At 36.9% G+C, this 72,089-nt stretch overlaps 1 protein-coding gene and 2 non-coding genes across 3 annotated transcripts; all 3 read left to right on the forward strand.

The window, feature by feature from the left end:
- Positions 1 to 16,486: 16,486 nt before the first annotated feature.
- On the forward strand, positions 16,487 to 17,635 carry LOC127107098 ((+)-neomenthol dehydrogenase). The gene is made up of 4 exons (XM_051044374.1): positions 16,487 to 16,533; positions 16,613 to 16,871; positions 16,946 to 17,131; positions 17,231 to 17,635. Exons 1-4 carry the CDS (start codon positions 16,487 to 16,489, stop codon positions 17,633 to 17,635), a joined length of 897 nt encoding a protein of 298 aa, XP_050900331.1.
- A 20,822-nt stretch (positions 17,636 to 38,457) lies between these two features.
- On the forward strand, positions 38,458 to 38,582 carry LOC127109554 (small nucleolar RNA snoR86). The gene has a single exon (XR_007796829.1). It is a non-coding gene; the product is annotated as a small nucleolar RNA snoR86 (small nucleolar RNA).
- A 98-nt stretch (positions 38,583 to 38,680) lies between these two features.
- On the forward strand, positions 38,681 to 38,806 carry LOC127109557 (small nucleolar RNA snoR86). Its single transcript, XR_007796831.1, has one exon. It is a non-coding gene; the product is annotated as a small nucleolar RNA snoR86 (small nucleolar RNA).
- Positions 38,807 to 72,089: the final 33,283 nt, after the last annotated feature.

Raw genomic sequence — 72,089 nt, forward strand, 5'->3', positions numbered from 1 at the left:
TGTCAAAAATACATACATGTCAAACAACCCTAAGTCAAACCTAATTTCCACCAAGCACAACTTCCAACAATAGGTCAACAAAATTCTACAGGGAATTAGGAAGTCAACAAAAAAATCCACACATTTTTCTGACTATTAAAACATTTTTTATGAATTTTTTAAGGTTTAAAATGATTTTTAGAATAATTATTTAGAATTAAATCAATTAAATGAATTTCATTAATGGCATAGTTGTAATTGTTGGAACAGTACCGCGGCAAACTTCCAATTCAAATTTCCAAACAGAAATTCAGATCAAACAGCTTTTATTTTCCAGATTATCATCGTCTTCAACCCAGGCAAGCAAGAACACATGAACATGGAATCATCACCAAAATGCACAATCGAACATCCGTTGGAAAGGTCTTCTAACATAGAATACGAATATCATCCTGATTTCACCTAAATGTTCCTAAATCTCACGGATCGATCGACTTAGGGTTTGGATTCGAAACTTAAATTCCAGATTACTTCCTCTACAGTTCACCATTTCCTAAACTAATCACATCACTATGATCTATGTTCCTTACTCTATAAAACACACATAAACATTAAGGCAATGGCAAGATTCGATTCCTGACCTTGATTTGGAAACAGTGAAGATTCGAAGGTCCTTTGCTCTTAATTTCTTGAAACAGATGGAGCTGGATGATGGTGAAGGTGAGTGAAGTGCTCGAATTCGATTGATTTTGCTCCTAGTGCTTGAATGCTCCAAATGCCATGAATGATGCAAACTTGAACAGTCACGATCTATAGCTCCTTTCCATCCAATTTCCAAAAACAGTTGAAGATGATGATGAGAGGAAGTGGCAGCAAGAAGAACTTCGAAAATTGAGCAAGAATTGAGGAAGTTTCAAGAGATTGAAGTTCTATGTGTTCTTGAGAGAATGTGATGAATCTTGAGAGTTTTGATCTGATTTTGGGAATGGTGAATTTCTGTTATGATTTAGAGATGATTAAGAATATATACTCAAGCTTAATCCATGTTTAACCACACTAATTAATCAATTGGAATGTGTTTAGTGAAATGTGTTAATTTCAAGTTAGGGGCAAAATGGTCATTTCATGTGCCAGCTCATGACAGCTCAATGCCACCTCACACACCTTCTAAACACCTGTCATGAGCTATTGCCCCTTGTTGCATGCTCATTGGACATGTATTTTAGAATTTCCACATGTGATGGCTATGTCATATATTTTCAAGTTCATTTTAAAAGCCAATTTCCAAACCATGAAGCCTTGGCATGTTATGAATATTCCAACAAGTTTCAAATGCCATTTGTGAAGTGTTGCAAAAATCCCCATCCAAAAATTCCCATTATTTCTCAAGTTGGACAATTTTGCCCCTGGTTCATTTAACTGTACAGTTGAAATTTGACTTTTTGCATTGACCATTTTTGAGAAAATCCAATTATGCACCATGAAAGTACATGTCAAATGGAGTTTGTGCATATAAAGAACTTCCACTTCGGACACTCCATGTGGAAGTTATGGCCTCTTGATTATGGGTCATTTTTGAAATTCACTGAGCCATAATTTTCCAACCATACATGGGATTTTCAAGTTCTTGGACTTTTTGGAAAGGTGAGAACAAGATCTACAACTTTCATGTTGAACAAATTTTCATTTGAAGCTTCCTTGGACATTTTATTTGAGGTCAAAAACTTTCCATTTTTGGAAACTTCAATTACAAGTCACTTTCTATTTTTGGCAGTTTTTGTTCTGACTTGATTTTCTTCATTCTTAAGCTTTGAGATGTCATATAACACTTGTTTCAACATGAATGAAGTGTATCCAACTCATTTCCACCTCCAAATCCATCAAATCATGTACAGTTAACCACAGTTGACTTTTTCAACTGATAGATGAATCTGGCAATGCATAGATCAAATTGAGCTCCAATCCTCTGATGAAGTGGCTCAAGGGTGAAACCCTAGCCTCAATTAGCTCAATACAATCATATAATGATCCCCATACACATCATAGACCCCTTCTCCTGATTATGCCCTGATTGGCCCAATGCAACTGATTAGGGTTGACCCGTGGTCAAAACCCTAATCTCAAGGAATGTGCTTCAATCACTTGATTCTTCTGATGATAACAAGACATGATGATGATGATGTATCATTGTAATCAAGATAAAGACCAATATCCTTTGAGAATCTCAAAACCCTAATTCACAACCCAATCCTCAGATGGCCATTGATCAGTCAATAAAACCCTAGGCTTGCACTTTGACTTTCTCATCTTCTGACAAAGACTTGGGAGGATGACTTGCACAATGTAACCACATGATATGCAATATGCAATGCCTAATGACCTAAAAATGATATGCAATATGTTATGCTAGTCTCAAGAGAGGAGGGCAAATTTTGAGGTGTTACAAGGTGCACTAGAAAGTATTAAAGTGGATTCTAAGGTACATAAATGAGTCTCTGAACATAGTACTTATTTATGGTGGAGCCTTTGATGATGATAACAAAGTCGAAATCAAATGATTTGTCGACTCTGATTATGCAGGATGTATGAATTCCAAAAAATTTATTTTTGGATATGTGTTCACTATGTTTAGCACAACAATCAGTTGGAAAATGACACTTCATAAGGTTGTTTCTCTATCAACCACTGAAGCAGAGCATATTGCCCTCACTGAAACTGTGAAAGAAGCATTGTGACATGAAGATTTTACTAAGGAGCTGAAACTTCAAGGTTGAGTTATTACTGTTAAATGTGATAATCAAAGTGCAATACACACGTCAAAGAATTTATCCTCTCATGAGAGAACCAAGCACATCGATGTGAGACTACATTTTGTTAAAGAGATAATCGAGCGTAGAGAAGTCCAAGTGCTGAAGATTTCAACTGAAGATAATGTTGTTGATATGATCACCAAGACAATGCTAAACTATAAGTTTTTCCATTGTACGTAGTTGATAAAGCTGCATGAAGAAAACTAGTTTGTTCCCTTGATGTTTGTAGAGTTGGTTTCAAGGTGGATATTTGTGAGAATTTGGATCGAACTCTAATCTCAATATGGATAGTTTGATATTTTGACATGAGTTATGCATGTTGTAGTTGAAGTCTGATCAAAATGGTGTCAAAATATGTTAACTTATATTCTAAGTTAGTAGGTCAAATTGGACCTTGTGTTAAGCCAAATTGTTTAAGTTTGCTTGTTGCTCAAGTTAGCTTATTAGTCTATAAATATGTTTGTTCTCTCAGGATGTTGAGAGAGGTTAGTTATTTGTATTTACTTGTAATTTTTAACTCATATTGAGAAAGTGAATAGTAAAACAGTTTTAACCAATTCTTCTTCTTCCTTCTTCTCTTTTATAAAACCTAATAAAATTTCTTGTGTTTGTTCAAAAAATCCAATCTTAATCTCATATTTTAATTTATTCTTGACGAAATCAATTCACAACACTAACCATGATCAACTCTTTACTAATACAATATTATTTTATCATTAAAAAATAAATAATAAAGCACGTAAACGGATTCATACTATGATAGCACTTGTTGCACTTTAAAGTTAAAATGACCATTGTTTCTTACTTTGAGCGACTTTTCCTTTGTAATGTGGTCCTCATATTCCTTCATATAGCCGCTTAAACGGTTATATTATATGACTTGTATGAATATCCCTTTATTTGTATTGTTACACTTAGAATAATTCACCTTAGCTTTTGAACTTTGAGCATGTTACTTATTAATACTAAATATAAATAATGTAAATGCACTTTGTTTCCACGTTCATGGACATTCCATTTCTATATTAGTATTGATACTGAAAACGTGGGTGAAAAACATATGTACAAATATTCAATCTCATTTACCATACAAACAACACTATGATTAAATATAAGAAATTAGTTGTGACCTATGTGCTTTACTGTGTTGTGGGTTCCAAACCAAAGGCTTTTAAATAGGAACACTGTCCTATGTCCGGTGGATTCCAACCATGCAACGCATAAAATGAAAGCTCGGTTTGAGGGGACCATCGACCAAGATTTTCTTCCGTAAACTATTTATAAACCAGCCGGCACTTTAAATTTGATATTCTTGTTAGCTGAGATGCCGTAGATTGAACCCGCACCTCTATACCTGATGTCTCAATACAACTTTCGACTGAACTATTCTAATGGACTATTATGTTATTTCATTTTAAGAAATGAAAAAGAACCAATAATATATATATATATATATATATATATATATATATATATATATATATATATATATATATATATATATATATATATATATATATATATATATATATATATATATATATATATTTGTGGAGGAGAAAGTCTCTCTAACCTTTTTATAGTTAGGTGTTGGTTTCAACCCTCAAAATTAGTTTTCTAACCCAAATCTTTTTGTTTCTTTTCTGTTCATCCATCATCAATTTGTGATAGCTTTTCTACTCTTCTTCAATGGAATGACAAAAAGTGGGTAGGAGAGGTTTTCGAAGTAAATGTCGTTCAAATGAGATTGTCATCCGGAGGGTCGAAGGAACGAAGATGTTAAGGAGGAAGATATTTCGACGATTTATTTCTCTGAGTTTCTAGAGAGGATGAAGGCGGCTCAGATCTTCGATCTTTTTGTTGTGCATGGAACGCTGAAGGAAGTTGTTATACCACCGAAGAGGAATAAGTTTGGCAAAAGGTTCGATTTTGCAAGGTTTAGTGGTGTCGAAGATTGTACGTTGTTGGTCGTTAAATTGGATAACTTTTTTATCGATAGCAATAAGATTTATGCTAATGTGCCTAAGTTCAAGAGGAATGAGGGAGAAGCTTTGAAATGTGGCTTTCATTTTAAAGGTAGGATCTTGAAACCGAGTCTCAAGGAGGAAGAAGCAAGAAAGGCTTATCCTTCTTTGGCTAAAGTTGACGTCAAATCCTTCGCTGAGGTGGTGAACAAGGGTAAGAGTTTTAATGTTCTAGCCTTGGAGACACCTCATGTTCATTTGAAGTTTTAGACTGAAGAGGAAGAACTGATCAAACTTAGAAAAGCTTATGTGGGAGTTGTGCTCAATCTAAGAATGACCTACAACATTCAAACGAGTTTTGAGATTGAAGGGTATTTTTCTATCAAGGTAACACCTTTGGGTGCTAATCTCGGTTTGTTAGAGGAAAATGAAGCATGCAAGATTAGAGACCTCATTAGAGAAGCTAAATCTGGATGGAGTCATTGGTTTTCAGAAATCAGAGAATGGAGGGAAGGAGACGTAGATAATGAAAGAGTGACTTGGTTGAGGTGTTTCGTTATTCCATGTCAGGCGTGGAACTATCCTTTCTTTGAAATGCTAGCAAACACGATTGAGAAATACGTTTGTGTTGATGATAATACTTCCAAGAGGGATTGCATGGATTTCATGAGATTCATTGTTAGGACCAAATGTGTGGTGGTTTTGAATGAAACTTTGAATATTCCGATAAATGGTGTGACCTTTAGGCCCAAGATGACGGAAGATACTCATGGTCCTCTTTGTATCATGGCGAATAATCTAGTTCAGAAGAAGGATCTTCAGAATCAGAGTCTGATGAGTCTTGGAACAAGCTTAACAATGATGGCAAAATGGATCGGTTTTTAGAGTGTACCTTGAAATCTATTGATAGAGGTACTCAGTTGTTCTCTGCTCTCAATGTTGTGGATTGCCACAAGAAGATTATGGAGGAAAATATGGATTTCGAAAATGGTTCGTTGTCATCTAAAAAGGAGGATAAGTCTTGTAAGGTGTTAGAACTTGACGCAACTATTACTGCTGCTAAGGTAGCATCAAAGGAAAGGTTGGCTCTTGGTGGGGTCCTTGTGGAGAAGCAGGTTTATTCACCAGGCATCGAGAACACTTATTCATTGGATTCTTTATTTAGAGAGGAGAATTTAAAGAATAAGGAAAGTGGTCAGAAATATTACAAAAATAGGATCAAAACAAAAAGCGCGAAAGAAGTTTGTGGTCCTTCAAGTAAGAAGTCTAAAAGGCCCAATAAGAGAGAATTAGGCTTCCATGTTTCAAAGGGGGTGGGGGACATCAGTTGAAGATCTGATTGAATCCTTTTCTCAACCCTCTTTTTTCAACCCTCCTTGTAAATTGAATCCAGGATGTCGTTCTTCTTCTTCTATGAAGTTATCTAAAGAGCGTGAAGGTTTGGAAGGAGTGGATAACTACTCAGCAGGGGCTATATTATGTTATGATCCAACTTCGAATTATGCTGTAAGGAAATGCAACTTTAGATTTTAGGATAAATTGTAGTCGAATGTAGGAGAGATAAGATATGGAAGGCGATTTCAAAATTAGGAGTGGTTACGGTGGACAAGAATAAGGATTATTCAATTTTTTTCTCCAGAAATGGAGGCAAAAGATAAGGTTAAAAATAAAAAAAAGAAGACGCTTTCAAACTTAGATCCATGATTATAGGATCGTTGAACATAAGAGGAGGGGGGAATTTATCCAAGAGGAAGAGGATAAGCCATATTATTTCTTTAGGTAAAGTTGAGATGTTTTTTATCCAGGAATCTAAATTTAAAATCGTGGATTAGGTAGCAGTAGGCAGCTTGTGGAGGAATCAGGATGTTGGGTGGTCTAGTAGTAATGTAATTGGTATGCCATGAGGGATTATCACCATGTGGAACTTGAATACAATAGAGGATATTTTTACTTTCAAAAGGGAGGGATTTTTGGGAGTGAAGGTTAGGTATAAAAAGAACTTGTATTATATTGTCAATGTGAACTCAACTTGTAACTTGTCCCTGAAAAAGATAACGCGGGGAGAGATTTTGGAGTTAAGGAAGAAGTTGGTTGATGGTATTTGGGTGATTGGGGGAGAATTCAATTCTATTAATAAGTCTTGTGAAAGAAAGGGTAGTTTGTTGGTAAACAGAAGAGCCGAACAAAGGGATTTTAAGGAGTTCATTGAAGAAGCTAATATGGTAGATGTTCCTTGAATTGGAAATTAGTTTACTTGGTATAATGGAGATGGGAAATCAATGAGTAGGATTGATAAGTTTATAATTTATGATTATCTCACGGATAGGTGGGACGTGGTGGGTCAAGTTGTTGGGAGAAAGGATATTTCTATTCATTGTCCGATTTAGTTGAAGATTAACAAGGAAGATTAGGGTGCAAAGCCTTTAAAAACTAACAACTCTTGGTTCGATAATAAGGACTTTTTGAATTTTACGGATATAGAGTGGAAGAATATCACATTCGGAGGAAGGATTGACTTCACAATCAAAGAAAAGTTTAAGTAGATGAAAGCAAGTCTTAAAAGATGGAACAAAAAGGTGTTTGGCTGGAACGATTTGAAAGTCGGAGAAGGAGTGGAAGAAATTAATGTTGTGTAAAAATTATTGCCGAGGTATGTAATTGTGGAAATGAAGGAGTTTGTGTCTAGAAGGAACAAGGCCATTAGTTCAGTGTGGATGCATTTATCTATAATGGACAATATGTTGATTCAAAAATCTAGGGTGAATTGGACTCGAGAAGGGGACTTTAACTCTTAGTTTTTTCACGGTGTGATCAAGGGTATGGAGAGGAGGAGATTTATAGGGGAGGTTAATTAGAAGAGTGGGATGGTTGATTCTATAGAAGATGTTAAGGAAGTTGTTTGAAAGTTTCACCAGAAGTATAGAGAACCTGATGCGATCAGACCTGTGTTGGAGGGCATCTCGACTAAAACTCTTAGTCATTATGATGTATGCTATTTGGAAGCTCTATTTTCAAATGAGTAGATCAATGCAACTATTTGGGGTTGTGATGGTGCTAAGAGTCCAAAGCCGGATGGTTATAGCTTTGTTTTCATAAAAAATTATTGGGAGATTTTGAAGGATGATATTTATTCTTTTGTCAAGGGGTTTCACAGAAAGGCAATCCTATTAAAGGCCATTACCTCCTCTTTTATCACTTTGACCCCTAATGTCTCTCATCCCATTAATCTTGAAGACTTTAGGACGATAGACTTAGTTGGTAGTTTATACAAAATTGTGGCTAAGTTATTGGGTGTCGAGGTTGAAGAACGTTCTTAGTGGTTTTATCTCGCGTTGTCAATCAACGTTAGTGAACATTTCATGTTTGCCGCTTCAAATCCTTGACATTAAGGTGGAAGATCATGCATTTTATTTCCTGGTTTACCTATTGGATCTAATCCGAGGAGGTTAAAAATGTGCACAACCGTCGTTGAGAAGTTTAAAGCTAAGTTAGATTTGTGGAGAGAGAGAGAGATTCCTCTCTTTTGGAGGGAGGATTACTCTTATTAATTATGTCCTTAGTAGTCTCCATATCTTCATATTTTTGTTCTATAAAGTTCCGGTGCAAGTTAGGAAAGAAATTTATAAGATTTGTCAGAGGTTTCTTTGAGGAGGTTCAGAGGAGAAATCAAAGATTCATTAGGTTAAATGGGAGATTGTTTGCAAACCTAAAGAGCATGGTGGTCTTGGTATTAAAAGCTTAGAGGAGTTTAACTTGGCTCTATTATTAAAATGGAAGTGAAGGATACTAGTTCAAAAGGAGGTGCTATGAAATAAAATCATTGAGGCGATATATGTTGATTGCGAGGAGCTTATGCTTTTGAATAACAATTGCAAAACTATAGTTCTTTCTTCAACATGGTGGAAGGATTTGATAAAGATAGAAGTTGTTTCTACTAACCCGGGTTTTAATTTTGTAGGTAATGTGCATTTTAAAATAGGAGACAATAACCAAATCCGATTCTAGACAAACAAGTGGCGCAGAGACAAAACTTTGGCGGGCTTATTCTCAAAGTTGTATTCGATCAGTATAGTGAAAGGAGCCACTGTTAAGAACATGTGAAGCTGGTCAGATATAGGATGTAAATGGGGTGGCGGTGTGATACAGGGCTTGTTGAGGAATCAATCAGAAGAAGCCTGAGTGAGTTAGTGGCTTTGATTGCCTCGTTCGTTCTTGCTGTAGATGTTGTGGATTTGGTGTTTTAGAAAAAGCGAGCTTCCTTTTCTTCTGATGCAGTAGCAAAGGCTGTTATAGGAATGGGAAAGTCGGACTCCAACATTTGCTCAGCAAGTGTCGGGCACAAAAGTTTCATGGAGGCAAAGGAAACTGTTACGATGGAGGATAACAAGAGTAAAGCTTTTCAAACTCTTTGGAAAATGACTGTTCCGGCTAACATTAGAGCTTTTTGGTGAAGGCTTTTCTTGTATCGTGTGACCACAAAAGACCAGTTGATCAAGTGTGGTCTTTGTTTATTGCCTAATGAAGAGATTTGTGCGTCGTGTCTTAGTGTAGAGGTGTTTATCGCCTAATGAAGAGATTGTGCGTCGTGTCTTAGTGTAGAGGAGGACATTAACCATTTGTTCTTCGACTGCCCGATGTCGAAAATAGTTTGGAGTCAAATTGATTCTTGGATTGGTTTCAAGCTTAGTGGTTTGGTCCCTCATAAAAGTTTTTTATAGGTTGGAGCTCTTGTTTTAAAAGTTTTTCTAATAAGGGGTCTCATTGATATTATTTGGTTGCACTACGCCAAAAACTGGAATAGACAGCGCACCTTAGAGGGCGCTTTATTACAAAAGCGCTCTCTAAAGTGAAGCGAAAAAATAAGAAGCAATAGACAGCGCACTTTAGAGGGCGCTTTTGTAATAAAGCGCCCTCTAAGGTGAAGCGAAAAAATAAGAAGGAGATAGAGGGACAACAATACATGGCGCTTTTTAGAAAGCGCCATCTAAGGTTACCCTTAGAGGGCGCTTTTAATAAAGCGCTGTTATAAGTCCATGTGCATTTCCAGTTTATAAAGCGCTTCTGGAAAGCCTTAGAGAGCGCTTCCATAAGCGCCCTCTTAGGCCCCCTTTAGAGGGCGCTTTTTTTCCACAAGCGCCCTCTAAGGTCCCCTTTAGTAAACATTAAAATTATAACATACTGCGCGTTTTGTTATTTCACTCTCTGTTATTTTCGTTCTTTTTCACGTTAGGGTTCTCACTGCTACGATTTTCTCTACTTCTAAGGCGTTCTCCTTCCACCTCTGTTAGATCTACGACGTTTCCTCCTTCTACCAATCAAAGGTACACGATGCAGCTTATGAGTGTATTTATTCTAGCATACATTATTACTTGCATTATTGCTTTGTTTTAGCTTTGCCCCATTTCAGTTTTATGTTATTGTTGTCTATGCTACGTTTGTTTTGACCTGTAAAGTTTCAATATTCATAGTCATTTAAATAGTTTGGGTTTATTAGGCAATTGACGGTTGGTTTTTAAATTGTTGAATTTGATATCGCTATGAATCACATTCAAAGACTGTTGTTAGGGTTCGGTTATGGTTGCATTATAGAGACATTAGAAACCTTTGATTCTAGTAACTTAGCGTACATAGCGTAGCTAGTAACTTAAGAAGTTTAGGTATTTGATAGAGTAAATGGAGACATGAATGCCCTGCACAGAGACTAACTCAATAAAGCGAAATTGTTTTGTCTCATCCCATTTTTGGTTTCTCTTCTGAAATTGTTTTTTGTTTATTCTAATTAGTAATGGATAATACATGGATGTCTTCCAATCGATTGTCGAGAGAGTACGAGAATGGGGTATCAGAATTCGTTAAGTTTGCCGTTGCGCACGCCGAAGACCCCAGTAGAATGATATGTCCTTGCTTGGGTTGTTGTTATGGGAAACGGGTTGACGCAGTTCAGTTGACATCGCATCTAATGAGGCATGGAATTGATCGAAGTTATACATGTTGGAATTTGCATGGTGAGAAAAGTAACGAGAATGTTGAACCGGGGGATAGTACGACCTATGCCTCAAACTATAGTGGCGCAGATACATACGATTGTGATCGAGTTGAAGAGATTGCAGAAGCACTTGAAGGAGATCTTAAGGATTGTCCTGAAATGTTTGAGAAGTTGGTAAGTGATGCAGAGAAACCTTTGTATGATGGTTGCACTAAATTCACAAGATTGTCTGCGGTATTAAAGTTGTACAACTTAAAGGCGGGCAATGGATGGTCGGATAAAAGTTTCACAGAGTTATTAGCCCTTTTGAAAGATATGCTTCCTGAGGATAATGTTCTTCCCAATCGAACATATGAGACCAAAAAGATGTTGTGCTCTATTGGCATGAGCTATGATAAGATACATGCATGTCCAAACGATTGCGTTTTGTTTCGAAATGAGTATGCATCGTTAAATGAGTGTCCTAAATGCGGTGTCTCGCGATATAAGAACAAGTTGTCTCCAGCAAAAGTCTTGTGGTATTTTCCTGTTATTCCGAGATTTAGACGCATGTTTCGTAGTGAAACCGATTCAAGACACTTGACCTGGCATGCAGATGAAAGAATTATAGATGGAAAGTATCGACATCCGGCAGATTCACCACAGTGGTTGAAAATTGATAATGATTATCCTGAATTTGGAGAAGAATCAAGAAACCTTCGCTTGGCATTATCTACTGATGGAATGAACCCACACGGTATCCAGAGTATCTCACACAGTACATGGCCTGTGATTATTATGATTTATAACCTACCTCCATGGCTATGTATGAAGCGTAAGTACATGATGTTGTCTATGTTGATTTCTGGACCTAAACAACCAGGGAATGACATAGACGTGTACTTGAAGCCCTTAATCGAAGATTTAAAGATTTTGTGGGAGACCGGTGTGGAGGTTTATGATGGATATAGGAAAGAAAGTTTCAACTTGAGGGCAATGTTGTTTGGCACAATTAATGATTTTCCAGCATACGGAAATCTATCAGGGTATAGCATAAAAGGTCAATGTGCGTGTCCTATTTGTGAAGATAAAACAGATTGGAAGCGCTTGGAGTTTGGTCAGAAGAATGTCTTTCTCAGTCATCGGAGATTCTTAAATTCAAATCATCACTACCGTGGATGGAGAAAGGCGTTCAATGGAGAGACAGAACAAGGCAAAGCTCCACCTATATTGACGGGTGATCAAATTTTTGAAAAGGTGAAAGATTTGGATACTCAGTTTGGCAAGCCTTTTGCCCAGACACTTTTCAAAAGTGGGTGGAAGAAGAGGTCAGTTTTTTTTGAATTGCCGTATTGGAAGTCCTTGTATGTGAGACATTTTCTTGATGTTATGCATATTGAAAAAAATGTATTTGAAAGTGTTATTGGCACGTTACTCAATATACAAGGAAAGTCTAAGGATGGCCTTAAGGCAAGAAAGGACTTGATAGCGATGGGAATAAGAACTGAATTAGGACCCTTGAAGAAAGGAAAACGAACATATCTACCGCCTGCTGCTTATACTCTATCTAGAAAGGAGAAAAAAACATTGTGTAAGTTTCTAAGTGAAGTTAAAGTTCCAGAAGGGTACTCTTCAGATATTAGAAGACTTGTGTCTATGAAAGACCTCAAGTTAAAGAGTTTAAAGACCCATGATTGCCATGTTATAATGGAACATTTTCTCCCAATAGGTATACGTTCTATTCTTCTAGAAAAAGTAAGAAGCTCTATAACTAAGTTGTGTTCTTTCTTCAAGTCAATTTGCAGTAAGGTGATCAATCCTGCGATCTTACCAATGTTGCAAAAAGAAATCGTTATTACTTTGTGTGAGCTTGAAATGTTTTTTCCTCCATCATTTTTTGACATAATGGTACATCTAGTTGTTCATCTTGTGAAAGAGACACAATTGTGTGGACCAGCTTATATGAGATGGATGTACCCTGTTGAACGTTATATGAAAATATTAAAAGGGTACGTGAAGAACCGAAGTCGACCAGAAGGTTGTATGGTTGAAAGATACATTGTTGAAGAAGCGATTGAGTTTTGTACTGAATATTTGTCTAATGTTCAGTCAATCGGACTCCCCAAGTCTCAGCTTGTCGAAAAGAAAGAAGGAAAAAATCTAATTGGAAATAAAATCGTGGCAGTATCAAGGGTCGAACGGGATCAAGTGCATTTGTATGTTCTGCACAATGAGAATGAGGTTGAGCCGTATGTTGAAATTCACAAGGATGTTCTCCGAGGTTTAAATCCCAATAGAAATGAAAATTGGATAGTACGAGAGCACAATCGATGTTTTATACCTTGGTTTAAGGATCATATTTATTCAAAGTATTATTCAGATCCCGCTTCAATAACAAAAAGGTTGAGATGCTTAGCATATGGTCCAAGTTTCCATGTTTTTTCTTATAGCGCATACGCGATTAATGGATACACATTTTATACCAAAGAACAAGATGATAAAAGTACTATGCAGAATAGTGGTGTCACCGTGGTAGCTGAAGCAATGCATATATCAAGTGTGAAGGACTTAAACCCCAAATTTGCAAATCTGTCGTATTTTGGTGTTATCGAGCGCATTTGGGTGTTTGATTATGAGAAGTTTCAGATTCCTATATTTGGTTGCAAGTGGGTTGAAAATAATAACGGCATTCGAATGGATAAGTCAGGATTTTTGCAAGTGGATCTTAATAGGGTGGGATACAAAGATGAGTCTTTTATTCTAGCCTCTCAAGCTAGACAAGTGTTCTATGTCAATGATCCGAAAAGTACGAAATGGTCTATAGTTCTTTTTTCCAACAAAGTAATTGATGAAAACACTGGAGATCAAGGTGATACTGATGTTGAGATTGAATCGTTTACCAGAAATGATCAAGATGAGAATATTATATCAAATGATTCATATATTAGAAATGATCATAATGAGGGTATTTGGATCAATCCAACCGTCCGTGTTGTTAAGAGACATGTAGAACATATTCCAACCAAGAAAAGAAAGAGAACTTAGTGAAAAAGGTACAGGTCAAATGATTTTAATTGTTTTCTTTATTACAGGTAAAATGACTTTTATGATTTTAATTGTTTTTACATTTGTCATCTGATTTTAATTGTTTTCTTTATTACAGATAAAATGGCTATTATGAAGTCAATCATTCGTGCAAGGGGCAAGGGATACTTGAAAGTATCAATTGATATTTGTTTAGATGGAGATGTTCCATTGTCGTTAAGCCTCATTCGCGTAGATGATGATGCTGGATATTTGAAAGTATCCCTCTACGACAATGGAACATGTCCATCTAAACAAATATCAATTCTATCTTCAAAAGATAAGAGACCAAAAATATAAGAGGATTACGCAGCAAATCGAGTCAGTTGCATAAAAAAAAAGGTATAAACACAATTATATGATATTTATGCATAGAAAATGTTAATTCTTGATCTTATACTTCACCTAACTAATTTTATGATATTTTTTAGGTTCATGCTATTGATATTGAACAAAAAGAGGTTGTTGCTAAGAAGACTGCTGCTAGCAAAAAAAACATACATCTCAGAGATGCTTTTGCTACTTAGTTTTATTTCTTTTTAAGTTATGAATTGGTTGTATATTTAGAATCTTTCGAAGTTAAACGATTATATATCAGTGGATTGTTGTATATGTATGGATTGTTGTATATAAGGCTTGTTGAATGCAATGTGTGAAAAAGGGCTTCAAATTATACAGTTTTGGGTGTACTGCTTCAATATACAGGTTGTCTAAAATAAATAAAAAAATATAGCGCTTTTTAAAAAAAATAAATTAAATAACCACCCACTTTAGAGGGCGCTTCCCAAAATAAGCGCCCTCTAAACCCTTTAAATTTCCACTTTAGAGGGCGCTTTCCAGTAAAAACGCCCTCTAAACCCTTAAAAGTTTCCACTTTAGAGGGCGCTTTCCAGTAAAAGCGTCCTCTAAAGTGGCCCTTAAAGGGCTTAAAGAGCCACTTTAGACAGCGCTTTCACCAGGAAAAAAAGCGCTGTCTTTACCTATGCCAGCGCCAGATTAGAGGGCGCTTTAAAGCGCTGTTATAGGCCAAAAAAAGCGCCCTTTTTCCCTTATTTGGCGTAGTGTTGGTGGTTGTTTAGGGCCTTAGGAAATCAAGAAATTACATTATTTTTGTGATTTGAATAATATTGTTTGGTTCATCAAATTTTTGATTTGAAAATGGTCGGTTATAAGAGATATTTTGTATTCCAACGTTAATTCCTAAGATTTGTGTTTGAATCCTTTATAGTGTTAATCTAAGTAGATGTTGTTGGTGGAGAATTTCTCTTTGAGTCTTTTTGTTTTGTAAATGTGTTAGAGCACCCTAATGCTCTTTCATTGAAATTGCTGTTTAAAAAAGAAAAATTTGTTGGGAAGCTTTAGAGATATTTGAATAATTCAATGTGAAAATGTATGGAATCATAGTTGGTATACATCATGTATTCAAATTGGTTCTTGTATGAACGAATCTACGCCAAAATATTCTTCGATTCTAATACCCTTTGTCATGTAATCACAATCCATATTCCTGACACTTATTATTATATATTTCTGAACCTAATTATTTAATTTTAAATATAATATTCCATACATACTTACTTCCATCTATTACCTAATCCAGATTTTATTTGGTACAAGCGAATTATGATTTATTTTAGTTGGACAAAAAAATAATTAATAATATTATCAACATTTTCTTCAACTTATAAAATATATAAGTATCATATGCAAACGATCTGAATTAAGAGAGAGATTAGCCTTTCACAATTCAATGAACAAATATTTGAATTCCAATTAAAAGACGTATTCATATATATTCACCCTCTCAAGTTAACTATCGAGTCTCCTCAAACTTATATTAATGTATTTAAATTATAGGATATTTATCCGTTTTATAGATGAGAATCCTCACGATTTTAATTTTAAGAAATAACATCTCGTTAGATTGAAGTGTATTAATATTATATATAAATTACTTTTAGGCTAGATTCTCAAATAATACGAGCTTATTTTAGCATGCCAAAAACAAGTTTATTTACTAACATTAATTTTATGAAGCTATTTAATAGAATTTATTCAAACATTTGTATAACAATTTATATAAACATTTGAGCTATGTATAATAAGTTACATGTTTACTGAAACATGAAGTATAGGCCATTTGATCCTCACATAATCACGATCCAAGGGTTATTATAAGATTCTTGATAGAATTTAAAGAAATTATAGAACACAGAATATGTAAAAAATGTAATAAATTTTATATTGATTAGAATGATTTTTTTATTAATATATTACAATGAGATTTATATAAATTAATAGTATAACTAACTAGGTTAATATCTTTAACAATTATCTCTTAATGGACTATATATGCCATTTGATTTTCACATACATAATCAAGATTTTGGGGTTAAAACATTTTCAATTTCATTGAAATTAATATATAAAATTTGAATCACACAGCCCACGGTGGTAGACTTAAAAAAACCAAATAAAATGACACGTTCCATTTTGCCATAGTTCTCATGTCATTTTTATATACCATATGAGTCTAAACTATGTTATATAATTCACATAAAGTCTGCTCCCCCTAGTTTCTTAACACAAAGTTCCCGATAATGATAACCATGACAGAGTTTATATAAATACCATATAATGGCGTAGTAGTGTTTTCATTCATTCATACTGTAACTCAAACTCAAATGGATCCTGAACATTATTTTCCATCTCCTTCACTCTCCTCAACCAGGTACCTTATCATTTCAATACTTGTATATAATATGTGTTTATTTTATTCATTAATTTACTTGTATATATAATGAATAAAGGTGGTGGTCGAAGGAGACGGTGGCGGTGGTGACCGGAGGAAACAAGGGCATAGGGTTTGCTCTTGTGAAACGTCTTGCAGAGATGGGACTTACCGTAGTGTTAGCTGCTAGAGACAAGCAAAAAGGAGAGGATGCTGTAAAGAACATTCCAGCACCTCATCGTGTACACTTTTTACTCCTTGATGTATCTGATCCTGATTCTATCAAAACCTTTGCATCCTCATTCAAAGCCAAATTTGGAGCCACTTTGGATATTCTTGTACGTAACTAACTTTTCTGATTCTATAGGAAAGTGAACTAAGAATCTAACTAATGATTAATATTTATCATCAGGTGAATAATGCAGGTGTATCATTCAATGAGCTCCATCAGAACTCAGTGAACCACGCAGAAAGTGTCATGAAAACAAATTTCTACGGTCCCAGGTTACTTATTCAGGAACTCCTTCCTCTCTTTCGTCGCTCATCTTCTTCCATCACACGCATTCTCAATGTTAGTTCAAGACTCGGCTCTCTCAATGTACGTAATAATATAAATATCAACAACTTGTTTGCATTAAATTAATACTGGCCTCAAAGATTAAACCCTAGACAAATATTTATATATATATATATGCAGAAGGTGAGAAACGAGGAAATGAGAAGAATTCTAGAGAGAGAGGAGTTGAAGGAAGAGGAGATAGAAGAAATGGTGAAAAAGTTTCTAAGAGATGTAAGAAATGGGATGTGGAAGAGTGAAGGGTGGCCAATGTATTGGACAGACTATGCAGTATCGAAGCTGGCTCTAAATGCATACTCGAAGGTGTTGGCTAAGAGATACAAGACTGAATTGATGAGTGTGAATTGTTTTTGCCCTGGTTTCACTCAAACCTCGATGACTAAAGGGAAGGGCACTCATACTGCTCATCAAGCTGCTTCTCTTGCTGCCACACTTGCCTTGCTTCCGCCGCACCACTTGCCCACCGGGAAATTCTTCTTGCTTAGAAATAATAATGACTTCCGTGTTGCTGATTCTAAACTTTGATTCTCATCATTCCCATTACCATGCCAAGAGAGAACATAAAATGTTCATATTAAGGGGTTTATGAATCCAACCGTTTCAAAGAAAATTGTAACTATTTTTGTTATTTTAGATGTGTTTTAATTTAGTCAGATTACTAAAATTTTAAGTTGTTTAATTTGTCTAATTGTTAGTTTTTTTTTTATATATCTATCTATAATATTTGTATTTTTTTAAAAATTTTATTTAAAATTTATGTCTGCATATTCAATTCGAAATAACCTATATTATTGAATTATATTTAATTTGAGTTTAAAAATATATAAATAGTTTTCAATTTAGTTATGAATGAATTAGTGGAGCAAAGAGATATACGAGGGAGTATATGTTTTTCTTTTCTTTTTTTAAAATTGATTTTGAAAAAGTTTATGATAGTGTTTATCTTGGAATTATTTTAGAAACATAATGCCTATGATGGGTTTCGGGGTCCAACCAAGGACTTTCAAGCTCAAAGAGGCCTGAGCTAAGGCGATCTACCACCCTTTTTTTTGTTCTTGTTGGTAGATGAAGGGCTAATAGGCCTATTCAAGAATGCTATTTAGAAGGGAGAGTTTCATGCCTTTAAAGTCAATGATGAAAATCACTTTGAAATTTTGTAATTTGTTGATGATACAATAATCATACGTGAGAGGTCTTGATTAAACTTGTGGAGGAAATCAACTTTGGACTCCCATTTTGAACAAGTTTCAGTGTGGGTTGTTAGTATTGAAAGAAAGGAAGATGTCCATTGGTGGTAGGGTTGTGCTTATGAACTCAGTGTTCAATATTCTGCCTATTTAATATTTTTCTTTTTTAAGGCTCCAAAGGTAATGGTCATGGGATATTCATGTAAGGGTTGATAGGCTGACAGAGAAAGACATGGCTCTGATGGAAGACTTGCTAAAAATTATGCAGGATAAGGATTTGAAGCAAAAAGAAGATAAATTTGTATGGTGGAGAGATCTTAAGGGATTCTCAATAAAATATTATTATCATATGCATGCTGAGATTTTAAATTTAGGAGAATATGTGGTAGATAATTTGCTTCAAGAACTAGATAAGTTGTGGAAACTCATAGTGTCAAGTAAGATCCTTATCTTTGGTAAGAGATTATTGCTTGATAGACTACTAACTATAGTGGAGCTAGCCAAAATGAGTGTGCTTGGTGACAATCACAATTGTTTTGTCCCTTTCGTTTCGAACAAGAGAAATCAACTCAACACCTTTTTGTAAATTGCTCTACTAAAAATCAGTTGTGGTAGCAGGCTTTATCTTGGATTTGAGTGGCTTCTTGTAGGCTCACTTGTAGAAAATATCAGGTCATTTCATAGGAAGCTAAAAGGCAGGTTTAAACTTGGCACTATTGGTTTATTATGACTGTCCAGTTTTTGGTCAATCTGGTTGTGCAAGAAAGAAATACTTTTTAATGGAGGCTTTAAGGATGTGGCTAAGAAGTTGGATCATGTAAATCTGATGTTTTTTTAGAATGGTATTGTAAGACCCTAATTTTGATCCTAAGATCCTTCATGGTATCTCACAATTTGCATTGACTTTGGGATCACATATTGCCATCCTCCTTACCCCTCATTTATTAGGTTTGTATTGAGAGAGATCACCAATCACATTTGATTGTATCATACTTTGTTTTTCTTTGTTTACTAACCAAAATACCAAAAATATGTCCATGTATGTCTTTGTTTCTTTTGTAGGTAGTGTGTATGTCCATTTATGCCTCATCAAGCTCATACCTAGGGTTTGAGACCCTCAATGCAAGGAGATCAATCCAACAGTGGTCCACATTGGTTCTATACATCATATATGGATCCCCATGTTCTTTATTTATCATTTTTATCAAGAGTTCATCAAGAATTTGAATTTTGTTTGCCTTGGAAGCCTTAATTCATCTGGGTATCTTGTGTGACTTCCTCATCAAGTTTCTTCATCAATTGGTCAAAGATATCAAGGGATACTTCATTTTACACCATATCAAGCCTATATGATCCTCCACGAGTCCCAAAGATCAAAGGAACTTCAAGTTTGCAAGTTGGTCCAAAGAAGTTGACCAGAGAAAGTCAACTGGTCAAAACTAGGGTTCCCTAGACCCTATCTCCTAAACGTTTTGTCATATGAAAATGATTCCAAGAGAAAAGTTACTCATGAAATTCCAAACAACTTTAATGTTGTCATCAAGAGCTAGTTTTTATTGGAAAGTCATTTTTTATGGTGAACGATTATAGGTCATTTTGTCAGAGTCTTAGTTAGGAAGTCAACTTCCAAGGACCATAACTTGCTCAATTTTTATGATATGAAGCCCATCCAAGTTTCATGATCAATTTCAAGATGTCTTATACAATTTTTATGCTTTGATAAATGGCAAATGCAACTTTCAAGAGCATGTTCCAAGAGGAAACATTATAGGTCATTTTGGGCCATTACCATTGAACAAGCAACTTTCCTCAACTTCTAAAATGCATAAATCCCTCATGCCAAATCCAAATGGTGTCAAATTTGTGACCAAATTGAATAAGAATGAATGAGATACAACTTTGGTGAAGAAGCCATTTTTATTTAGAGCTCATATCAAAAGTTATTCAAGGGGGAAGAAGTGGTCATTTGACTTTGTACTTAGAAAATTTTCAACTATGTTTGATTTATCCAACCTCCACCTCAAAATTAATCATGATCCAAGATCCAAATGGAAAAGTGTTAAACATTAAAGTTGTTCCCCTTGATGCCACATTTCCAAAATGTCTAAGATCACTTTATTTGGACAATAATTGAGGGACTTGCTCATGGTTCCTTTGTTGGGTTTGTTTAGGCAAGTTTTGAATTCAAGTGATCATTTCTCTTTGCATGATTACATGTGATGATTTCAGTATCCACTATGTATGAATTAGAGTGGGATTACATAATGGTTTGGGCCCAAACCAATGCCCATGCATCCATGCACCGATGTTTCTAATTTTGGCCAAAATTTCAAAGGGTGCAAAACTGAATCCCATAGCCTATATATATCATTGCATTTCCTCAAGATCAGTACACACACATTGCCTAAGCCTTGCCAAATCAATTCTGAACCCTACTCCATAGAATACCTTGAGGATTTCTTTGAAATCGAGTTTGAATTTCACCTTCTGTTTTGAGATTCAAACTCCAAAGATTCATTTCCTTTTTTTATCTCAATTGGTCACTGCAAGCAAGAGGAGGAAAAACCAAGTGAATTCAGATCAAGATCAAGCCAGATAGAAGCTACCCGAAGGTGAATTTTCTCAAACTTCTCTTATTCGATTCTCCTTTATTTCTCAACTATTTTGATTGATTATTGGTTGTCTGAAGACCTACCGATGTAGGCAAAAAGATTGAGTTGCTTTAAGGTCAAATTGAAGCAACTCAGTTCATGCTCCTCTAATTTCGAATCCACGTATCTTTCAATATACTTGGAATTGGACAAAATTGAAGCCAGATTCGAGCTCCTGAGCATTTTTCCTTTAAAATGATGTCCTTACTTTTTATTTTGGTGGTGGTTGATGGTGGACCAGTCCGGTGAGGTCCACTGGAGAAGATGACCGGAGCTAGGGCTCCGGTGATGCGCTGGAACATCCCAAGCTATCTGATCTCATATCCACGTTTTAATCCTGACTCTCCTTTTTTATTACCACGCGTGTACACACCTTGACTGTGGTATTTGGTGGAAGCGCGCGCTTGGCCATCAGATCTGCCACCTCAATTAATAAGGGATATCTGATGACCCTTGTTTTTTTTAATTTTATTTTAATTTTTGAATTTTCATTTAATCCATTTATTTTGTTTAATTCATAATAATTTCATTTTTAATCCAAAAAATATGAGACTTTCACTAAAAATCTTCGAATATTTTTCTCTTCCATATTTTAAATTAAAATTTTTTTTTGCATTAATTTTGATATTTTTCATGAATTAAATGTTTTATGCATATTTTTAATTGTTTAAAAATACTTTTGACTTTCCAAAAATCATGATTTTTTTTGTCTAAGGTCCTTTGACTTTGTTTGACCTAGGATAAACCCCTTGGCCATATATTTGGTGTTTTTGAAGGGATTTGAGGTTTTGACCAAATTAAAATGTATTTTAATTCATTTTTAAATTTATTTTTAATTGAATAATTGCTTGAAAATTATGTTGAGCCATTTTTATGGTCTTGTGATGTTTGACTTTCTGTTTGGGCCTTGGTCATTGTTGATTTGAATTTTGTTTGATCAAAACCATTGGATTTACGGGATTGATGAAATGTACATTTCATCTCCCAAAATGAATGGATGATATTGATCAGATGAAATTCCTCTCGTGATCAATTTGTGTTTCTACTTCTCCTTCCCTCTTCATTTTCATCCCTATTATTTCCCAATCCTTCATTTGACCAATGATTTCTCTAATGTCTAAATGCTAGTTGGTTCATCAATGACCTTGTGTGTGGTATATTTTAGAAGTTTGGTTCTTTGTACCAAATCTCTAACATGCATTAACACCTATATTTTTATTGCCCGGCCTCAGATAGTTGTGACTTCTACATAAGTCCAATTACATTTGCTTAACATAGAGCTCAATTTGATCAAGAAGGCATAACATTCTAGTAAGTGAGATTGTAAGTCTCCCATTCTTCATGGCATTGTGTGGAGACTTGACTTTTTTCCCTTTCATGAGAGCTAGTGGCATACTTGTTGAATTATCCAAGTTGGAGCCCTTCTCATGGATGATGTCTTGGTTCAAGGATCCATACTTGTGAATGAATGGTTTAGTGTTCTCCAATGAATGACTTAACAAAATCAAAACTCTTCACTAACATTTGACTAACACTTGACCAACTCTTATTAATTTTGATTTTACTTTCAAGTCATTTACTTTATACAATTTAAATTTCAGTCATTTACCATTCATTTTCCATTTACATTTCATGCAACTTGTTTATGTTTCAGTCCTTTTCACTTTGCTCACTCGAGCCATATCTTGTGATTGTATATATTGTTTGTTTGTCTTTGTTTTTGTTTTTGTTTATGGTCTTAGGACCTTAAAACACCTAATAACAATAAAAACCCTAAAAAATATCTTGATGGACTGTTGGACTTGATCTGAGATTTTGGATTTAGAATTAGGCAACATTCCCTGTGCTAAAGGACTTGGCCAATGCCAACATTTGAGACTGAGCCATCTCTACTCGTGCCTTCATCTGATACAAGACCTTGGATGCCTTGGATTCATCTATTTCTCTGTCTCTGTGCTTAATTGTTATTTTGTTATTATTGTCCATGTCTGATGTTTTGTTCTGAGTTGATCAAGGAATATTTCATCTGATATATGGGAATATACTGAAGACTGCTAGCTATTGGATGGCTTGCTTGGATATTATGGCTATCTTTATTTGATGCCATGACCTTCATATAACTGCTTGGATATTGCTTATGCTTGTGACTGCTAAAGTCCAAAGTAAAATGGGTTTCTATATGACATTATTGTGTGTTGGATTGCATCCCATTGGTCACATCCTTTCAACTCTTAACTTTTAATTTTTGCTTAGGATAGTCCCTTCATCTCCTCCCACTTCTTAAATTTCAAAACCTCTCCCTCTTTTTAAAAACTTTCTTTGCTTGTGTTTTCTAACTTAGACATGTTTTAATGATTAGAAACTTTGGCCATATGCCAATGAATTTTAAAATCTTTTTCTCAATCAAGCTTGTAAATGAACTTAACAATATTGACTTTAATTTCAAAAAAAAGACTAAAAGAATTAACAACCCCATTCAAAACTTTGGCCTTTTGGCCCTTCTTGTTAGACTTTTGTTAAAATCAATCCACCAACTTCTTTGAAATTTTTACCATGAACTACGAGGTTTTGATTCCTCATTTTTATGTTGGTACGTAGGAACAAGACCGAAGGTCTTGTCAAACATAAAAATATAATTAATGAATTATTTTCTCATCCCTCCACTTTGTATTTTATCAAACATCATTTAGACCAAATCACCTGCACACAAGAAATGGCTCCCTAGGAGTACATATGACACTTTGGGTACTAACACCTTCCCTCTATGTAATCAACCCCCTTACCTGTAATATCTTGTATTTTATTAGTTTTGATTTGAAAACTTCTTATATTTGGGTTTTGTTCGTACTTTTTCCTATTTCCTTTGGAAACAATAAAAGCGCGGTGGTGACTCTGGTTTTATTAACGTCAAGTTTATCCAATAGCTTGATGGTCATGAATTTATCGCTACATGTATGTTTCTAGGAATAAGGGGTGTGGTGATTGTCTTTTTTAGAATTGGTGCATTAATCCATTGTCTTATATTGTAAGGATTTCTTAGTGTTTTCTTGTGTTTGGGTTTAGTACCCCGTGTGCTTGGATTTCTTAGTGAATAAAAAAAATACATGCACTCATAACCACAAGTCCAAAATATTGAGTCGTGTACACCGGGGGTGGGAATACGCCATGCCATATTTTAAAAAGCTTGAGCCTGACCTATGATAAAATTTTTAAGATTTGAACTTGACCTATGGCCTATTATAGTTTTTTTTTGCCTGACATGCCCTTTTAAAATTTATGGTCTGACCTTAAAGCCTATTTAAAAGCTTGTTTCATATTTAGGCTTTTAAAAAGTTCAACTTACCTATTTTTAAATAGACTACATTGGTATGTCTCTATAACTCTTGTATCCGACTTTATATCATTTTATGTGTTTGGTCTAGAGTTGTGCATGTTTTGCTTATTATCCTCCTTACTTTACTTATTCATCTCTAGTATATGTTTGTGATTGTTTTTATGCGCATTTAAGTCTTTTTTTAAATGTGTGTTGCTAATTATGTGCATTCGAGCATTTGTATACTTGTTCATCCATTATTTATATTGTTAATGCATTCCTTTACATACAAGTTTAATCAATTGATCGTTTGTTATTGAATGTCGGTGAGGCATGTCTATTTGCATTTTGTTGCATGTAACATGCCTATCTTTGTGTTCTGTATCTGATCTTTGTTGTTGTATATTCTTCTTAGCTGTTTTGCTTATGTGTTCATTTGGAATTATTTGTTTGTGATTTGTTATTTGGATGCACTTCAATCTATCTCTTTTTGATGTTGTCAAAGGGGGAGAAATTGTAATGTGAGTTTAGAATTGTTTTATTTTGTGGTTTGTATGTTTCAGGGAGAGTACAAGTATTTTTGCTTTTTTCTCAAAGTCGATTCAATTCCAAGTGAAAGCTTTCCAAGCATAAAAAAAGGGGAGAATGTAATTGAATGTCCCTGATACATTCAGGGGAGTACCCAAAATAATGATTTTATTACTTGTCTTATCGCTTTCATTCTCATTTACTTTCTATTATTGAGTCTCCTTTAAAATTGAAAAACTTGAAAAATTAGGATTTCTTGTGTGTGATTCGAATCACTCATAATCCATGATTCGAATCAATCAAAACAGAGGCAAAACAAAATTCGGGCGTCTGTGATTCGAATCACATATTACACCTGATTCGAATCACACTACTCTGTGATTCGAATCATAGTTTGTACATGACTCAGATCACAAACTTCTTATTTGCCACTACCATGTCTGATTAGAATCAGGCTTAACACGATTTGAATCATGAACCTGTGTGACTCGAATCATAGCCAAATCACAAGATTTCATTATGAGGCCTTGTTTCACATTACTTGCTCACTTGACTCAAATCATGAAATGCACTTGACTGTAATCTAACTAACTTTTTCCATCCATTTTTGTGCTTTATCTCAAGCACATATAAAATCATTTTGTCATCACTTTTCTTGTGTGAATCTCATAATCAACATTGTATTTTTTTGTGAAACCAACTCCATCTCACTTTTGAAAGTTCAAAAACTCTTGCAATCGATTTTCTTTCCTCTTCAACTTCTTTTTTATTTTAGATCTTTATCATGAGAGATTTGTAATTTGATTGAAGGAGACGTTGTCTTGAAACTAATCGTTCTTGAATATTGGGTAAAGATTTTCATGTAGCTTGCAAGATTGTGGTTATTATCATTGGTGCTGACAAATTCTAATGAAAAGAATGAGGTTATTCTCTCTGGATTACCTTGGTAGTGACTGTGTAGAAGGCTACGGATAAGGCAGACCAAATTTCCTTGGTAGTGACTGTGTGGAAAGATACGGGTAAGGCGAGGTTCTTCTCAAATCTTTGGATAATAATCGCTCAAGGAATCGGTAGGATTAAGGGACTAATTGCTATATACAAAGGCTTAGTGCAAATGGGTGAAATTGGAAGATTAAAGAAGCGTTAGTCGAGTAAAGACTACGTGGAATAGTTTGGCATTACACTGTATACAAGTCAAGATCCAAATAGAATATTTTACTTTTTCAGCATTATTATGGTTTGGTGATTGTATGAACTCTTGAAAATATTTTTCAAATAAAAAGGAACAATGCAGGTTCCAATGGGAAACCATTGAAGAGTGCATGTAGGCAAAGCGATGAGCACTATAAATCTCAGTCATCTCTCTCCCTTACTCGTGCATTTAACTTTCATACGATTTGCATGCTTATGTATTTCAATTCTAGCGTAGTTTATCGTTTATTCAATTGGTAGTGATTTATTATGTAAACTTAGGTTTTGTTAGAATTGGTGCCTAATATATATGAATTGGTGATTAGAATATGAGAAACAATTGAAGTTAGAATTCCTTATATTGAATCGTTGTATAAACACATCTCGTGAAACATACAACTGAATCAATTGAATACCTTTGTATCATCATAAGACCATAAATTAGTTATTTAGATTGATTAAGCATTAATGTGATCAAGTGTTAACAAGTATAATTTTTATATTTTCTCTTTAAACCTTCTGCGCACACTTTTAAGAAAAATTGATATTCAGAAAAAGTGGTTGAGTTTTTTTACAAGGGTGTATTCACCCCACTCTAGAGCATTTTTCGACTTTCATATTCACACTTAACAAAAGGTAGATGAAACCGATCGCTTTGGCTAGAAGTTGGATATTATATTCTTAGAAAAGAAAAATATCTTTATAAACACTCCAAAGTTTGAGAAATAGTGTAAGAAAGTTAACGCCATGGTGAGAAGGCCAAAAGGAAAAGTCTCAAATCTAAACAAGGATCCTTCTAAGAGAGCTCAACAAAGAGTCCCAAGACATGCGCCAAGAGAAATAAGAAGAGCTTAACAAGGATTCTTGAGGTTTGACAACCTTTTGGGATTATAAAAGGGATTTGAGAGGCACTTTAAACACATTAGATTTGTGTGATTCTTATATTTAGATTTTAAGAGATTGGAAAACATTTGGGTAGATAATAAGGTTTAGTTTTAGAACTCTGAAAGCTACTTTCTTATAACTCATATTGTATTCTCCTGATATAAATACCAAACCCTAATTTGGAAGTCTCCCTGTAGACCCATTGAAGCACATGTTTACGTAAAGTAAATTTTTGTTTATTGGTAAATTCTTTTCCAACATCAGCGTGTACAATACCTTGGTGGAGATATTCAAATCATGATCCTTAGATGCAGTAACTTTGTTGATAACATCAGGGTGCATCATTCCTACAAGACAACTTCAATCAACATTAGAAAAACCAAAATTCATTATCCAGACCAATCCTTCAAGGATCCAGATTACACTCTCCGGGTTGTGTTCATGTTATAGAAGAAAAAAAGCCAATTGATATCAATGGTCATCAATTATAGACATGTACATTACCTGTAACTTCAAATGATTTTGCACTTTTTGATTTTGAAAATAATAAAATTGTGTTTGCAAGTGAAAATCTTGAATAAGAATGCAGACAATTTTTGGAAGGGTTTAAGGAAATATGTGTAATGATCACAAATGTAAAGGTTTAACATAGGGTTATGCAGAAATCATGACAATTTAAATTCTAAAGGGTGTGTTTGCAATTCAATTGCCGAAGGGCGTGTCCAAAATTTTGAATCCGGACAAATGTTTACTTGCATAAAGTGCGTTTCTAATGAAGAAATTTGTTGTATTGTGGTGCGTCTTAATTTCAATCTCAGTACAATAAGAAATATTATTTTAGAATTTGCATAGAGTTTGATATACATTAGGGTGCACCATACATACAACCAATTATTAATATGTTTAGGGGTATGCAAAAAAATCGGTTATTCTTAACCAAATTGATATCCAAATTATTCCACTTTTAAAAAAGAAATCCAAATGCTAAAATATAAATATGAGTATCCATTTTGCTATCAAAATATAAATAGATATTTATAATAATAATAATAGTAATAATAATAATAATAATAATAATAATAATAATAATAATAATAATAATAATAATAATAATAATAATAATAATAATAATAATAGTAATAATAATAATAATGTGTTTTAGTTATTGAGTACCCAAATTTTATTATGAGTTAAATTTATATGTTGGTCTCTTTTCATGTTTCATCAATTACATATCATAAATTAATTTTATATTTTCAACTTTTTTAAAATTATTTTTAAAAATTTCATTAAAAGAATTCAATTTTTTTTCAAAACTTAAAGAATTATATATTAGGATTTTTTTCGAAATAAATAATAATAATATTTTGAATAAAAAAAAATTCCTGAAAAAAATTTATTTTTATTTTTAGTAAAAAAAAAATCATTTTGAAAAAATATTTAGAACTAATTTTCTGAAATTTTTTTATTTTTCTTTTTTGAATTTTTTTTATGGAAAAATATTTTTTTTTAATTTTTAGAATAAAAAATAAAATTATTTTCAATTTTTTAAAATATATATTTTTTTAATTTTCACATTTTTCTTTATTTTCGATTTCCTTTTTTTTCGAAATAATTTTTTGTTTATTTTCAGAATAATTTTTTTTCATAATTGTATTTTATTTTTGGGATGTTTTTTTTTAAATAAATTTTGTTTAATTTTCGGAATACTTTTTATTATTTTATTAAAAAAATGCTTTTTGATAAAAAAATATTTTTTATTTTAAAAAATATGTATTTTAAAGACAAAAAATTTGTTTTAAGTATTTAAATTTAAAAATTGGTATTAATTTAAAAGGAATAAAATTTAAATTTAATTAAATAATTTGAATTAAAATAAAAGCCATTTACAACAGGTTTTTAACCGGTTCAAAATCGATTATTAATTTTAAATTAATTTTGTTTACAATTGGTTTGGTTTATAAACCATAATCATAAAAATTGGTTGATTCACATTGCATGGTAATCCATAACCTTCAAGTTTTTTTTAATTTGCAATTTCCTTGAAGAATCTCAGCAAAATCTTTAAATAGGTAATGTTTAGTCGTGATGTTGTCAATTTCAATTAATCTAACTGTTGTGCCGTTCAGGAAAACAAATTTCTTCGGATGATCTGTTAGTTTCTATTGAAAATCATTATCATATATTGTTCAATTATTAATGATACATGTCATATTTTTTTTAATTTGTTCTTTCCACTTGGCTGTGTGCGTTGGGGAGTTCGGGAGAGTCGGGAGCATCAATGAGACTAATGCTCCAGGATCACAAAAGAGAGAGACGTCACATCTCAACCCAAAACCTTAAGGTGTTAGGTAAATGAGTTCTCTCTATTATAAATCCAATATTCCATCCATTCATATGCAATGTGGGGCTTTAATCACTCACACTTGCACCCAACAATCTCTCCCATAAGTGTGAGTCCCCCACATCATATAACAGGATCCAACATCGGATCCAGCTTCCGTTCCCCCCATAAAACCGAACTAGAATGATACCACTGTTGGGGAGTACGGGAGAGTCAGAAGTATCAATGAGACTAATGCTCCAGAATCAACAGAGAGAGACGCCATATCTTAACTCAAAACCTTAAGGTGTTAGGTAAATGAGATCTCTCTCTTATAAATCAAACATTTCACTCATTCATAGACAATGTGGAAATTTAATCATTCACTCTTGCATCCAACATTCTCCCTCACAAGTGTGACTCCCCTACATCATATAACAGGATCCAACACCGGATCTAGCTCTAGCTCCCGCTCCCTCCTCCCCCCCCCCCCCCCCCCCCCCCCACACACACACACAAAGTTGAACCAGACTCTTATACTACTGTTGAAGAGTCTGGGAGAGTCAGGAGCATCAATGTGACTTATGCTCCAGGATCACAAGAGAGGGAGACACCACATCTCAACCCAAAATCTTAAGGTGTTCGGTAAATGAGTTCTCTCTCTTATAAGTCCAACATTCCACCTATTTGTGGGGCTTTAATCACTCACATTTGCACCCAATATTATGTTGGGGAGTCGGGAGCACAAATGTGACTAATGCTCCAGGATCACAAAAGAGAGAGACGTCACATCTCAACTCAAAACCTTAAGGTGTTAGGTAAATGAGTTCTCTCTATTATAAATCCAATATTCCATCCATTCATATGCAATGTGGGGCTTTAATCACTCACACTTGCACCCAACAATCTCTCCCATAAGTGTGAGTCCCCCACATCATATAACAGGATCCAACATCGGATCCAGCTTCCGTTCCCCCCATAAAACCGAACTAGAATGATACCACTGTTGGGGAGTACGGGAGAGTCAGAAGTATCAATGAGACTAATGCTCCAGAATCAACAGAGAGAGACGCCACATCTTAACTCAAAACCTTAAGGTGTTAGGTAAATGAGTTCTCTCTCTTATAAATCAAACATTTCACTCATTCATAGACAATGTGGAAATTTAATCATTCACTCTTGCACCCAACATTCTCCCTCACAAGTGTGACTCCCCTACATCATATAACAGGATCCAACACCGGATCTAGCTCTAGCTCCCGCTCCCTCCTCCCCCTCCCCCCCCCCCCCACACACACACACAAAGTTGAACTAGACTCTTATACCATTGTTGAAGAGTCTGGGAGAGTCAGGAGCATCAATGTGACTTATGCTCCAGGATCATAAGAGAGGGAGACACCACATCTCAATCCAAAATCTTAAGGTGTTCGGTAAATGAGTTCTCTCTCTTATAAATCCAACATTCCACCTATTTGTGGGTCTTTAATCACTCACATTTGCACCCAACATTATGTTGGGGAGTCCGGAGAGTCGGGAGCACCAATATGACTAATGCTCTAGGACCACAAGAGAGGGAGACACCACATCTCAACCCAAAACCTTAAGGTGTTAGATAAATGTGTCCTCTCTCTTATAAATCCAATATTCCACCCATTCACATGCTGTGTGGGAGCAAGTGTGAGTCCCCTACATCCTATAATAGGATCCAACACCCTCACTAAGCTGAACCACGACTCTAATACCATTGTTGGGGAGTCAGGGAAATCCAGAAACACCAATGAGACTGATGCTCCATGACCACAAGAAAGGGAGACACCACATCTCCACCTAAAACCTTAAGGTGTTAGATAAATGAGTTCTCTCTCTTATAAATCCAATATTTAATCCAGTCATAGGCAATATGGGATTTTAACCACTCACACTTGCACCCAACAATGCGATCATGGCGAACCAAGACTTGAATCCTCTCACTCTAAAAAAAGCCAAACTTTAAAAACTATAATACGATATGATATTATTTAAACATACCATTATCATATATTTTCAAAATCCAATATGTGTGAAACAATTAGTATCTTTGCATCCATTATAACCATTTCAAGGTGTTCAATGCCCCTGTTGTTCATAACAGTCCTAACATCAATAATCCGAACAACAAGCCACCATGTTTCCTTCGAGTCATTGATATCTTTTATGAAGTCATACTTTCGAGCCATTTTTCTGCAACATCAAATATTTGCACAATAATCTAATTAATTTCATGTGTCATATTGAAATAACTTAAAATATATCAAGAGAGAGAGAGAGAGAGAGAGAGAGAGAGAGAGAACGCGCGCATTAAAAAGACAACATATATCATATAAAAATACCATAAACATTTGATTCATTTCATATAACTAAATCCAATCAACTTATCCACTAAAAACATATTAAAGTCATTGAAATATAACTTTTCCTTCTAATAGTCTATGTCCAACCGTCCAAATCATTAAAAAAGTAACTCCTAAAAACAATAAGATTCAACTACTGCTAAAAGAAGAAATTGATATTTACGATGTCACTAAACATGGATGAAGAAATAAAAAACTAAAAGTCAGAAATCCTAAGCTAAACACTGTAAGATCCCAATTTTGACCCTAAGATCCCTCATGCAACTTCATCATATGCATTAGCATTGGGATCACACGTTGGCATCCTCCTTACCCCTCTTTCATTGGGATTGTTTTGGGAGAGATCACCAAGCACCATGTGATTGTATCATACTTGTATATTATCATTTTACTAACCAAAATACCAAAAATATGTCTTTGTATTTGCCTAACTCTTTTGTAGGTAAGACATGATCTCATTGATGTATCAAGTTCATATCTAGGGTTTGAGACCCTCATGACAAAGAGCACAACCATGAATTGACCAAAGAATGGTTATAAGCATCATATATGAGTTCCAATGATTCCTACATGTTATATTGATCAAGTATTCTTCAAGAGTTTGGGGATGATTTGCCTTGGAAACCCTAGTTTGACTGGGTATCTCGAGTAACTTCCCCAACAAGCTATCTCACCAATTGATAAAATTTCTCAAGGGAAAATTAAAAATTCATCATATTATGCATATATGATCTACCATGAGCCAAGAAAGTCCAAAGAATTGAAGGTTAGCAAGTTGGTTGGTGGTGGTTGGCCAGATGAATTCATCTGATCAAAACTGGGTCTCCCTAGACCCTATCTCCTACAATGTTCACAATATGAAAATGATTCCAAGAGAAACATTACTCTAAATGACATTCCAAACAACTTTCATGTTGAGACCTAGAGCTAGTTTTTCTTGTAAAATCATTTTCTATGTTGAAACATTATAGGTCATTTTGTCTAAACCCTAATTTGAAAGTCAACTTCCCAAGGTCATAACTTTCTCAATTTTTATGATATGAAATATTTCCAAGTTGCACAATAAAATTCAAGATGTCTACTTCAAGTTTTATGTTTGGAGTGAAAGCAAATTCAACTTTTATGAGCATGTGATATGAGGATACATTATAGGTCATTTTTGACCTATACCATTGAACAAGTGATATTCCTCAACTTCAAAAATGCATAACTCTATTGTTATAAATCCAAATGACATGAAATTGGTGACCATTTTTAAGGTATTTGAAATAGCTACAACTTTGATGAAGACACTTTTCTCATTTGAAGCTCACATAAAAAGTTAAGTAAGGTGGAATATTGAGATATATGACTTCACACTTAGAAAAAATTTCAACATGTTGATATTTCCAAACTTCCACCTCAAAATTCACCATGATCCAAGCTCCAAATAAAAAAGTGTTGAACATCAAACTTGTTCCATTTGATCCAAGCTTTCCAAAGAACCCAAGTTCATGCATTTTGGATGAGGTTTGCTAGGGCTGGGCATGGCTTTAACAGAGTTGCATCATTGAAGATATCAAATGTACAAACTTCATTTCACATTGCCTTGCCATTCAAGCTTCATTCAGACTTCAACATGATTGATTTTGGACCTTAATGCATTGCATCATAGGCATGTACATGCCCATGCACTCGTGCCATTCACAATGCTAAATTTGGACAAAATGTCAAGTGTGCAAATATCACTCCCTCGTGCTATAAATACATGACCTATGTGCTCAATTCAAACACACCTTGCGCACCAACTTTGCCCCCAATTCAAACCCTCTCATTCTAAAGGAAAACCTGAGAATTTTCAATTTGAAAATTGAGTTTGAATCTCAACTGTTGGAGATTCAAAAACTCCAGGATCCAAAGCCTTGCACCCTTGCTAATCACTTCCTGCAAGCTTCTCAAGTGTGATCAGATCGTGTTTGAAGCAACCAACATCAAGTTCTGCACGGTATTGAAGGTAATTTTCAGAAAACTTCATCTCTTCGTTCTCACTCAATTCTCATCAATTCTCTTGGATCTTTGGTTGTCTGAAGTCCTACCAATGTAGGCAAGAAGATTGAGTTGCTTAGAGGTCAAATCGAAGCAACTCAGTTGACACACCTCAAAAATTCAACTCCTCATATCTTTCTATATAGGTGGAGTTAGTTAAAATTGAGGTGATATTCGTGATCTATACCATTTTATCTTTCAGATCACGTCCTCTTTTGTCATTTATGATGTGGTGATGACTGAACCAGTCCGGCCAGGGTCATCGGAGAAGATGACCGGCCTTTGGCTCCGGCGATGAGCTGGAAGTGTTCAGAGCCATTAGATGAGTTTGAAATGTTTTAATCTCGTGCGTTGCTTTTAAATACCAAGCCTATGCCACGTTGACTGTAGTGAACCATGGAATGCACGCGCTGATCCACTTGATCTGCCACCTCAATTAATGAGGGAGATCAAGTGGTCCCCGTTTTTTTGCTATTTTATGATTTTTATTTTAATTAGCTTATTTTCATTAATTCATATTAATTTTAATATTGATCCAAAAAATATGAGAGTTCCACCAAAAAATTTCAAATAATTTCCTCTTTCACATTTTGAATTAAAATTATTTTTTGGATCATTATTAATATTTTTCATGATTTAATTGATTTTGTGTTTATTTTTAATTGTTTAAAAATACTTTTAAGTCTTTAAAAATTCTGAATTTTTTTCTCCAAGGTCCTTTGACCTTGTTTGACCTATAAGAAATCTCATGGCCATTTCTTTGGTGTTTTAATGAAGTTTTAGGAATTTGACAAACCATATTTAATTTAAATGTATTATTTTAGTATTTTTAATTTGAATAAATGCCAATTAATTGTGTTGACCTATTGTGATGACTTGTATAAGTTTGACTCTTGTTGTTGGGTCTTGGTCAAGGTTGATTTGACTTTGTCAAGTTAATATTGTTGGATTTAGGGGATTGATGGAATGTACATTCCATCTCCCAAAATGAATGGATGATATTAATTTGGTAAAAGTCCTCCTTTGACCAATTTGAGTTTTGATCCATTCCCCTCCCTCTTCATCTCATTCTCATTCTTTATGCATTCATCCCATTTGGCCTATGATATCTCTAAGTCCTAAGGCTAGTTGTTTGCAAAAATCAACATAAGTATGGATGAAATTAGGCCACCTCTTTTGCATATTCTTTTTGTGTGTGGTATGTTTCATGAGCACAGTCCATTATACTATGTCTCTAACATGCATTAACACTAAAATTCTATTGCCCGACCTCAATTAGTTGTGACTTCTACATAAGTCCAATTACGATTGCTTAACATAGCGCTAAATTTGTGACTCAAAAAGGCATAGCATTCTAGTTAGTGAGATTGTAAGTCTCCTCTCTTTCATGGTATTGTGTGGAAACTTGGCCTTTTTTCCTTCCTTTGGAAGATGTCTTGGTTCAAGGATCCATGTTTGTGATAAATGGGTTGAGTGTTCTCCAAAGAATGACTTCAAATGAAAAGAAAAAGAAAAAATAATACTAACCTCTAACTCACTAACAACTAACATTTAATTTCAAGCCATTTACTTCAATGCAATTTAATTTTAGCCTTTATTCATTTGCCATTATTCATACCATTCTAATTGTTTATGTTAATGCAATTTTCACTTTGTCCACTTGGACCATACTGTATGATATATATTGCTTGTGTATATTTTGTTTGTTTGTGTGGTCCTTGACCATTAATGTACATGATAACAACAAAAACCCTAAAAAAATTGTGTGGACTGTTGGTTTGATCTTGGACAAATTAGACTTAGAATTTAGGAAATCTTCATATGCTAAAGGACTTGACCAATGCCAACTTTTGTGAAACCAAGTGCTTGCAATTTGAAACTTCATCTGATACATCATTCAAGATCCCTTTGAGTTCATCTGCAACATGATCATTGTGAAGTTGTTATTTTAAACCTGTGACTTGTGGACTTCATATGTTACATGGGCTAACTTGAAGAAGATCCTGAAGTGGCTAAGCTTGGATGTGGCTATCTTTATTTGACGTCTTGCTCTTCAAGATTGATATAATTGTGCATTTGTGTGTTGCTTGATTCTAAATGTCCAAGGGAATTTGGGTTTCGATTGACATTCTTGTCTATTGGATTGCTACCCATTGGTCAGATCTTTTCAACCCTCAACTTTTAATTTTGTGCATAGGATTAGTTTCTTCATCTCCTTCCCACTTCTTTAATTTCAAAATCTCTTCCTCACCTTTTTAAAAATCTTCTTTGGTTGAACTTATTTTGTTCTAAACTTTGACCACTTTGCAAACTAGAAACTTTGGCCTTATGCCATTACATTTTCAAACTTCTTTTCTTAATCAAACTTGTAAATGAAGTTAATTATACTTGACTTAAACCTTCAAAAAGCCAAAAAGACCTAACTCATTCAAACCATTTTAGGCATTTGTGCCTTTCAAACTTAAGTTTTGTTAAAAGCAATGCATCCACTTTGAAATTTGTATCACGAACTACGAAATTTTGATCCCTCATTTTATGTTGGTACGTAGGCACAAGTCTGAAGGTCTTGTCAAACACAAAAATATAATTAATAAATTCTTTTCTCATCCCCCCATTCTATTTGTTTGTAAACATCACTTTGTACAAAATACATATGCACACAAAAGGGCTTCCTAGGAGTACATAGGACACTTTGGGTGCTAACAGCTTCCCTCTGTGTAACCAACCCCCTTACCTGTAATCTCTGACATTTTATTAGTTTTGATTTGAAAACTTCTTACTTTTGGGTTTTATTCGTACTTTTTCCCTTTTCCCTTGGAAATAATAAAAACGCGGTGGCGACTCTGGTTTTATTGATCTCTTGCTTATCCATAGCTTGATGATCATGAATTTACCGCTACAAACACCTAATAAATCCCTAACCCGACCAATTGAATTGAATAAGAGTATAAGAGATTTAAGAAAGACTAACCGTGGTTGTGGAGAAATGGATAATCGAATGAAATCTCGAAGTTTGAAAAGGAGAAATTTTTGAATCTTGAATAGTAAATTTTCATAATGGTTTTGAAGGTGTTTCAATAAAGGTATATATAAAGGGATCATGATTATGAAAGATAATTGAAACATTGTAAGTAATAAATTTGATCTCTTAAGGATAGGGATGACAATTTGACCCATCCCCAACGGCCACTCGCAAATTTATCCACAACGGGTAGGGTAAAAACCCGGAAAAACGGGTACGGGCATGAGCTCGGGTAATTGCCCATAAAAAAAGCGGGTACGGGTGCGGGTATGGGCATCTTGGTACCCAGCCCGTCCCATACCCGCACACTATATATTTATGTAATTTTATTTTTATTTTTATATTTTAGGTTATATTATTATATACAAATGTATGTCTATCAATTATAAAATCTATATCAATGTTAAGCCATTACATTTTTAATATAAGTGTTTGTTTATTTCAACAATAAATTGTTTGAATTTTTTTTAATGTTTTTAAAATTTTAAAATTATATCATATTTTATAATTGATTTATTTATTTTTAATAGGGATGCGGGTCACATGTGGGTATGAGTACTTACATACCCATAGGACACGGGTACAAGTGCTAACTTTGGCACCTAAACAGGTACGGACTCAGATACAGAATTTTTTTCAAATTGCGGGTATGGGAATGACTATTATAATACCTTGCCCAAACCCTGCCGATTATCATCCCTATTTAAGGACAACTATATAAATTTGGAACAAAAATTGATAATAATAGCTACGTTCGAAATGCGAAATACATACGGTGAACAATAACGGTGTATTAGATTGGTTTAAATATTAGACTTACTTATGAGGTTGGTTTAAATATTCGGTTTAAATTATTGACATTACGATAGATAAAGAACTGTTGGATGCAAACCTAAAAATGTAAACCTCTATTGTCACATGTGAATTGAATAAATTGAAATAACTATTAATAATTATTAATGAAGTTGATTATATTCTTTAATGTAATAGGTTAACAACTGAATGATAATTAAGGACTTGAAAATAAATATTTAATTAAATTTACTAAAGATTAAATTGTAAAATTAGTGATAATTAAAATAACAATTCTTCTTATAATAATAGTAGAAGCGGCAAAAATTCATATGTGCCTATCATATCTATTATTTATCAACAAGTGTGGTGGAAACAAATAGTTGCTTCCGGTCCATCTTTAAAATCCATGCCATCCTAAGTCCTAACATTTTAGATTAAAAAAAACGACAAAAATCTAAAATAAACCCAGTTTTTAGTAATTTATACAGTATTTTTAAAGTTAAAATTTAGTTAAAATGTAACACATAAACAACATATATGCAACGCGGTATAAATGCAGGAAATAAAAAAAAAACGAATTTAATATTTGAATTGCGGAAACTTTTTTTATTTGACAATATCATTATTTCAAATTGAATGTAAGGTGCCAAAGATAAGAGTAGGAGTGCAGGAAAAAAATTCTAAAAATTCCATCAAGGAATAAAGGAGGCCAAAATATAACCCGTCAAAGCCCAACAAATAAGGACATTTACGAATTTGCATTTTCTCCGCCAGACCCTCAAAACTAGGGTTTGACGTTTGCAACTTCGCACGCATGGCCACTTTATAAAACGCTAAGCTGCATCCTTTTCAAATTCATCACTTTTCATCGGTGACTACTACATCATCATCTTCTTTTCTGTTTTTTTAGGGTTATTGTTTTCAAGTTACGATTTCTTATTTCCGATGCTTTTTCTGTGTTATTTCTTATGCTGTTTTACGATTTTATTATTATATTAGAAATTAGTGTTGAAATTTGAAAGAAAAGCCAATTTGCAGAGCAAGAGCATCGATAATTGATGTAAATTGCATTGAAGGTTGGCGAAATCGATCTTCGTAGGCGATTCTCCGTGCCTATCAAATCATTCTGTTTTGAATACGGCCTCGAACAAGTCGCTACATTTATAATAATTTTGCTTTAAATCTTCGATCTAAAAAATACGGTTTTTCTTTCGATTTCGGTCATATGTTTCTTTTCTAGAATATTAAAGCCAATTTGCAGAGCAAGAGCATCGATAATTGATGTATATTGCATTGAAGGTTGGCGAAATCGATCTCCGAAGGCGATTCTCCGTGCCTATCAAATTCATTCTGTTTTGAATATGGCCTCGAACAAGTTGCTACATTTTTTTCTTTGTGAAGCGTCTTTTTCTATGCATACATTTCACACAACTTATGTTATATTGTAGTAATAAAAGTTTATGGTTGTCGAAGATAAAATGCTAACTAACGAGCTGGCTTTGTATCAGACTTACAGACGTATCAACAATTTCTACATAGTTAATCCAAAGGATAGCAACAGAAATAAATATAGATGAATCAAAATAACTAACCAATTTATATTCACTCAATAACCGTAACTGTGATAAACAAAACTGTTTCACATGTAAACAGCACTATCCTCTCTAGGTGAACAATAAATTTTTGATGCAAAGGAATCAAGGAAAACATGACAGAGACCAACAAATCTTACTACTTGAAAATACCTTGGTACATTTGAAACATAGGATACACTATTTTATGTATAACCAATCATATAATCATATATACGGTGCAGATGTACAATCATATATATATATATATATATATATATATATATATATATATATATATATATATATATATATATATATATATATGGTGCAAAACAAGTGATCAAAAATAAGATTCTTAAGGTATTGAACCAAGAGGTGATTGAACCAAATGAAAGGCGCACAACCTAATAAAAGAGAGACAGGTGCATGTCACTCGCCTTTTCCTCAAGGTCTTTCTCATTTATATCACTACATAATCCCCGAAACAGAAGTGCTATTAAGAGGTTGAAATGTTTTAATCTATGACTTATCTTATGACCTTCCGGAGGAGCCTTGTTGAACATTTATTTCCGCCTTTTGGTATTTATTTTTGCCTTTTGATCTCGAAGTTTTAGATGATCTCTCTAGATGAGGATTTGGACGAAAATTCTTATAGCGAGACTTTAGTTAAGTCCCTCGTGCGTAAATTTTGTTGAGTCTCTCATAGGACAATTTCCTTAAGCGTTGCTTGAGGTGGATTTAATTCTTTGTATTCATTACATTATTCACACTCACGCCTTTGGCATTGCCATTTTATTTTCCCTTTTTTATTTTCTGATTTACTATATGGACCGAGTCATGTTGCTTTTATTTTTCCCATCCCTTTTTCTTGGCCCATTCTCTGACTAACTAAATCTCCTTTACTCACTTTACTAATACGCAACCCCATTTCCTTTTCTTTATTATTTGTTTATTGTTCTCCTTATATTTATTTTAAAATACTTCCTTTTATACAAAAATACCCAAATAATTCATGAATGATATTTTGAATGTCATTTAATTTTCCATATTTTTTAATTTCATTTTTTGATTTATTTTAATATTTGTTTTGATTTTTATAATTGAATGTGTTTAATTGGTCTAGTTTTAATTATTAGGGTTTGATTCTTGATATTTCCTTTTTAATTTTGATCCAATCTTTTGTACACATGTAGACACATGAATATGGGTCATTTGGGTTTTCATTTGATGTTTGGATTGTTAATTTTGGATTGTTTTTGAACTTGTTTTTGAAGATAGCTTGGTATGATCAATTAGTGGTGCATTATTTGAATGATGGATTTGTTTGAACATTTTTTACACATGATTTTGAGTATATCTTTGGGACACATTGAGTTTCTGATTTCACCTTTCCATGCTTAATTTTTCATAATTTTTCTATGCTACTAACTACTTTTCTAGAATTATTCAAAGCATGCTTACTTTTTGTGACACTTTTGCACTTAATTGTTTGATTGGGCATGCACTTGTGCAACCATTAGGGATATCTTTCCTATTCTCTCTTGACCTTATCATCATCATCATTTAGGAGTCCTAAATTAACTCATGTGAACCATATTGAGCATCTCCATTTAATGCTTCTTTGTTTGATTGTCTTGAATACCTTTTGCTTGCTTTTGAGACCATAGTTTGGATTTTGTCTTGTGCATTCCAATTGAATTTGTTTCCTATTGTTTGTACTTATGATTTCCTTGGTCTTGGTATCCTTATACCTTTCTCTTATGATTCTTCAAATGGTACTCCATTGCCACTTCATCATGATGATATATTAAGAGCCACATTCTTCTTTTCTTGACCTAATTTTGAGTTTAGTGGATGGTGAAGCTCTTAGGAGTGTGGGATCCATTTACGCATGTTTTGATGTGATTATATCTGTAGCGGGGTATTCGTTACCTTTAGATTTATTGACTAAATCAAAAGTAAATCATACAATTTGAGTCACCACCACACTTCTATTTATCCAAAGGAAAGGTTAGAAAGCGAACAAAAACCGAGAAGTTTTATCAAGTCAAAAACTAATAAAAATGTCAGAGATCTGGGTAAGGGGGTTGGTTATGCAATGTGAAGGTTCTAAGCACCCAAAACATCCTTAGTACTCTAAGGGAGCCCTTTCTACTAATGTTGTAAGGTAGGTTGGTATTTATGAAAATTATTTGTGCAAACATGATTGGGGAGATGAGAGAAGAATGTACAAATTATTTACAATTTTGTGTTTGAATGGATAAACCCATTGCCTACGTACCATCTTAAAAAAGAATAGGATCAAAACCTCGTAGTTCGGGGTAAAAATCTCAAAACAAGTTGGTGAATTGATTGGTCAAAAGCCTTAAGGTCTTTTGTTATCAAAGGGAGAAAATTCAACCTAAAACCATAAATCCACCATGTGAGGAGAGCTTCAACATGCTAGTGAGGGGTTAACCCTATAATAAGCATGGAAGACTTATTGTCCATCACTAAGGATATAGGTGAGTATTATATCAACCTCTAGGATAACTCAAACCTAATAGCTAATGTTTATGAAAAAACTTTGGCAAGAAGTGGCCATTGAAACCACAAAAACAATTGAGTGAGTTGTATTTACAAATGAAAAGTATTCACAAAGTAAGGTCAAAGTTGACTTAAGGATTCAATTCAAAATAAGTATTATGAAAAGAGTTTTGGAAAATCAAAAGCATAGTGCTTAGGTTTCTAAATTTGAAAACAATGTTAATGTTTGCACAAAAGTTTGGCTTGGGTTAGAGTGGAGGGAAGAAGAAGAATGGCTAGGTCCTAAACATGCAAAGATGAAGGAAGAGAATTAAAACCACATTGGAGTTCCCTTCTTGAGATCATAAAGATGATCCAAGTTGCTCCCATCCTTTGGAATTAGCAAGCAAATAGCAAATAACTCAAGCAATCAAGCAAATAACAATCAAGCTCCTAGGAATCTTCCAATGGATTTTGTATCTCTCACTTTAGATGCTCATGACAATGGTTCTTCTACTTGGCAAGTTTGGGATCCCTAGCACATAAGAACACACACATCAAAAAGTTCCACAATGCAATAGAAAGAATGGACAAGAGTGAGTTTAGAATTAGGTTCTTTCAAAGTCTTCTTCAAGATTAAGCATTCTAAAGGCATGAGGCCTAGTTGCTCTTCAAACTCCATTAGCATAGGTAAAGTCTTAAAATCTAAGTCCTTTTGTCCATTTGCATTGGGTTCACACAATCAAAACAAAACAAGCACAATAGCATATACACAATAATGTGCTCAAGTGAGCAAAAGGCAAATTGCATTAACATAAACATGGGCTCAAGTGAGAAAATGGCAAAAGCAAATGAATTAATGTGCAAGAAATTAAATTGCATAAAAGTAAATTGCAAGAATTAAAGGCTTGAATTAAAGGTTAATGATTAGTAGTTAGTGTTAGTGTGCCATAAGGCAATTTAGTGCTATGTTAAGCAATCGTAAGTGGACTAATGTAGTAGTCACACCTATATGAGGTCGGTCAATAAAACTATAGGCAACAAACACAAGTTAGAGACCATGACTAGTAAGCCAAGCTTCTACAACTTGCCATGCCAAAAGAAAAGAAGAATGATCTTGTATTGATTTAGGTTTTTTCCTTGACCAAGAAGCAACTTATCCTTAATGCAAAGCCATTCATTTGATCTTTGATCAAGATGATTTAGATTTGAATCAAGGAAGGTTAACCCCCTCATATATCAAGGCTAACCACCAACCTTTAACTCATTGATCAAAAAAGAAAAAAGAAGGAGAAGAAAAAGAATAAGAATGTACATGAATTGAAATTCAAATGAGATATCCAACACACATTGATCAAACATGAATAGAATCCAAATCAATCAATGGTAAACAGAAGCAAGATGAAGTTTAGAAGTCAAGAAACAAATAAAATATTTTTGGTATTTTTGAGAATTAAAATAATACTTGAATTAAAATAAACAAATAAGGGTCAAACTTCAAATCCATTTCAAATCAACTTGGAAAAGTCCAAATGGATCATCCTAAGTTCAACAAAGTCAAACAAGGTTTGACAAAAAATTTCAGCATTTTTGGAAACCAGAAACTATTTTTAAACAATTAAAAATGAATAAAAAATAACATAATTGAACTAAAATCTCAAATAAATCTCAAATCAATTTGGAAATTGATGAGAATATTTTTCATAGATTCATCATCATTCAAAGATGTTAAGAAGATATTTTTGCATTTTTGAATATTAGAAACTATTTAAAATGAATTAAAAATAACCAGAAAAGAGAAAATTCATAAAAAATATTAAATGGCAAAATAAAAAATATTAAAAATCATTTTCAGAAACTAGAATTAAAAAGAAAAATAATGCAATTGGTCTCATATTTTTTGGATTTAAAATGAAAGAGTTATGAATTTTTGAAATAAAATGAAATAAAGAAAATAAAATGAAATAAATCAGAAATTAGGAAAAGCCTAGCGCATTGGATCAGATTTCATTAAATGAGGTGGCATATCCTAAGGCCCTCATGCGCACCCTCATGGTGATCCAGAGTCAAAGGCGAAACACAATGTATTAAAAATGGTCATAACATTGGATGACATAAATTAGATATGGAAATAGCAATCAATGGTCCAGATTCAATCTGGCATGGTGCACGGTGGTGTACACCACCGTCTTCTCCGGCGAGCATGCCAGCTCCTATGACATTTGCAGGTTATGAAAACTTAATGAAAATGCACGATCCTCATATCATTGGAAAGCTGGGGTGATGTACATCACCCCTGTGCCATTGGCTTCCTCTCAAGATTACTATATGAAGAGAAATCTGAGGTGAAAGTTTATGGTGTTCAACCTGAACTTGATGGATTCATGAAATTAAGTACACCAATCAATTGCCTCTTATGAGAGGACTTCAGAGGAACCAACAAACACAAGATGTGATCAATATATATATATATATATGGAGTTTCGAATCAAAACAGTTTGAGGGAAAAGCTTTGAAGAGCAACTTTCAAACACTTGATCCACTCCAATTCTCTTATGCAGCTTGTTCTTGAGATGGAAAGGAAGTAAGGCTAAGGAATTAGAGTTCAATAATCAACCAAGGAAGTTGAAAATTGAAACTGAAAAATTCAAGAAGAAATGCAAAATTCCTTTAGGTGAAGGGTGGGATTCCAATTCTGCAGAGTATTAGGCGCCTTAAGGTTGGAAATGGATGAAGCTGAGCATCTCTATTTATAGCAAATGATGAGGCAAGCAATGCAAAGTTCATGTGCATGTGGAATGAGGGCCTCCATGCATGGGCTTGTACAGGCGCATGGGAGGCCAAAATGCAATGGAAATTGAGTGTTCAGATGTAAGCAAGATGAATTGGACGTGCAAATTTAATGGAATTGGCTTGTGCACAAATATTTGACATGGTTTCCATAAATGAACATAAATCTCATCTCTTCGAAAATGCACTTTGCCAAAATGAAACATGGTCGTGTGGGTAATGGTTGGAAAGGTCTTGACATGAGGAACAATTGTTATGTTGAACAAAAATCCATTTGGAATTGGGAAATTATTGAAAACAGGCCTTGAAGTTCAATGTACAAAATATGTGTATGTGAATTTTGCCAAAATGAACCAACTTCAAGCCTTTCTGTTTCAATGATGTAAGCCTCAAATGACAAAATCTTCAACATCAAAGTTGTAGATAGTTTTAATAAAATAAATTTGGACTTAAACTTTGCATCATTTGGATTTTTGATGAGAAATTTATGGGCACTTGAAGTTGGATTTTTTCAAGATTCAATGGCTTTGGTCCAAAGTGACCTATAATATTTTGTATTATCACATGTGTTTCTTTTAGGATTATAAAAATTTGTTCAAGCTAATTGAAAGTTGTTCATATGGATCTTAATAACAGTTTTTATCTCGGGGTCATCATCATTTGACAAACACATCAAACGTTAGGCCTCAGTGGATTTCAAAATAGTCAGATGAATTGACTGATCAACTTCTCAAGTCCATACTTCAAACCTTGATGAGTTGATAATTGAGGACATTCAAATAAGCTCAAATATGCATGAAATGATTAATGAAATAACTTCCCTTGATTGTATTTGATCATGGGTTGAGGTTGCTTCATGAGCAAGGCACAGTCAATGCACAACTGAATTAGGGTTTCCTTGGGAAACAATCCTCAAGCCCTTTGGTTTACTTTGATCAAATTGACAAATTGAGATACTTGGGGGAATATATGATGAATGAGAGCTTTGTGAACCACTGTCATGCTTGCTTCCACCTTCACCTGGCCATTCTTTGAGTATAGGGGCCTCCTAGGAGCCTTGGATCTTATGATTGCTCAAGCTACAAAACAAAAGATGTTAGTGACATATTTTTGTGTTTTTGGTTAGTAAATAAAATAATAAAAGCAACAATATACAATTAAATCATGCTTGGTGGTCTCAAACCAACTCTCACAAGTCCTAACCCTAGGGTTAAGGAGCCAAGATGCTATGATCCTTGAGGCAAATGCAATGTGCAATGATATGATGTCATGAGGGATCTTAGGGTAAAAATTAGGGTCTTACAATATCTTCAATTATTCATGTCTTAACTTCATTGTGAACTGACCATTTAATTTGGTTGGACAAGGGACTCCTTGCTTGGATGATGTCCACCTTTTGACTTGCTAGTTATATTTGAACTTTAAGATTATTTGCTTATTGATACCTCTTGAAGTTTAGAGGTTGTGTTAGGTGATTTGAAGAGTACTTTGCTATTTTATAATGAACTATAAGCACCCCCCATTTTGATCTTTGTTTATCTTGTTGAATTTTGATTGCTTTTTAGGATGATATCTTTACTTGTTTACGAAGTTACTTGACTTTGATTTGTGTGTGAAGTTTAGAGTACTTCTCTTATGGCTCTTGAACCTCATCTTGAGTTTGAATTATTGCACAAGTATCACACCCCTTGATGTCATGTGTGTGTCTTCATTGTTTGATTACTTCTTGCTTAAGTTTCTTTGAACATGTGTGTTTGGTTGCATATTCTTTTGGCCCATCTTTGAACATAGCTTGTGTGGTTCACCCATGATGCTTGAGTGACTTGTATGAGGAATTTAATATGTCATCTAATCCTGACTTATGTGGTTTGATACCATTTTCCCCATAATTCTACTACATTTATACTTGCTTGAAGTGCATTTGCCTTTAGGAGCATGACTAGGGTTTGATTTTGATCATTACTTGTCTCAATATTTGAGTGTGCTTTGATATGATGCCTTTGTTATGTATTAAGTTTCTTATGTATATGGAAATCATCTCTATTCTTATGGTATAATTCATTTTTATGTGCTTTTCCATGTTTAATTGCTCACTCTGGTGTTCATTTCCCTTTACACCTTTGAATGATGCTTGTGTGCTTTGGTACTTGTACCATGGATTCAATGCCTATTGAAACTACTTTTTAACCTTGAGACTCTTGTTAATTGAATAACATATATATGCTTGTCTCTTATTTCTTTCACAAACCCCTTCTCTTTATTTTTTTTTGCTTATTAGCATTGCATGAGGACTTATGTCCATTTATGGTTGTGTGGTTGCCTTTCCTTGTATGATCTGATTGAGAATGTTTCTCAAGTATGCTTAGGTGATGTTGATAGGTCCTTGTTGTGATTTCTACTTCCTTGTATGACTTCTCATCTCTTTTCCTTCATTTCACTCTTCTCATGCCATGCTTGTTTGGATACTTGACACATTAGGATAGTTGCTTGCTAGTATGCCTATTTGTGTGCTTTCCTTGAACCCTCTGATGTTTAAACCATTCATGCGTGACCTTTAGGGGCTAGACAACTTATCTTTGTGTTTATTTTGATGTGATTTTGCAGCCCATTTTGGTTTGATAATTTGTTGTTTGCTTTAGTTGTATTCACAACCTGTTTGAGCTTTGCCTCCCTCTTTCATGACTAGTTTGAATGAGATGTTGCTTTTTGTTAACATGTTCCCTTTTAGTGTTAATTTGTGATGCATTAAAGCATGTTTAGAATTAAGAATTCACCTTTTATCCCTTTCTTGTTTTATGTACTTTCATCTTCTCTTCCATGACTTGATATGGAATGTTTCAATTTCTCTTCCATTACATGATATGGATTGCTTTTGCTTTATTCCTCTCCCATGACATAATATGGATTGGTATTACTCTATCTCTTCCATGAATTGATATGGATTAATTTGACTTTATATTCTCTTATCTTTCTCTCCTAGGACATGATATGGATTGCTATTGCTTTTCTTTTCTACCATGACTTGATACAATATTGTGTTGTTTATTGTTCCACGACTTGATATGTATTATCATCTTCTCCTATCTCTTTTTCTTGTATGGATAACATGTTCCCCATAGGATTTCTTTGGTTCATTCTTGGTTAAGTTTGAACTAAAGTAGACCTTAGGTTTGTTAACCAAGCATGACAACATTAGGTAGACCCCTGAATCCTTAACACTAGGTCAATCCTTGCATGCTAACTTAAGTAGATGTCTCCCTCTTATCCTAACTTTAGGACCACTATTGCATGTCAACATTATGTTTCTCTTTATAATTCCCTTATATTTTCCATTTCTCTTTTGCATTCATTCTAAAACAAAAACCTTTTTCTTAATCAAAATCCGAAAACATTCTAAATACTACTTGAACTCTTTCAATAATAAGAGAGAAGTACTCAGATACCTCATGCCTTAGGTGGATCATTTGATGTATTCTTTCAACCAAAATACTCAACAAATCAAACTTCTTTTTCCACTTGGCTTTTCTTATATAAAGTTTTAATAAGGGTGGTTAACCATAAAAGGCACCAACAAACCAAATTTTTGAGAAGAACTACGGTGCTCTGATTCTTTTTGATACGTATGCATTGGGTTGCAAAATCTAAGCGAATGCAATAATAAAAGTGTTCTTTTTGTTTGTAAATAATTCAATCTTTCTGCGTGCATTCCCTTTTAGTTGGTAAGCTTTATAATGAATACACCATTTTGATTAGAACGACAAGAGTGGATCATGTAGAGTACTACAGACGTGATGGATACTAATACTTTCCCCTCGCGTAATTGTTAGATACCCAAAAGTGCTTATTTGAGCTATCAAATATGGGCATCTTTCACTCCGTTTCCTTGCTAAAGTGTTCGAAACAACCTTTGTTTTTGATGAATTGCAATACAATGATAAACGATCTTGGTACCTTTGATTTGTGTGCTATTGTGCAGGAATTAGGCATGAAATAATAGAAAATGAAGCCACAAGAAAGTTGGCAAAGGGACCAAAGAAAGGATGCATTCATCAGCTTGCTCGCTAGGCGAGGTTTGTGGCGAAGGGCTCGCTAGGTGAGCGCCCAGCGAGAACCCAGCGAAAAGCTCCAGTATTTTACAGTGGCAAACATCAACAAACTCGCTAGGCGAGCTGCCAGCGAAGTGTGTAGCGAACACGTCCAGACTTGGTGAAAAGCGCAACCAGCACTCACTCGCTAGGCGAGCCATTAGCGAGCTCCCAGCGAGCATTCCGGTAGCAAAACCTCTCAAGCTCGCTAGAGCGAAGGTTGAAGCGTGGGATTCGCCTAGCGAAGGTGTTGTTCGCCTAGCGAACATGCCAGTCTGGCAAAGATTATTTCTCTGGGCGCAGGTGCCTCAGGTGCCTCATTTAGGGGCTCGCTAGGCGAGCCATTCTGCTCGCCTAGCGAGCATGACAGCTCAGTAGCAGCTCTATAAGTAGCAAGGGCTACTTTTTGGAGCCATACTTTCACACCTCCATACTTTTGTACTTTTAAGATATTTTCCAGCATTGCTCTAGGGATCTTTTGTGACCTAGAAATCATTTCTCTTCATCTCTTAACAATCTTTCACAAAAAGAAGGTGGATTCCCATCCAATCTCGATTATTCGACTCGGATGTTGATCAACCTTCTTCCGAAACTTGTTGACCAAGCTACCATGAAAATGAGTAGCTAAGTCCTTCATTTTGTCAAGGTTAGATGTAGATGATCATTAGCTTTGTGTGTAAATGGGATGATCTTCATTTGTAAACTCTTTAATGGTGAATATATGGTGAAAACTTTGTTCTTATTCAAAACTCTTTGTGTTGGTTTATGATCGAGAGATGTTTACCAACTCTTAACCTAGGTTTTCATCCAATCTTGTTTGTTAGCTAGAGATAGTAATGAATGATTTTGTTCACCATAAGGTTGAACCAAAAAGTTGTCATTTTGATAGATTGTGTTAGAGATAAACAATGGATCAAAATGGGAAAACTCACAATGTGTGTTAGAGATAAACACATTGGGAGGACTTTGTGAAATAGTTTATCATCTAAAGGAGTTTATAAGTTTTGTTGATCGAACATATACATACAAAGTGATCGTCGAACCCTAACTTTGGCAATATTTCTCAAATATTAAAACCAAAACTTTTACCGCATTTTATTACACTTTTATGCAAGATACCGTGACAAACACCAAAACCCCATTGTTACCTTAAGCTAAGAATTAAAACAACTGTCGAAAGGCGGTGATATCTCACAATCCCTGTGGAGACGATAACAAAAACCCGACACTTAAAATTACATTCAACAGTAATCAACTCCCTTACTCTTCTCTTGGTTGTGAGACCATTAGATTCATCCTTTTGTAGGTTTACTTAGTGATTCCTTTCCCTATCTTAGGGTAAATATGATTGGTGACGACTTTGTTTTGTGTGCGCATTTTTTCGAGATGCGACATCTGTAACACCCCTTTTTCTACCCCAAATTATTTAACATGTAATCAGAGTAAATAAGCACGCATATAAAGAAAAGGGCGTCACATCGACGTTTTCGAAACTTAAAACTTTCAAAAACCAACAATACACCTGGTCATTCAAAATAACACATTTCACTCATCATGAATATTCAAGCAATATGCGTTCGCAGCGGAAAATAAAGAATACTCATGTATTTCATAATATGATCCATGTCCCATACCATGATCATCTTCGAATAAAATAAAACAATTAATGACATAAAGCATATCAAAATAAGATACGAGTTCAATACCACTAATCTACCCAGTGTTACATGACCAGAGCATTGACTCATTACCTAATTTCAAACTAAATACGGAAACTCTCCAGCTATTCTTGAGCGAGCTACTATCCACCTACTCCAGCAATACTACTCTGTAGTATCTGCACGATACCCATGTAAAGGTAACATTCAAACAGAAAGGGTGAGAATTCCAAAATCATTATGAAATAGCATAATAAGGCACAATGAATTAAAACACAATTTAAGAATTCATCACACTTGGTATAATCACGTCAATAATATTAATCAACAATCATCTCACATATTTCAAACGTACATCGCATTCACATCAATACATGCATTCAATGATCACATGACTATAGACGACTCGATGCAAGACAATGTGACTCCATGCATGTGGTACCTCAATGTGAACTCAAAGTTTCACCGCTTTCCGATTCAATATCTAGAATCCAAGCCACGCTTCCGATCCGGACAAGACCAAAGCCCTACGTCTGTTTCCAATTAAGGATCACCGCTTAATACTACGCCTAATCTCAATTAAGGATTAACGTCTGCTACGTCTGTTTCCAATGAAGGATCACCGCTTAATACTACGCCTGATTCCAATTAAGAATCAACGTCTGCTCATGTGAACCCACGGTTTCACCACTTCCACAATGAAGTCAACCATGCTATGAATGAATGCACACATACCAACACATATGCAATTAAGATCTATATCATCTTAACATACCACATACCACCATAACTTACAATTGGTACGTATACACATTCATCACCACACATCATCTATGATTACATATACACATCCATAACCAGAAATCATTCACAATCTAATAATGGTATACATACACATTTATACAATATTTTATTCACCAATATAGGCCAACCATCAAATAGGTACACATAGATTTTGTTCCAAAATGCACACAACAATTAAATATCAATTTTTCAATATTATAATAGTGTTAACCGGTTAACGCCCTGGGTTAACCGGTTAACGCAAAACAGAATGCGCTCCTAGGCAAATTTTAACAGTGTTAACCGGTTAACGCCCTGGGTTAACCGGTTAACGCAAGACAGAATGCAATTTTTCATAAATCGTAACAGTGTTAACCGGTTAACGCCCTGGGTTAACCGGTTAACGCAAAACAGAAAGTTGTTCCTGCGCTAACAACGAAACAGAATGCAGAATTCTCCGTATTTTTTATCGTTGGAGGACTTCCGGACCTCCGATTTCGATTCCGTAAAAAGCTACACGTTCAGAAAATTATGACTCATCCAAATATATATTCATTCACAGTTTTAGCATAATTTAATCATCACAATTCAAGAGTATTTATCAAACCTAATAATTCCAAAACCATGCCAATTAAGGATTTCAACCTAAAACATATTCCTACCCATTGATCCAATCACACTACCCCATAATAATAAGAATTTCCCCCCTTACCTTGTCAATTTGATGGAAACCTTGACTCCTCTCGCTTTTCCTCTCCTCTTTCTCTATTGCTTTTAGTGCTCAAGTGAATTCTAATTCTCACTTCCTCCACTCTTACTATTTATAATAGTATTCTAGTTGGACTTAAATCATCTAATTGTAGCACCTCAAATTTGCACCTATCATTGTACATACATTCTCATATTAGGTCATAGCATAGCATGGTCCACTGCATAGCATTGCATTGTCTCTTTGCCTCAAGTGCAAGCCAATCAAGAGAAATTAGGTCAAACTGATCAGGAGATCAGTCAGTCAAGCAAGCAAGTGCATTTCTCAAGGAGCCAAGACCCTAGGGTTTGTCCAACAAGTTCACATGACTTGGAGGTCCATTTTAAGTGTTAAAGTCAAGGGTTGAAGGCTCAGAGGTCATCAGTTCATGCACAGACAGTCAAAAACCCTAGACAGTCAACAGTCAGTCAAAGCAGTGGATGGTGGCCATTCTTGTGGAATTTGGGCACCATGATCAACAATCAAGAGTCCATACAACTTGGGACATCATTTGAAGTCAAGGTCTCAAGGAATTAGGGTTTGGAATTCATCAGAAGAGGTTCAGTCATCCAAAACCCTAGAAAAGTCAACTGTTGGTCAACTGTTCATTTAATCAGTGATTTGATAATGGGAAATGGTTTGGGAGATCTTATTCATGTCCAAATAGTCTTCATATATCATGTCAAACATCATCATGGAAGAATTTGAAGCCAGATCAGAAATTTCCAAAAATGGAAACTGGACCTGTAACTAAAACTTACTAAAAATGGAAAGTCTTGATCCTCAAAATTACATCATGATACAAGCTTCAAATGAATTTTTGCCCAACATGAAAGTTGAAGATCTTGTTCTCCCATTTCCAAAAAGTCCAAGAACTCTCAATTCCCATGTGTGGTTGGCAAGTTATGATCGAATCGATTTCAGAAATTCTTGAACTTCAAAAGGCCATATCTCTCAAACCATTTGGCCAATTTTGGTGGGGTTTTTTCCTACAAGTCACATTTGATCCCCTCTTTCCAAAAATATAAATTTCATGAGCCAAAACTTCACCAATCAAAATGGAATTTTTTGACTTATCTCATTTAAATGCAAGTTTGACCAAGGGTTGACTTTTTGATATAATCATTTTTTTTCCATTTGGCCAATTAAAATAGCTCAGAAATTTGGTTTTGGTCATGTTTGCAAACCCATTCTATGTAGTACATGTATCCATACTTAGTTGCTTGAAATTGGAAGAAAGGTACATTTTCACCATATCTATCCCACCATACCATGCCTTGTACTATGGAAACAGAAAATTAGAACATCATTTTCTGTCATGGTGAACACAAGTTGCAGCCTAAAAACCAACAGCAAAAGAAAAGCCATTCCTTGCTTGCTTGATTTTTGGAAGAAAGTACATGTTTTCACTAAATCCATCTCACAAATCCATAAACCATGCTTTGCACTCAGAAAACAGCAGGGATTACCATCATTTTTCTGTCATGAGTAACACTAATTGCAGCCACAAACCAAGGACTTCACTCATTTTCATTGATGCTCATCATTGGCATTTTCAAAAAAATCTGTCCAAAACTTCAACAGGACTGAGCTTGGCCATGGACTGTACCACAAGACAGCAGAGTATTCCATCATTTTCTGTCATTGACAAACCCTGCTAGCAGCCATACACATAGAGAAAAACACTTGTGCTCTCATTCACAAAACACTTCATTCTTGCATTTTTAAATTTTCTGTCCAAGAACTCCAAGAGAACAAAACCTGGCCATTGCTTTTTCACCATCCATTGATCATTTGGAAGACACTAGAGGCAGCCACAAACCAGCAGAAACCATGGTTCTCTCATTTCTCTCAAGCTTCATTCTTAGCACTTTCAAAAACCAGTAAAAGAACTTCCAAAGAACTGAGCTTGGCATTGTTATTTTCATTATCCAAACACCTTTCTAAGCTCATGGCAATCATCATTTTCCACCTGTAAGCACCTTTCCACCACTGTCTTCCCTAAGGCCTCAACCATGACAGTCCAAGTTTGAGGCCAAACCAAGCATCCACAAGCCAAGGGACCTTCATCATTCATCATTTAGGACCTTAAGGGACATCTGTTTCAGGCCAAAAGCACCAAACAGCCACTGCATCTCATCTGCCTTTCCACTTTGGTAAATTTTCGAGTTCCATTATTTTTAAATCTGTAGGTGTTTAATTGGCTGCATTGTATGGTAAAACACAAATGTCTTGACTGATGTCATGACATGTATATGTAACTACATTGTAGTTACTGCAGGACTAGCTAACACAGGATTATTGAATGCTGTGACATTCATACCTGTCAACAGATACTAAGGAACAGAAGCTCTGTTAGAACTTAGTATTCACTTGCAGTCTGGTTATCAAGGAAGAACCAGACCTGGCATAAGGCCTACTGATTGAATGTCAAACTGGATGTTGTGACATTCATCATTGACAGCAGCTACTGAAGATTGGGCAGAGTGGTGTTCTGCTATACTTCAGCATATTAGTTAGTTTGTTCTTCAAGAGAATTACAGAACTAACCTAAGGCCAACTGTGTAAATGTTAAGTTGGACACTTTGACATTTACTAATGTAAGCTGGTACTGTAGTATGGTCATATTGATCATGTACAGGTCAGCAGATTTGTACAGTCTGTTTTCTGGGAAAACAGACTCAGCATATGGACCTTGATGTCAAGCTGAATGTCGTGACATTCATGCCTGACAGCATATGCTAAATTGTAGGTTGTTCAGTTTTCTGTTACAGCTTTCTCAGGCTATTCTTTAGGAAGTCAACAGCTTAGAGAAAATCTAGGAAATCAACAACCAAGCTACATTCAATGAACCTAACAAATAGCCTATTTGTTAGCAACCTAAATATTGAATTTGAGGGAACGTATGTGACCTAAAATTCAGGAAAATACAGGTGCAAAAGCCCAGGTGCTGCAATATAAAAAGGAAGGCATTCCTCCATTCAGCTTCAGGGATTTTGAGGCGTGAAGATTTAGTGTGTCCATCTTACTTCACTGCTGTATTTTTGTGAGTCTAGAATTAGACGTATCTTGTAAGCCAAGTCATTATCAAATAGATGATTGCTTTGGCATAGGGTGTTCATTGAGTTGTAAGTGTTGTGTCACTCAAAGCTTTTAAGCGTGAGTGCTGTGTATCTTGGTTTAAGCTGTGAAGCATAACCAAGAGTTGTTTTTGAAGTGTGACTTCAAAGTGTTTTTAATATCACTGAGGTGATTGAGGGGGAGTGAGTAGGAACTCTGATCTTAGATTAAGATTGAAATTGCATTGGGTAGGGATTAAGTGATAAGTTGTAAACGGGTGAGTTTAGCTTTGAATTGATACTACTAATAGTGGATTTCCTCCCTGGCTTGGTAGCCCCCAGATGTAGGTCATGTTGGACTGAACTGGGTGAACAATTACTTGTGTTATTTACTGCACTTACAATTAAGTTCTGCATAATCCCTGTCTGTGCAGAATTGGATGTCATAACAACCAGTGTGACATCCAAAGTCTGATAACTAGAATTTCAATTGGCATCAGAGCAGGCACCCTGCCTGTGAAGTTCTGGGTGAGATCTAGGGAAGTTACTTTCTAGTACCATGGACAAGGATTTAGGACACTCAAACAGACCACCCATGTTGGATGGATCTAATTATGATGACTGGAAGCCTCGCATGATAGCCTTCTTAAGGTCTCTAGACAGCAAAGTCTGGAGAGCTGTCAACAAGGGATGGGAACATCCAACGAGGACTGATGAAGATGGAGTCAGTGTGCAGATTCCTGAAGAAGATTGGGACAAGGAACAAGAGGCATTAGCTCTTGGAAATTCCAAAGCCTTGAATGCACTGTTCAATGGAATCACTAAGAACATCTTCAGGCTGGTGCACCATTGTGAACTAGCTAAGGAAGTTTGGGATACCCTCAAGGTAACTCATGAAGGTACTTCCAAGGTGAAGATGTCAAAACTTTAGATGCTGACAACCAAGTTTGAAAATCTGAGGATGAAAGAGGATGAGACTATTCATGACTTCCACATGAATATTCTTGAAATTGCAAACACCTCTGGTGGACTAGGTGAGAAAATGACCGAAGAGAAACTTGTAAGAAAGATTCTCAGGTCCTTGCCTAAGAGGTTTGCTATGAAGGTCACTGCCATAGAGGAGGCTCAGGACATCAGCAATATGAAGGTAGATGAGCTCATTGGTTCTCTCCAAACCTTTGAAATGGGCTTAGGTGAGTATGCTGAGAAGAAGAAAAGCATAGCCTTTGTATCTAATGCTGAAGAGGAGGCAGAAGAAGGATATACTGGAGGTGATGAAAGTATATCAGAAGCCTTAGCCATGCTTGGAAGGCAATTCAACAAGTTCATGAAGAAGATTGATCAAAGAGGTAGACCCAATGTCAAGAACATCCCGTCTGACATTAAGAAAAGATCAACTTCTGAAGAAAAGTTCAACCATGGGAAGGGAATCCAGTGTCATGGTTGTGAAGGGTATGGACACGTCAGAGCTGAATGTCCTACTTACCTCAAATTGCAAAATAAGGGGCTAGCTATCACATGGTCTGAAGGAGATTCTGAAAGTGAATCTGAAGGAGAATCTGCCAAACATGTCACTGCACTAACTAGTGTGTGTGTCTCTGAAGATGACACAAGTGCAGATGAGCTGACCTTTGATGAACTTGCTGCAGCATATAAGAAGCTGTGTACCACCAGTGCAGAAGTACGTGCACAAGGTGAAAAGCAGAAGAAACTCATCAAGGAACTGGAAGATGAGAGACAGAAACAACTGTCTGCCATAGAAGGGCTGAATGATGAGATAGCCCTGCTGACCTCCAAGCTGAACCAGATGACCAAATCCATCAGAATGATGAATAAGGGAACTGACACCTTGGAAGAAATCCTAAAGGTGGGACAGCAGTCTGGAACCAAATCTGGGCTAGGATTTAGAAAAAGAGCTGAACACAAACGCCCAAAGGCTAAAGTTCAGAAGTTCAAGCAGATGTCAAAATCGATGTCTCAACATCGAGGAGCTAGGATGAATGATCATCAGAAGAGAATATTCCAGAATTGGAGGTGTCACCACTGTGGCAGGCTTGGACATATAAAAGCCTTCTGCTACTGGATTCATGGCTTCCCTAACAGAGCCTCACCTGTCAGACCTAAGCATAACACACGCAAGCGATGTGTTCCCATTAAGAAGCAACAATGGTATGCTAGGATAGCACACACTGCCCTAAGGGCTTCTTCCAGAGAAGACTGGTACTTTGACAGTGGATGCTCAAGACATATGACTGGTATGGAAAATCTACTGGTAGACATTCAACCTCACACCACCAGCTATGTGACTTTTGGTGATGGTGCCAAAGGAAAAATCAGAGGTGTGGGCAAACTGGACTGTTCTGGAGTGCCAAAACTGAACAATGTGCTGTTAGTAAGAGGACTAACTGCAAACCTCATCAGTATAAGTCAGCTGTGTGATCAAGGTTTTCATGTTCAGTTTACGAAGGAGCAGTGCATTGTGACAAATGGTGACAATCAGGAAGTTATGAGAGGAACCAGGTCCAAAGACAACTGCTATCTGTGGGAACCTGACCTCTCTAACTTTTCCACAACTTGCTCCTCAGCCAAGGAAGAACAGGAGGTGAAGCTGTGGCATAGAAGACTTGGCCATCTCCACTTACGTGGAATGAAGAAGATCATATCCAAGGAAGCAGTCAGAGGAATGCCAAAGCTTCTGATTGATGAAGGAAGAGTCTGTGGAGAATGCCAAGTGGGCAAGCAAACCAAGATGTCACACCCAAAGCTGGGACATTCCACAACCTCCAGAGTTCTGGAACTGCTGCACATGGACCTAATGGGACCTATGCAGGTGGAAAGTCTTGGAGGGAAGAAGTATGCCTACGTGGTGGTTGATGACCATTCCAGATACACGTGGATAAACTTCATCAGAGAGAAGTCAGATACATTTGATGTCTTCAAGGATCTGTGCATAAGACTTCAAAGAGAAAAGGACAGTTGTGTGGTCCGGATTAGAAGTGATCATGGCACTGAATTCAAGAATTCTAAGTTTGATGAGTTCTGCTCATCTGAAGGAATAAGCCATGAGTTCTCCTCCCCTATAACTCCTCAGCAGAATGGAATAGTTGAAAGAAAAAATAGAACTATTCAAGAATCTGCCAGAGCAATGATTCATGCAAAGAAGCTCCCTATGCACTTTTGGGCTGAAGCCATGAATACGGCGTGCTATGTTCACAACAGAGTCACCTTGAGAAAAGGAACCTCCTCCACTCTGTATGAAATATGGAAGGGTAGAAAACCCACTGTGAAGTACTTTCATATTTTTGGAAGTAAATGCTACATTCTCACAGATCGTGAACAGAGAAGGAAGCTAGATCCCAAAAGTGATGAAGGCGTATTTCTGGGATACTCCACGAACAGCAGAGCCTATAGAGTGTTCAACTACAGGACCAATGTCCTGATGGAATCCATAAATGTCATTGTGGATGATAAAGAGGAAGGAACCGATGTCATGGAGGATGTTGAAACATTCCTTGATAGTCCAACTGACAGTCCAGTCAAGCCTGAAGAAGTACAGGAACCTCCTCCTGAATGTGAAGTAGAAGCACCTACCAAAGTGCCATCTATCAGAATTCAGAAAGACCACCCTAAGGATCTTATCATAGGGGATCCCACCAGTGGTGTAACTACCAGGTCAAGGGGAATAAACTCAAATTCCTGCTTTGTTTCCAAGGTTGAACCAAAGAATGTGAAAGAAGCCCTGACTGATGAATACTGGATCATTGCCATGCAAGAGGAACTCGAGCAGTTCACAAGGCATGAAGTATGGGAGCTGGTTCCAAGACCTGAAGGGTCCAACATCATTGGTACCAAGTGGATCTACAAAAACAAATCTGATGAGAAAGGAGTAATTACTAGAAATAAAGTAAGACTAGTAGCTCAAGGATACACTCAAGTTGAAGGAGTAGACTTTGATGAGACATTTGCTCCTGTGGCTAGACTTGAGTCCATCAGATTGCTGTTGGGGGTAGCATGCATCCTGAAGTTTAAGCTATTTCAAATGGATGTGAAGAGTGCATTCTTGAATGGCTACCTGAATGAAGAAGTCTATGTGGAACAACCCAAAGGGTTTTGTGATCCTAACCAACCTGAGCATGTATACAAGCTGAAGAAAGCCTTGTATGGGTTGAAGCAAGCACCCAGAGCTTGGTATGAAAGGTTAACCGAATTTCTGACCACAAATGGATACAGAAAGGGTGGCATAGATAAAACCTTGTTTGTGAAGGATGAGGAAGGCAAAATCATGATAGCTCAAATCTATGTGGATGATATAGTCTTTGGTGGAATGTCAGAACAAATGGTTAAAAAATTTGTTCACCAGATGCAATCTGAGTTTGAAATGAGTCTAGTGGGAGAACTGACCTATTTCCTTGGAATGCAAGTAAACCAAATGGAGGACTCCATGTTTCTCTCCCAAAGCAAGTATGCCAAGAACATAGTTAAGAAGTTTGGTATGGATCATGCCAGGAACAAGAGGACTCCAGCTCCTACTCATCTGAAGTTAACCAAAGATGATGGAGGACCCAGTGTTGATCAATGCCTGTACAGAAGCATGATAGGTAGTCTGCTGTATCTAACTGCAAGTAGACCTGACATTTCCTATGCAGTTGGAGTGTGTGCCAGATATCAAGCAGAGCCCAAGGTGAGTCACTTGAATCAAGTCAAAAGGATCCTCAAGTACATCAATGGGACATGTGACTATGGGATGCTGTACTCACATGGGTCTGAGCCTGTCCTATCTGGGTACTGTGATGCTGATTGGGCTGGAAGTGCTGATGACAGAAAAAGCACATCAGGTGGATGTTTCTTCTTAGGAGAAAACCTCATATCGTGGTTCAGCAAGAAGCAGAACTGTGTCTCTCTGTCCACTGCAGAGGCTGAATACATAGCGGCTGGAAGCAGTTGCTCCCAACTGGTTTGGATGAAACAAATGCTCACTGAGTACAATGTCACTCAAAATGTCATGACATTGTTCTGTGATAATCTCAGTGCCATCAACATCTCCAAGAATCCCATCCAACACAGCAGGACCAAACATATTGACATTAGGCACCACTTCATCAGAGATCTGGTGGAAGACAAGGTGATCACTTTGGAACATGTAGCCACGGATCTTCAACTGGCTGACATATTTACAAAGGCTCTGGATGCTACTCAGTGTGAAAACTTAAGGAGCAAACTGGGAATATGTCTCTCTGAGACATTATAGCAACCACTGATGTTTGGGATAAATTGTTTAATATCTCTGCCTATTAAACGATTTGTACAAGACTATGATTGGTCAACATATCATAGCTATGCTGCGCGCAACAAGGGTGAATACAAGAGGGTAAGGGGACACCCTACAGAGAGAAGGCCTCTGTACCTGCAGGAGTTCAAGGATGCTGTTCATGCAGGAGTGGTTCTGGATGTCAGAAACAACATCATGGCATCTGATATGGTGGTACCTACTGTAAAGCAAAAGTGGGTGATCACTTGATCGAAGCTGTGAAGCAAGATCAAGTGGATGTGAACTTGGTTGAAACTATGAAGTAAAACCAAGTCTGGAACTCTGTCATTGTGCTCTGCCTATGTTGTTGACTTTGGCAACATTTGTGACAAAAAGGGGGAGTAATAACCACCAATACCCCTGACAAACAGAGTGGGTCTCTACAAACAGACTCTCATGACAGATCTGAAGATTCCCCCCCTGCAGCTGATGTTGAAGTTTAGGTGCAACTTCTAATATATATGGGCTGCTATGTGAAGTTTTTATTTAACTTCCATGTGTGTGAGTGTGCTGCCACTCTGAGTGTTTTAGCTAGTATTATTTCCTGCTAGGTGAGTGTTTCCGCTGCTATGAACTCTGTTATGGGGATCAAAGTGTTTTAGCCAAAAATTTGCCAAAGGGGGAGTTTGTAGGTGTTTAATTGGCTGCATTGTATGGTAAAACACAAATGTCTTGACTGATGTCATGACATGTATATGTAACTACATTGTAGTTACTGCAGGACTAGCTAACACAGGATTATTGAATGCTGTGACATTCATACCTGTCAACAGATACTAAGGAACAGAAGCTCTGTTAGAACTTAGTATTCACTTGCAGTCTGGTTATCAAGGAAGAACCAGACCTGGCATAAGGCCTACTGATTGAATGTCAAACTGGATGTTGTGACATTCATCATTGACAGCAGCTACTGAAGATTGGGCAGAGTGGTGTTCTGCTATACTTCAGCATATTAGTTAGTTTGTTCTTCAAGAGAATTACAGAACTAACCTAAGGCCAACTGTGTAAATGTTAAGTTGGACACTTTGACATTTACTAATGTAAGCTGGTACTGTAGTATGGTCATATTGATCATGTACAGGTCAGCAGATTTGTACAGTCTGTTTTCTGGGAAAACAGACTCAGCATATGGACCTTGATGTCAAGCTGAATGTCGTGACATTCATGCCTGACAGCATATGCTAAATTGTAGGTTGTTCAGTTTTCTGTTACAGCTTTCTCAGGCTATTCTTTAGGAAGTCAACAGCTTAGAGAAAATCCAGGAAATCAACAACCAAGCTACATTCAATGAACCTAACAAATAGCCTATTTGTTAGCAACCTAAATATTGAATTTGAGGGAACGTATGTGACCTAAAATTCAGGAAAATACAGGTGCAAAAGCCCAGGTGCTGCAATATAAAAAGGAAGGCATTCCTCCATTCAGCTTCAGGGATTTTGAGGCGTGAAGATTTAGTGTGTCCATCTTACTTCACTGCTGTATTTTTGTGAGTCTAGAATTAGACGTATCTTGTAAGCCAAGTCATTATCAAATAGATGATTGCTTTGGCATAGGGTGTTCATTGAGTTGTAAGTGTTGTGTCACTCAAAGCTTTTAAGCGTGAGTGCTGTGTATCTTGGTTTAAGCTGTGAAGCATAACCAAGAGTTGTTTTTGAAGTGTGACTTCAAAGTGTTTTTAATATCACTGAGGTGATTGAGGGGGAGTGAGTAGGAACTCTGATCTTAGATTAAGATTGAAATTGCATTGGGTAGGGATTAAGTGATAAGTTGTAAACGGGTGAGTTTAGCTTTGAATTGATACTACTAATAGTGGATTTCCTCCCTGGCTTGGTAGCCCCCAGATGTAGGTCATGTTGGACTGAACTGGGTGAACAATTACTTGTGTTATTTACTGCACTTACAATTAAGTTCTGCATAATCCCTGTCTGTGCAGAATTGGATGTCATAACAACCAGTGTGACATCCAAAGTCTGATAACTAGAATTTCAAAATCTATTACATGCTTTGGATAGGTCCCTCAATGCTGAGTTCATTAGTGGTTTTGGTTTTGAAAATGGTTTGGTATTTTGCAAGTTATGTTGAGTTAAAGTTTCACATACAAACTTGTTCTTGGTTGTTTCTTCTTGCTTAGTTTGAGTTGATGAAAATGAAGCTGGGAATGTTGATGTGTGTTGCTTGATGATCATTTGTGTATGTTTAATTGAGATTTTTGGAAAATTTGTGAAGCACGATTTGGAAGGGGATGAAGATCATGAAACCCTAGTTTTCAAAATCCATTTCCCAGGATTCTTGTTTGTCTCACGTGCATGGCCTGGCTTAAACTCAACAACCAATCAAAACATTTCCAGCCATGGCCCAAAACGGCATCGTTTCAATTAGTGGTCCAGAAAATTACAACTTTGCCATTCTTGCTTCATTAATCCAAATTAATTTCTTCATTTTATTTCACTTTGATACCTAATCTTCCAAAAATCATTGCGCCTTCAATTTTAATCCAAAAAATCATGGGATTTTTTGCATTGTCTTCCTCATGACCTCTAGTTTTTTTATCATAATTTTTCCAGATTTTTTTGATCAATGGATTTTGATTGGTATTAGGGTTTGTGACATGCGACCAATTTTTGTACACTTTGCCAAATCAATTGTGAAATGATGAGAATGTATCCAATGGCTCTCAAATTTTTTGTGCTTAAACTAGATACACTCATGGTGATTTTGGTGTAGAGTTTGTGAATTTATCTTATGTGGTTTGTGAGTTATGATTTTTTGAATTAGGGTGTGACAATTTGTGTCACACCATTGATGCCCAACTTCATGATTTTTTGAATTAGGGTGTGACAATTTGTGTCACACCAATTGGTTGTGTTTCTTAATTGTTTGAACATGATTTTGGATGCTTGTCCCTTGCTGTTTTGACTTTCTTATTCTCTTTTGACCCTAGGCTTGCCCTAGTGGTCCTGTTACTCACTTTTGAGCTTGTGTTTTCAGGTTGACCAACAAATGACCAATGAGACCATTTCTTTTTGATTGAGCTTGCTTAAATTTCATTGACTAACATGGTTTGTTTTGTAGGTGGCTTGGCTCACATGCCTTAAGCCTTGTGCCTTGCACATCCATTTGCTCCTGATTAACTGGTTGATGTCTGTTTCTTTTGCTTTGCTTTGAAGTTGCATACTAACATCTGCTTGATTGTTTCAGGTGCTTTTAGTTGCTTAGTTCCTTGTGAACTTGTTGCTTTGCTTTGCTTGTATAAGCAATTTGCATTGAGGTATACTTCTAATCTTCATGTAGTCTGGAAGACCTGGTCTGTTACTTGGCCAGGCAACTGTCTGAAGTCCTCCTTAAGAGGCAATGTTTGTGGATGTTTAATTTTGTCCTTGCATAGAGTCAAAGACCTCCTAAGTGAAGAGGCAATTGGCAGAACCCAAGGGATATGCAACCTATCCCCTGCTATTCTGTGTGTCTTCTGTTTTGCTCACACCACTGTGTTGATGCATTGCAGATACAAACCCAAGATCTTGTACAATTGTACAGTTGAGTCAGTTTCAAATGTGTAGAAGGGTTCCCACTTTCTGAACCCACACATTCTTGTCAAATGCTCTCCCAGGCCAGGGATAGAAGCAATGAGGCACACCCCTCATCTCCTTTCATCTGCTTCACCTTAGCCCCGCAATGGCAAGGTTAAGAGCAACATTCACCCAGTTCCAGAGGTTTGTTTGTTGAGGTTGATATGACCCCTCGACTAAAACCTAACCCTTGTTTGGGCCCCTTGCTTGTGTATAGTGTGTGCTATTTGTGCTTGTAGGATTGTTTGACTTGCTTCCTGTGCAAGTTAGGATTGTTTGACTTGCTTCCTGTGCAAGTTAGGATTGTTTGACTTACTTCCTGTGCAAGTTAGGTTTAGTTTAGACTTGCTTCCTGTGCAAGTTAGTTTGTGCTTGGCTTGCTTCCTGTGCAAGTTAAGTGTCTGTGTGGCTTGCTTCCTGTGCAAGTCATGACTAGGATAGGCTGGCTCCCTGTGCCAGTTAGCTAGAAACCTTAACTTAGGGTTGACTTTGCATGACAACATCTAGGCTCGAGTCATAGTCTCCCTAGAGTTGTGTCTCCCTTTGTTATCTGGTTAGGCTAGATCCTTTGTCCCTGCGTAGGGGAACTACATCGCCCTGATCTTCATACCAGATGAAGTATGTAGGCAGGAGATTGAGCTGATCTCTCCGGGCGCCCTTTTTCTTTTTGTGTGAGTTGTTTGACAGTTGCTAGGCTCGAGTGCCTGACTCCTTAGCAATTTGTTGTCTGTTTGTTTGAGTGTGTGCTTGACAATTATAGGCTCGAGTCCCCGACTCCCTATTAACTTGTTGTGTTGTTGTGTGCTTGGAAGCGGATGTAAGTCCATCGAGTGGCAGTTAGGTTCCAGTGTGCGTGTGTTTTGGTTCGGATGCTGATGTAAGCCCAGTGATTGGCATTCGGGCTCCACGTTTGCCTTCTTGTGTGTGTTTTGGTTCGGATGCTGACATAAGTCCAGTGATTGGCAGTCGGGCTCCACGTTGCCTTTGCCTGTGTTTGTTTGTGTGCGTGTCAGCCGAGCTACGAATGCTCTGATTCTTCTCTCGTCCGAGAAGATACATATGCATAGGATGCGATATCCTAGCGAGCATGTGTCGTTTCCCCAGTCCGAACTACTTCGACTCTGATGTCTATGCCTGATAGACTAAGTAGGCCCAGGATGCGATATCCTGCCGAGTCAGTTTCAGTCAGTTTCTTGTGTCTCTTTCAGCCAGTGTGTGTGTGTTTATGAGCAGTGTTTAGCAACCAATATTCCTTCCTTTTGTGCGTGGATCCCGTAGAGTACTACGGATGCGTAGGGGTGCTAATACCTTCCCTTCGCATAACCGACTCCCGAACCCATTCTCTTTGGTCGCGAGACCATGTCTTTTCCAGGTTTACTCTGAGTGTTTCCTTTCCCTCTTTTGGGATAAATAACGCACGGTGGCGGCTCTGTTGTTCTTCTTTTCCCGCCGGTTTTTCGCGTGATGCGACAGCTGGCGACTCTGCTGGGGATCTATAGAGAAGTTGACCTATGCTGGTCCATCTTCCCTAAGCGAGTCTCTCCTAGCGCTCTCTAGGTTAGGGTTTGGTTGCTTTGTGCTGTGTTTATTTATTGCATTCATTATTTACTGCTTGCATTCATTGTCCATTGTTTGCATTTATGTTTGTAATTATGTTTGCATTCATATTCATCTGTTCACCTGGTTGGTTGTCTGTTTCTCTCTGTTAGGGTGGGAGTTACATGAGGTAAAAGGCCCAATACCCAGGCCATGAGTGAAATCTAGGATACTTAGGAATAGAGTGATTCATGGGAAGCGGGTGGTATTGCGCCACTTAGCGGAACATTGATATCACGAGCAGTTCAGACCCTGGTGGGATATTATCGTTACATACTTCGGGTGTGTATATGATGATGTTCTGCGAAAGGTTATTTATGCTGCGTTTCTCTCGACCTTACCCTGGCCTAGATGACACCCGTGAGTGGGGAGGGAATGATCATTATTACAGGTACAGTTGGTGACCAGTTGGTGACTTGTTGGTGACTTGTGATCCTGTTGGTGACTATTGGTTCAGAAGTTTGGGGTCTCAGATGACTTTGGGTTTCAGATGAATTTGTGGTTCCGAGTTCAAGCCGAAGCTTTGATCCTGTGTTCTGAGAGACACAGCCAACCAGTCGAGTCTGCATCATTTGCATCATAGCATATTTATTTTTCAAAAGAAACGCAATAAAAAAAAAGGATACAAAAAAAAAAGAAAAAAAGAAAGAGAAAAAAAAACTAATCCCTGCATGCATATCATTCCTCAGGTACATTCCAGAGCTTGTTCACTGATAGAGATGGCAACGGTCCCAGAGTTGAAGCGGAAGACTTGTTCCTACAGCTTTCATCGTGAACCTTTGACGTCTCTGATTGAGTTGAGTAACCTTATGACCAGTGGTAACCAGAAGGGGTTTGTTGACCAGTATGGAGATATTCTGACACTGTTGAAGATGGTAGTCGATCCGGTACCGTTGCAGACTCTTCTACAGTTCTACGACCCAGAGCTTCATTGTTTCACCTTTCAAGATTATCAGTTGGCGCCTACTCTTGAGGAGTACTCCATTCTGCTGAGTGTCCCGGTCCGGTACCAGGTTCCTTTCTTGGATGTGCCCAAGGAGGTTGATTTCAGAGTTGTTGCCAGAGCTCTCCATTTGGGTATCAAGGAAGTCAGTGATAGTTGGAAGTCCAGTGGGGATGTGGTAGGATTGCCTTTGAAGTTCCTGTTGAGGGTAGCTAGAGAAGAAGCAGAGAAGGGAAGTTGGGAAGCCTTTCATGCTCAGTTGGCCGTCATGATCTATGGGATCGTCCTATTTCCGAGTATGCCAAATTTTGTTGACTATGCTGCAGTCAGTATTTTCATTGGAGGAAATCCAGTTCCTACTCTGTTAGCTGACACTTACTATGCTATTCACAGTAGGCATGGTAAGGGTGGGGCTATCAGGTGTTGTCTCCCGCTTTTGCTCAGATGGTTCATGTCTCTCCTGCTAGTCAGTGGACCTTTTGTGGATGCTCAGAGCACGCATAAGTGGACTCAGAGGGTTATGTCTCTTACCTCCTATGATATCAGGTGGCAATCTTACCGGATGGATGTGCGTAACGTCATTATGAGCTGTGGAGGATTCCGTAATGTGCCACTCGTAGGGACTAAGGGTTGCATCAATTACAACCCGGTTCTTTCTCTTCGCCAGTTGGGGTTTGTGATGAAGGGAAGACCACTTGAGGCTGAGGTAGTTGAAAGTGTGTTTTTTGAGAAGCAGAGTGACCCGGCTAGATTGGAGCAGATAGGGAGAGCTTGGAAGTCTATTGGTGTGAAGGATGGATCTGTTTTAGGGAAGAAGTTTGCCGTTGCTATGCCCGATTACACTGATTGGGTCAAAGAGAGAGTAGAAACTTTGTTGTTACCCTACGATAGGATGGAGCCGTTGCAGGAGCAACCACCTTTGATCCTTGCTGAGAGTGTGCCCGCGGAGCACTACAAGCAAGCCCTGATGGAGAATCATCGTTTGAGAAGGAAGGAGCAAGATACCCAGATGGAGTTGTACAAAGCCAAAGCTGATAGGTTGAACTTGGCTCATCAACTCAGAGGAGTGCGAGAAGAAGATGCTAGCAGACTGAGAAGCAAGAAGAGATCCTACGAGGAGGTGGAGAGCATGTTAGATGCAGAACACCGGGAATGCTTGAGGCTGCAGAGAGCTGAGGCCAGCTATCAGAAGAAGATCAGAGACTTGGAGAAGCAACTCAGAGATAAAGACATCCAGTGGAAGAAGGAAGTAGACTTGAGACAGGCATCAGAGAACCGTCTTGGAGGAGAAGTTTTAGAGCTTAGAAGACAGTTGAAGGAGAAGATTACCCCTCTACCAGAATGTTCAGAATGCACACTGTTGATAGACCAGTTCCATTACCTGAAGACCCTCATTCCAGAAGACCGTCTGTCTTAGTTTGTGTCTTTGTTTGTGTTTTGTTGAGAATCACCTCCAGGCTTGTTGGATGTGATTCATTTGTTTGTACTCCGTCTTTGGATCTTCATTGTTGAGAATCACCTCCAGGCTTGTTGGATGGGATTCATTTCTTTGTACTCTGTTTATGCGAATTTTCTGTTGACTCGGTGGTATTGACCTTTTTACCCTTATGTATGGATAAGATTGTCAGTATTTCCCTGTTGTTCGCATTTTCCTTGTATCTGTTTGGTCTCTTGTTGCTGCAGGTTGCCATTTTTTCAGGACGGGTCAGGTTCTTTGAATGCCTGAGAAATGAGCATATCATGTGCATCATACGCATCATTAGCATCATACTCATATCATTTTGCATAACAGGTGTTCTTGGTCGTGACTTCTCACTCTTGGTTCCTGTTCAGGCAGGATAGCTGATCAACGTCCGCACCGCTACTCAACAAGACTGAATCAACAGAGAGGTATGGATCAAGTTCAAGCAGAGTCGGCTGAGATGAAGGCTAACATGGCCCAGTTTATGAATATGATGCAAGGGGTTGCACAAGGTCAAGAAGAACTTCGAGCCATGGTTCAGAGACAAGAGGCTGCAATTCCACCGGTCAACCATGCTCCGCCAGAGGGAGGCCCAGTCAATGATAATAATGTTGCTGCTGCTGTACCCATCAACAACTATGCTACAGGTGATGAGTTGGGGGGAATTCGAATCAACGGTCAACCTATTGTTCCAGATGCCGCTAATGCCAGAGCAGTTCGTGCCCCGGCCCGTAATCCTGTTCCGATTGTTGACAGACAAGAGGATATGTTCTCTCTGCTCAGTGAAGACGAAGACGTTCTGGGAAGGGTTAATGAGAGAGACCGCAAAGTTGAGGCTCTTGCTGAGAAGATTCGTGCTATGGAGTGTCAAAATTCCCTCGGTTTTGATGTTACCAATATGGGATTGGTTGAAGGTTTGAGAATCCCTCACAAGTTCAAAGCACCGTCCTTCGATAAATACAACGGTACTTCTTGCCCTCGCACCCATGTGCAGGCTTATTATCGAAAAATCTCTGCGTATACAGATGATGAAAAGATGTGGATGTATTTTTTCCAAGATAGTCTATCTGGGGCTTCTTTGGACTGGTACATGGAATTGAAGAGAGATTCTATCCGCTGTTGGAGGGATCTGGGTGAGGCTTTTTTGAGGCAATACAAACACAACATGGACATGGCACCCAGCCGGACTCAGCTGCAGAGTCTTTGTCAGAAATCCAATGAGAGCTTCAAGGAGTATGCCCAGAGGTGGCGTGAACTGGCTGCTAGAGTTCAACCCCCTATGCTGGAGAGGGAGTTGACAGATATGTTTATCGGTACTCTTCAGGGTGTGTTTATGGACCGGATGGGGAGCTGCCCATTCGGTAGTTTTTCTGATGTTGTCATTTGTGGAGAGAGGACTGAGAGTTTGATTAAAACTGGGAAGATCCAAGATGCTGGTTCCTCTTCTTCAAAGAAGCCGTTTGCTGGGGCACCTCGTCGAAGAGAGGGTGAAACTAATGCTGTTCAACACCGCAGAGATCAGAACAGAATTGAATACCGTCAAGCTGCTGCAGTGACCATTCCGGCACCTCAACCTCGTCAACAACAACAACAAAGAGTTCAACAACCGCAACAACAACAACAGCAACGTCCGTATCAGCCCAAACAAAGGATGCCTGATCGACGTTTTGATTCGCTACCCATGTCGTACGCCGAACTGCTGCCCGAACTACTCAGGTTGGGGATGGTTGAGTTGCGTACAATGGCTCCGCCTACAGTATTGCCTCCTGGGTACGACGCCAACGTCCGTTGTGACTTTCATTCTGGGGCACCAGGGCATCATACTGAGAAGTGTCGGGCTCTCCAGCACAAGGTCCAAGATTTGATCGATGCCAAGGCGATCAACGTCGCACCAGTGCCTAACGTCGTAAACAACCCTATGCCTCAGCATGGTGGGCATAAAGTGAACAATATTGAGGGGAAAGAGGCTGAAGATCTGGTTGTTAATGTTGATGATGTTCAGACTTCTCTGCTAGTTGTGAAGGGCCGTCTGCTGAATGGGGGTGTCTACTCGGGCTGTGATAAGGATTGTTTGGGCTGTGCAGAATCAGAGAATGGTTGCGACCAGTTAAGGGCCGGTATCCAGGGTATGATGGATGAGGATTGTTTGCAATTCAGTAGGGCTGTAAAAGATCGTGGAACAGTGTCAACTATCACCATTTACTTTAAACCAACTGAAGGACGTGGACAAAGGGTCGTTAGTGCACCTGCAGCAAATGGTACCCCAGTTACCATTCCCGTGCCTGTAACCATCAGCGCTCCAGCTACTATCGTTGCGTCTGGAAGAAAGGCTGTTGAGAATAGTAGAGCTGTGCCGTGGAAGTATGATAATGCTCACCGCAGTTACAGAAGGGCTGAAAGTCAGACGAGACCAGTGAATCAAACTCCAGTGACAATTGGTTTACCGAATAGAGTTCCTGCAACTGTTGGTCCGGCTGTGGATAATGTAGGGGGTCCAGGAGGTTTTACCAGAAGCGGTCGTCTGTTCGCACCGCAGCCTTTGAGGGACAATAATGCTGAGGCTCTCGCCAAAGCAAAGGGTAAGCAAGCTGTGGTTGAGGAAGAACCTGTCCAGAAGGAAGCGCCCGAGGGGTCATTTGAGAAGGACGTGGAGGAGTTTATGAAAATAATCAAGAAGAGTGACTACAAGATCGTAGATCAGTTGAATCAAACTCCGTCCAAGATTTCTATTCTTTCACTGTTGATGTGCTCTGAGGCACACCGTAATGCCTTGCTGAAGATGTTGAATCTGGCTTACGTGCCTCAGGAGATTTCTGTCAATCAACTGGAGGGTGTGATGGCCAATGTGAGCACCAGGCATGGTGTAGGATTCACCAACCTGGACTTACCGCCTGAAGGGCGAAACCATAACAAAGCCTTGCACATCACCATGGAGTGCAAGGGGGCAGTGTTGTCTCACGTATTGGTAGACACCGGGTCGTCGCTGAATGTGCTGCCTAAGCAGATTCTGAGGAAGATTGATGCGGAAGGGTTTGTGCTTAATCCCAGTGACCTGATCGTTCGTGCTTTCGACGGATCCAAACGTTCTGTGTGTGGGGAAGTTACCTTGCCTGTGAAGATAGGTCCTGAGGTATTCAATATCATCTTCTATGTTATGGACATCCAGCCCGCCTACAGTTGTTTGTTGGGACGTCCATGGATTCATGCAGCAGGGGCAGTCTCGCCGACTCTCCATCAAAAACTCAAGTATGTCTGGAACGGTCAGATTGTGACTGTGTGCGGTGAAGAAGAGATTCTGGTAAGTCATCTATCCTCGTTCAAATATGTTGAGGTGGATGGCGAGATCCACGAAACCTTATGCCAGGCGTTTGAGACTGTGGCTCTTGAGAAAGTGGCGTACGCTGAGCAGAGGAAGCCAGGTGCTTCAATTACTTCTTACAAGCAGGCTAAAGAGGTTGTTGATTCTGGCAAAGCTGAAGGCTGGGGCAAGATGGTGGACTTGCCTGTTAAAGAAGACAAATTTGGTGTTGGTTACGAGCCTCTCCAAGCAGAGCAGAATGGTCAAGCGGGTCCGAGTACCTTTACCAGCGCTGGGCTGATGAATCATGGCGACGTCTCTGCAACCGTTAGTGAAGACTGTGACAGTGATTGTGATTTGGACAACTGGGTTCGCCCGTGTGCACCAGGGGGGTCTATCAACAACTGGACGGCTGAAGAAGTGGTTCAAGTTACTCTTCTGACAGAGTAATTTTCTGTTGTTTTGTCATTTTTGCATGAAAATCCTACGTTCTGCCCAAGGCGTAGTGATTCATTGTAGGGCCTCATCATGTTTTAATGATTATCATTAATGAAGGACATTTTTTGAAATCAAACTTTGTGATCCCTGTCTTTCTATTTTTCGTTTTCATCTTTTTTCAAAACAATAAAAATGGCAATGTTTTTGTTTTTTGTGACTTTTTGAACTCTTTTTCTAAGACAAAGCATTAAACATGCAGAAGCGATCTTATGGCATTCACTATGAACAGTTCTGTTATGGCTCAGTATGATTTCGACAATCCCATCTACCAAGCTGAAAAGGAGAGTGAGGAAGACTGTGAACTCCCTGCAGAATTGGTCAGATTGCTGAAGCAGGAGGAAAAGGTCATCCAACCTCATCAGGAGGAGTTGGAGGTTGTTAATTTGGGTACTGAGGACGCCAAAAGAGAAATCAAGATTGGGGCTGCTTTAGAGGACTCTGTCAAGAGGAGGCTGATTGAGATGCTGAGAGAATATGTGGAGATATTCGCCTGGTCATATCAAGATATGCCTGGGTTAGATACAGACATTGTGGTGCATCGATTACCTCTTAGAGAAGGATGTCCTTCGGTCAAGCAGAAGCTTCGTAGAACGAGTCCTGACATGGCAACTAAGATCAAGGAAGAGGTCCAGAAGCAGTGGGATGCAGGTTTTTTGGCTGTTACAAGTTATCCCCCATGGGTGGCCAACATCGTTCCTGTGCCGAAGAAGGATGGTAAAGTCAGAATGTGTGTTGATTACCGGGACTTGAATAGAGCGAGTCCGAAAGATGATTTCCCATTACCTCACATTGATGT

This window comes from Lathyrus oleraceus, chromosome 7, assembly GCF_024323335.1.
Source record: "Lathyrus oleraceus cultivar Zhongwan6 chromosome 7, CAAS_Psat_ZW6_1.0, whole genome shotgun sequence".
In the NCBI taxonomy this organism is placed as follows: domain Eukaryota; kingdom Viridiplantae; phylum Streptophyta; class Magnoliopsida; order Fabales; family Fabaceae; genus Lathyrus; species Lathyrus oleraceus.

What these genes read in the sequence shown, in the direction of transcription:
- LOC127107098 (XM_051044374.1), top strand. Translation starts at nt 16,487, where the DNA reads ATGGATCCTGAACATTATTTTCCATCTCCTTCACTCTCCTCAACCAG. An exon ending in GAGCCACTTTGGATATTCTT is followed by an intron (nt 16,872 to 16,945) that starts GTACGTAACTAA and finishes ATTTATCATCAG; the next exon opens with GTGAATAATGCAGGTGTATC. An exon ending in CAAGACTCGGCTCTCTCAAT is followed by an intron (nt 17,132 to 17,230) that starts GTACGTAATAAT and finishes ATATATATGCAG; the next exon opens with AAGGTGAGAAACGAGGAAAT.